This window comes from Thalia democratica, chromosome 4, assembly GCF_965202585.1.
Source record: "Thalia democratica chromosome 4, ktThaDemo2.hap1.1, whole genome shotgun sequence".
Classification (NCBI taxonomy): domain Eukaryota; kingdom Metazoa; phylum Chordata; class Thaliacea; order Salpida; family Salpidae; genus Thalia; species Thalia democratica.
The window spans coordinates 22,673,716-22,745,804 of record NC_139168.1 but is presented as its reverse complement, the minus strand read 5'-3'; the positions used below and the strand labels follow the sequence as shown (position 1 = coordinate 22,745,804).

Sequence of the window (72,089 nt, the reverse complement as noted above, 5' to 3'; positions counted from 1 at the left end):
TTCGTTTTTCTACTATTTTTCAAAACTGTCGGTGGTAAAGTTTATTTGACAAAATTGTGTTCACTACTTAAATTGATAATTTCATAATTTTTAAGTTTTTTGTCCTCGCTCATAATGCTTCCTGGTCTGTTACTAAATAAAGTTAATTGATAAACAACATAAGTCCAAGATGTGGTTTTAAGCAAAATCATATTACCATCATGCATCTAGCAATAGTTGCAGTAGCAGTATTGTTTACAAAAACTTAAAATCAACACCCATTATATAGGTGCATTGCACCTTTGCTATTAAAATCTCTTTATCTGCTGTTGTGCTTTGTATTGGAAATAAACCTAGAAATTATTTTAAAATTTGAAATTTAGTAAAAACACCTCTTATAAAAATTATCAGATGAGCAGTATATGTTGTATCAGTGCTCTCATGTTAACAGGTTGCTTAAAATCCTTATTTGATTTTTATGGTTTTATAATCTTCAGACATCAAAACACGAACTCATGTTGTTATTGAACATATTAATAAAAATTTTATTACCGCCAAAACATTTTATTTATACTTTCAATACTTATGGTATCTCCTTTTTAGTAATTATTTTTGTTACTTTATAATTTGCCTTAACAATTTTTTTCTGATCACTCTGTAACTTAAAGAAGATAATCATGTAGTTTGTTGAAACTGCTTTAGACAGTTTGTTATGTTTTATTTCGTATCTGGCAATAACTCCTAACGAACGTTTTTTAATTCTTATTGCTCGTTTTACATTTCACGTTTACTCTTTTTAAACGCAATACTTTATTGCAGACAAAGAATTGCTATAATGCTCAACAAAAAAATATTTTTTCTACCTCATTAATGGCTTAATGAATTTTATCCTTTAGTTTAGAATATTTAAGAAAGTTATTTGTCGATTCGAGCTGACTTATAATATATATTTTTAAATATATTTGATTAATAGTTGACAATATTTTTTATCTCTTTATTTTGTAAATTTTATTCTAAACAGGGTTGCCAAAAAAACAGGCTAGTTTAAAAGTTTGAAAAACTAAGACTATATTAAACCTGTTTGAGACATTTTTTAAAACTCAGGTGTGTCTAAAATTTTTATATTTGAATAAATCTTCAAACTCTCATAACAGATTTTATGACTTTAGGTTAGTTTATCAATTGTTTTTTTTCTAGCTTATTTACATATTGAGTACTTTTTTTTAATGGTGATATTTTAGTTAGGTATTTAAGTTTGATTAACAGCAAGATTTTGGCTTTTTCAACTTTTAATAAGCTTAGACTGTTTTGATACAACTCAGTCATTTTTGCTTTTTAAGTGGCGACCATGTAAAAGACTAATTTATTATTGAAAACAAATTGTACAGTAATCTTCCTTTATTGTACCAACATATGTTTCTGTGTGTTAACGAATCAACACACTTCAACTGGGTTCTGTAAAAAATAATTACTGTAACGAAAGAATATAAGCATAGAATAAAGTGGGTGTATACATGTGTTTTATTAAAATAAAATAATTACTACAGATAATACTTAATAATAGGTAAAATACTTAATATTAAATCCGACTGTTATAAAACTATATAACATTTGTAGTTATTAAGTCTAAAAACCTTAAAATAAACTGAGCAAGGCAGAGTACTGTACAATTTGTTTTTAATATTTGTACTATTGTACTGTACTATTTGTTTTTTGTATTCCAGTGAAGTTATTTCATTAGGATCTTTTGTTCGCAAACGATTAAACCTATATTTTAAACAATTATAATTTATTATTAATAAGTTATTTTATCAAAGTATTTGAGTATTAAGTATGATAATATTTTTTTTAGGTTTTTTCCATACAAATAGGTACAAAGTTTATTAAGTTAACTAATTACTGAATCTTTAAAGAGTGAAAACTATTTAAAACACAAAATTATTTTCAAAATTTTTTTTTTTTTTTAAATATTAAAAAGCGGATCATTATATAAAAAGTGTATAAAAGTGCCGCCAAAAATAGTGTTTTTTAAGCTAGATTTTCATAGAGAACTAGATTGTAAGTAAAATAATAAAAAATTTCATTTAAATTTATTTAGTCCCTAAAACAGTACGTAGTTTGTTAAGACTTAAGTATATTATTCAATGTCAATTTAATCAGTTTTATATGTCAATATTTATTTTGATAAATGTGTGTAATTCCAATAGGCGTTTTATGTGTAGCTAAAAGTCACTTAAAATAATTAACTGAATAAAAGTAAAACTTTCTTTAGTGCGACTAAAACTAAAACTGCGGCCCACGAAGATTTTGGAAACTTGAAATTTGGCCCGCGAGCACCAACTGCCTGCCGACTGCTGTTATAGACAATGCTTTTTCAATGAGTCGATGACATTAAAGTTTTTCTTATAATTGAATATGCAATTCTTACTATTGAACTCATAAAAATAAGTAGTGTTTTATTGTTGGCCTCCGTTTTATTGGGATGAAGTATAACTAATTTTAATAAAAAGTACATCGGAAGTACTGAACAGCAAAGTGGCTATTTCAGCCTATATTTGATTGTGCACTTTCTAACACACAAAAAAATATTTTAATAAAAACAGTTTTATTACTTACTCAATTAGGTATAAGCTTTTTAAAATTTGACGAGCCTTGATAAACTTTTTTTTGTACGGCTCATCTTGAATAATTCACTTTAATGCAAAGTTTTTTTTTTTTATTCAGCTGTTATGTTTTTACTAAAAAACATAATAATGTTTTATTTTTTACGAATTCAACAGTGATAGTAAACATAATAACATAAACTTCACAACTACACAATGTTTTAATGAAGGCAAACTAAAAATCTATACAGTTTAACTAAAAGAGTATATACTTTGAATCTAAAAGTTAATACCAGTTTTAAATATATTTACAATAGTTTTCCAGAAAAATAAAAAAATATATATATAAACCATTTTTATTTAGTAGCAGCTAACTCATTAACTTTTAATTCTAAGCGTATTGAATTTTATTATTTAAAAGTCAAATAATAAATTTACTTTATATAATAAAACTTTTTTTTTTTTTAAATATGTCAATAAGACATGTAGTTTTGTTTTATTTAATACAGTTTGAGTCTGTCGAGCTAAACAAGAATATAATTGACTATGTAATAAATATAAATCTAGCAAATATTATAGTATCTTGTGTTTTAGATTTAACAAAATCAACTTATATATAATTACCCACTCTTTTTATATTTAAATGGAAACAATCTAAACGATAGTTTTTGAAGCTGACTTTGCTATTAATTTGACTTTAATGGTGGAATTTTTAATTTTATATTCGTTTTATATTAAATGTTACTATAATATATTACCAAGTTCTAAATATCAAAAACAGTTTATGAATTACAACTTCTAAACTTGGCTTATAAAAACTTCAAAAATCAATATATTATAACAAACTATAATATTTATTTTAAACTTTTGAGTACACACATGTGCAAAAACTATTTTTATTCAAATTTATTTTGTCAAAATTTGTACTAGTTTTAATAGATAAATAAAGTAGAATGCAATATTAATGGTAATAATAACGTAACCACATAGACTTAACTAATACACTGTTGCTTATAATTCTTCAAAAACAAAACTACTTCTTAAATTTAAAATTTAAATACAGCTTTAAATATTTTTTTTTTCGGAAAAATCATTATGCGGATATAAATTATTATAAATATCATTTACTAGCAGTTTTTTATTATTTTTTTTTCAAGCGTATTCTATTTTGCTGTTTGAACTTTAATTAATAAAACAAATTTTGGTTAACTGAGTAAGATAAAGTAATAAAATTTATAGTCTTTTTAAAATAGCGATGGGACAAATATGCTCAAAGGGAAACTTTTACACGAACACACTTTTGCATGATTACTCACTTATGTACGGAGACATTTTTGTATGAAGGATCAACTTTGCTTGAGTAACAATTTTGCACGAGAAAAAAAAAACATTAATAGTAAAAATAGAATAAGTAAGCCGGTCAAAGGTTGGAGGTGACAGTGATAGTAAAAAAGGAAAGTATAATAGAAAAGAAAACAACTAAATGATAATAGTAATAATATGATAATATATTAATATGATATTCTAACATCAATTTGAAATATTAAAAACAGTCTACGCTTGATTCACTTATTTTTATTTTTTATAACTTTTTAATTCGGTTTTTAAAAGCTACACATATCAAAATATTAAAACAAACTACACTATGTGTTTTATGTATTTAGCATACACTTTTGCAATTGTTATTTTGGTTTAATTTGTATGTAGCATAATTTAGGCTAGTTTTAAAGGTACATAAAGTAGAATACACTAGTAATAATATTTTATTATAATATGATATTATTAACATTTTCATAACTTTACCCTTAATATTTATAATAAGTTATGTTACTTAACTATCAACAATCAATATATAGGTTTAGTACATAAAACTTTAACTTTATTTATTAACAACGTAGATTTTACCTAGCTTTTGTTATTAAAAAAATTAAATGAAAAAAATTGAACACAACTATACACATAAGAAACCAAGGGTGTTAATTATGAAAATTTAAATAAAGAGCCAGTACCAAAAAGCAACAGAATAGAAGCATTTTACTGTACAAGTTATCAGACAACTAAGATGTTTTTAAATCTCAAACAATAGAAAGTTTTGAAAGACCTACACATCTTTCAAATTCCAAAAAATAGTTACCTTCACAACGCCATTCATTTTTATAAACAAAATAAGTGCAAACTCTTTCTTTTCCTTCTCTGTAGTCTGAACCAAAAGTCAAAATTTTTCGACCAACACCGACCGCGGAAACAGAAAAGTAACAGTTGCGCTCTAACTGCTTGATACTAGTGAACTTCAATGAACTGCTATCAAATACCTCACAAGTGGCATTGTAATGCCCACCAATGACAAACAACTTGTTTCTCATACAAACAGATCCATGTAAAGATCTTTTGTTTATCATGCAAAGCATAATGTCCCATTTATTCTCGTAACAACTATATGCCTCTACTGAGCTTAAATCTATTCTTTTATCACCGTCGTAACCACCAGTCAAGACAATTTTACCTTCAAATACTGTACAAGCTGCATTTTGCCTACAATCATTCATTATGGCTATAACTTTCCACTTACTACTTTTTGTATCATATTTGTAGCAACTTTTGAAAACTATTTGTACAGTATATCCACCGAAAACATAAATGTTTTTCATAAACGAACACGCGCTGAAGTTACATCTACCATCAGGTATTTGAATTGCATTAATCCATTGATCATTTTTATCAAGATAAATCCTGAATGAACGAATAAACTTAAATGAAGTTCTTATACAAGATGTTCGCCTAAAATGTGTTCTTGAGCAAACAGTCCAAACATTGGATCTTTCACAAATAGTTCTGTCACCGTACTAATGTCTCTTGGAGTGATGTATTGTTTCAATTTTATCAAAGTTGCGCGAGCTTATTCTAAAACATTTTCTTTCGTCAGAGTGTTCTAACGCATCAGTGGTTCCAGAAATAACAACATCAAAGTTTTCTTGTTGACAGAATCTATTTTGGTACAAAATTTGTTTTATTTTAGAAGAAAAATCAGCTGCCATTTTAAACCTGTAAACTTGGTTTATTTAAACTTTCAGTAACTTGTTTGGTTTTTTATAATGGATTTTGCAGAACGATTTAATCAAAAACTTTAGTTAATTATTTTAAGCAGATTTAAATACTTTTTTGTTACTTGCGATATTTGACTAATTCAAATGTAATGTAGTTTAGTGTAAATAGCTTTGGATAATATGAATTTTAAAAAATTGAATCCTAATTTAAATACTCTCAACAAGTTTTTAAACTTACTAATTTACTAATGTGATTGATGTTTTGCAACTACTTTATTAATTTGCAAAATTTTAAATTACTTTAGTTAAACAATAATTATTCTACTTCTAACAAAAAGAAAACTTTAAATATAACATTTTAAGTGTTGCTTATTATATCTTTATGTGAATCGTTTATTAAATTAATTTGTTGATCGTTCTTTAACTTTGATATAAATATGTTCACCCAGTTGTCATGTATAAATGAATACAGAGTAGAATTTCTTAGTTAACAATTCAATCTGATTAAGTGTAGTTTTACTTAACAAAAACATTTAAAAACTAATATCTATATAACTTATATATCTTGTTTTAGGACAGTTATGTTTATTGATTGTAAATAATAATTAAATAATCTGAAACAGCAGAACAACTGATTTTTTTCTCACAATAAAACCAAATATCAGATGTAATAATCTTTTCAAATCTCAAATAAATGTTACTAATTAGTTCGTATAGAATGAAATAAGAAGCGTTGAAACTTTCAAATCAGTGATATTTTTTCACCAGATAATGTTAAATAAGTTTAACTTATTAATAAATGCTATACTAAAATTTGTTTTTGTTAAAAAGCTAATTAAAACATTAAAGTTTTCATTAACTTTAAAGGTTGAATCTAATTTTACAGAAAATTTAGTTGCATCAAAGATAAAAATAATTTTTAGTTTTTTGAAAGAATTGTTGCATCAAAACTTGTCACGTTTGTATTCCCTAGTAAGTTCGATTTATTATATTTGAACAACTATTTTAAATGAATATGTTTAACATACTGATTATTTTTCATGTTTTTTATAAAAACAAAAGAAACTACCCATACTTTTTAAGATTGGATAAAAGATAATGAAGTTTAACAAAATTATTACATTGTAAATAAAGTATTAAATCTTAATGCTAAAAAATGACAAAGATTTTTAATTAACCAAGACTAAACTGGTTTATTTAAATAAAAGATCATAGCTGTTTAATTTAAAGCCCTAAATTGAAATTTTTTATATTCTCAATGCAAACTACAAACAGTATGTACAATAACAATTTGACCGTCCAATGACGCATGGTTACTCATCTTAAAGATACTCATCGATATTACATTAAATGTAGTTTGTTGTTAATGTTAAATTTATTGACTTATGTTTTACTTTATCTGCCTAACTGCATAGCTGCCAGATTCGTATGATAAAATCGCCGTACAGTTACTCCGGCGTAATTTTAAATTAAAATTAACTAAGTTTTCCTTAGTTTTCAAAATTCTTTTTTTTGATAGTTTTTGCAGCACTGCCCAATTTTTTAAGTTTGTGTTTCGAAAAAGCCGTTTATAAAACTTAAATAATACACTTAAAAAGTTGTTTTAGTTCAAGAATAAACCTTATAGACTACTAGTATATACTTTATTCAATATTACTAAACCGGTTAAAATTGAACTAAAAAATTACTTTATCTACACAACACAATTTTTGTCTTTAACTTTGGCATAAATAAAAAGTAGAAGATTTGTCAAAAATTTTTTCAAGTTAAAATGTTTCTGCAGAAACATTTTAGAGAATGCTAAAAAAAAATTTAAGATTTACATTTTTTTTTTTTTGTAATAGTAAAAATTTTATGTAAGTTACTTAAATAGAATTCTTATAACTTAAGTTTAAAACATTTAAGAATTGGTACAGAAATAAAAAAGATCTTTGCTGCTTTTACCAAAAAATGCACCCAACCAATAAATAAAACAAAATTTTATTTACGACGTTGATTTTGTTAAAATTAACTAATGCAGAAAGAAAAAATTATTTAACACTTGAACTTTTGATTACTAGAAAGTTTTGCTATCTATTTTATTTTTATTTATTTGGAGTAGAAAACTTTTTTTACACGCCAATCTTATTTTAAAGACCATTAACCTATAACAATTGCTTTTTACCGCTTTAAAAATTTAAACAAAATTTTGAGGTCTAAAGCTACAAAGTCGGAGAGTTCAATTGGTTTATTTATGTAAAAAATGAATTAAAAAGGCGAAACAAGACTATTACATGAAACATATATCTTCTTCTACAGGTTTTAAACAACCATTTTCAAATTTTGTTAATCTAATCCTTACTTGATGATAAATAATTCAATAGTTGGATTGGAATTATAAAAACTTCCAAAAAAAATCAATAAATATAAACATTTAGGACAGACCACTCTTTTCTGTAATTAAGCTACACAAAAACAAATTTAAAACAGTGATTCTAACTATAATAAACGAAGTTGTATGTGCTGAATTCTACCAATTAAATGTAATATACAGTTCTAGCAGCTTAAAAATACTACATGTTTTATTTCTGTACACTATTAATATGGTTACGCACTACCATGAGTGAAATAATAGTTGTTTAAAAGTTTATTGTAAAAGTAGTTTTAGTACTTGCTCATAAACTTTATAAGTTTAGCACTGAAAAATGAGATATGTTACTCATAAAAACTTTTTTAAATATTTATCATACTTAAAGTAATAAAGTGTTTAGAAATCATTTTCTTAATTCTTATTGTAAATTGTAATAAACATCTTGTTGAATTCAGTTTACTTATCCTAATTCACAACAAAATACTATTCTCTGACGTTTGAAGCTTCTAATAGCTTTATGTACATCATTTACTATCAACTATATATTTTTACTGAAATTGTTTCAACTTTTTGAACAGAAAAATAACATAAAAGTAAATGTCTCATAATTTTTTTACTAGTTTATATTTATGCCAATTATTAATTAACTTTTTTACTATGAAATTAGTAAAGTATTTTTTTTTTAACCTGAAGCACTAAAAGTGTACATAAACTTATAGTTTAAGTGAACTGAAGTTTGGTAAGAGGCACGTGTTTTATAGATAAAAACACGTTTCAAAACTACTGTGTGTTAAAAAGTTTATTTGATACTTAATTATTTTTCAATTAATAAGCATATATTTATTACAAATTTTAGAATTATACAAGCATATCAATAAAACAAACTGTAAAAAGCAATATTTTAAAACAATACAATATATAATAAAGAAGGAAAAGTTAAAAAGTCCTGTTATACTTTAATAACTTTTGAAAGAAAACAAGTAAAATTATTTATATTACTATCAAATCAAGACAACATATAAACGTCATAAAAACGTAAAGAAATTGTACTTTTAATACAACTAAGAAAAGTGAAAGAGAAACTTTTAAGAGAAAAGAAATAAGAAACAATTGTCCATTTTCTAACTTAGTTCTGGGACCAATCCTGGTTAGGGTGCTTATTATTACAGCTACTTTTAATTTTCCGACAAATTTTTTTTTGTTTTGTTTTGGAAATATCATGAAAACAACATGTGCAAAATTTTAGATAATTTGAAGAAACTTTCACCTTGGCACCAACCGATTTTCTAAAAACCACCCCAATGCAAAATGTATGAGATCTAAAAATTGCGATCTAGAGTTTTAAGCTGAATTTTTTTCTAGTTATAACACAAACACATTGTGAACAATTTGAAACGGTTTCAAGAAAGTTTTATAGTAGCATTTCTTGTTTAAAAAAAAGTAGTTTAAGAAATCTTACAAAAAGTGATAAAAGTTAAATAAAATAACGAAATTTCACTATAAAACTTTCTTTAAGTATAGAAATATTTTGTTATTTCAACGGTTTTTTATAGAAATCATTGTTAGAACTATGAAAAATAAAGTACGTTGTTGTACGTAAAAGACTATTTGTCAAATTTCGTTCATTTAAGTGCATTAACTTATGTATATATAATGATTTAGAAACAACAAATGTATTTAGGTTTAAAAATTTTTCAAATTTGCTCGCAAAAAGAGTTATCTTTCGTTTTTATTATTGATCTTAACTCATAATTAGTATCATTTATCATCAATTAGAACAAATGTTAAAGTACAGATGGATAAGTTTGATATGAGACTGATATAATAAACTTTAAAATAGAAATACCTATAAGATTACACCTGATAAACTTTTAATAAGGAATGTGTAAAACATAATTTCTGTACTAATCTTTATACCTCTTCTATAAGAAGCTATTTTGAATCTGTATACTCTTTGTTCTTCTTTTTTTTTCTTCTTCCTTTTTTCTTTCTTCTTCTTTATTTTCTAGTTCTTCATGATGCTGTATTTATCTTTATTTAACCGTGTTAAAGTAGGTTTCTGTTACATGATTTTTATATGTTTTTATGTACTCTAAATTTGTTTTGTTTTAATTTATAATTAGAATTGTATAAAAACTAACAATTAAGAATTACATTTAAAATTGTTTTATTAAGTATAATAACAATATTTCACTAAACCTGTGAATCATTTGAAGAAAAACTGAAAATAACAAAACTATTCCAGCCTCTTTTTCGATAGTAAAGAAAATGCTTGCATTTAATCTAACCTAAAAGTATAAAGAGATACCAACAACTATATTAAAAAATATAAATGTTTTTTTTACAAACTTTATACAAACAACTTGTTTTGTTGTTAAGATCTCTTATAAGTCGTCTTAACATGATACGGACATTAATCTTATAATCTAAAAATTTTATTTAAAAGTTTTATTAACTACCATTAGCTTGTACGTTATTACTGTTATTAAACCACCTAAAACCAAAAAATATATAATTCTACTAAACTTACTGTATAGATATTATGTTTTGTTATTACATAAAAATTAGAATATGTTTATTAGAAATTCCATTCTTATGTATAATAAACATTTTATAAATTTACTAGAATAAAAACATGTTTTAGAATGCACACAAACTTAATGAATATAATATTTAAAAAATTTTAAGTCATATGTGGTTTTAAAAGCTTATAAAAAATCAACAAAATAGAATTATCATTTAGGCTGTAAGTATTGTTCTTAGAAAATATATAGAAGTTTTTAAATTGTAGGGAAAGCCAAAATATACTCTTATTAAAAAATAAAACTATAATCGCGTTTTTCAGTTCTATTTATGCATCAGAATAAGTCAATTTATTTTAAGTCAAAAACATTTTTATGAGTAAAATTAATCAGAACAGGAATTATTTATTACCAATTGATACAATATAAACTAACAAGGTATTTAAATGACAAAAGACCTGTACTGTTTCAGAGTTGTGTAACTATTTGACAAGCAAAATGTTGGATTTCAGTTGATTAACAAAACTTTTAAGATTCTAATCACTACATTTTACTAACTAGTCTGAACTTTATTACATGTTGTTTAAAAAAAAAGTTCAATTAAAGTTGTATTCAACTATCTTATTATATTTTATCATAAATGGAGATTAACAACTTTTTAAATGTATTCTACTCATTAAGTATTTATCAGTGCAAAATAACATGAAATTAAATGTAAGGTTTTGTATTAAGTTTAATATTATTGTTCAAGTTAACAGTCCTTATAACTTAATAGTTAATTATATTTAGAGCTAATGAAGTACTAATAAGTATTCGTGATATTTTGAATCTAAAATGCATGTTGTAATTGTTTGTACGTTAAATGAAGCAAGTTTACAAGTTCGTCTTAAAAGCCAAAATAACGATTTGAAAAGTTTAAAATTTATCAGTTATAGCAAGCTACTCAAATATTAAATTTTTAAATAACCAACAAAATTTTACCTGAGTGATACATAGCTACATATTGAACATATTAATTATATTATAAAACATTATTTTTAAAAAATTACTTACAACTCAAAATTAGAACAAACTTAAAAAAAAAGAAGACATTGGTCTTAGAGTTTTATTAAAATCACAAAATATGATGTGTAGTCACTCCAATCTTAAACAAAAAAAATCGAATTAAAACAATCAAACGACTATGTGGAAGAAGTCTAAAACATTTAAACTTTTGAAACATTGAAGTGAATTTGTATTATCTAAAGCATATTTACTAAGTCGCTATAAAAGTCTTACTAAGCGACATAAAAGTAAAATTTTAATTCAAGGAAAAAACACCACCTACCCTAGTTAGTGTTATAATTAGCAAAATAATACTTTTTGAAGAATTAAAACTGAGGATTGTAAAATTGCAAAAGCTTTAAATAATAAAACTTTAAAGAACACTAAATTTTGCATTGGGATTTCAGAATAAAACTTGAAAACCATGATAAATCGTCTTCTTCTTAAAAAACTTCGGCATTTTTATCTATTTATTATAAACAGTATGACAGAATAAAACACAAAAGTCTGAAGGATTTAAACGAGAGAAAATGTGTTGTAAAAATTAATAAGAATACTTTTCAGGTACTATAGTATAAATAAAATAAACTTTTGTTTTACTGCATTTTCTAAGTAAACTATTTTGTTAATTCAATTTTTAGTTAATTTTATGTTTCTGTTGTCACAAACTGTTTATTCTTATGATCTATTTCAAAACAAAAAGTATAAAACTAAACACTAGCTAACTACAAAAAGAAAACTTAAGAAATAAAGCCCTCAGTTTTTTTTTGGATACCACAATTTGAACCTAATACAAAATTTAAAAATATTCATATCAACTATTCACTCCTCGGTGAACATCTGACTTCTGAGATCTCCTTGATCCGATCTTCATCCAGACACCTCGCAAGCTTCATAACTTCCATCGGGAATATTTCAATGTAGTAGTTCGATTGAGGTCCGCCTGTAAAATTTGTGCGTAATAAAAATATCTATTCATGTATAAACAATGTTTCAATGAATGCAAAAAACTTTATTTTATTAAATTTTGTTTATAATAATTCTATTTATAATTGATTTTATCAACCTTCCGCATGTGAGAGAAAAAATGCCTTAAAACCACAAAAAAGTTTTCGCTGTACTTTTACGTTTATAACTTATAAAGTTAAAAAAACTGTTTTAAACTAACCAATCATCACTTTAGTTGTGCAAACTTCTTCAATTGTCTGTTTACCGTTCAATATTTCGGGTCTGTAAATTAAAAACAATCAAATAAAATGCATTTTGTTAAAATTTCAAAATGGTTATGCAATATAACTACCGTATAGCAAAAAAATACAACTTTCAGCTTTTGCAGACCTAAAATTACACAAAGCAAATTATTTAAAACAGGGTTACCCAAAGTGGGCGGTACAGCTCAATTTGGGAAATTTGATCATGGGGCAATAAGTAGTAAGAGGGCGACAAAGTTAATTGTTATTAATAAAAGGATGAAATTTATTTAAGGGGGAAGTGTTTTTTTAACTTCTGCCAAAGGGGTGGTTATGCATATAAGCTTGGAAAACCCTAATATAAACATTATAAGAATGTAACAAAAAAACTAACAGCATTTGCCAGTATTTCTCGTAACTGAAAGCGGGCAGTTTGTACATTCCGTTTTTCTGGCAACTTCTCTGCATTTTGATTGGCTGGTGGTTGTTGTGCATGCTTTTCAGAAACAAGTGGATCTGGCATATTCGGTGCAAGTACAAGGTGTTGTTCTCGAACCTGTATTAATTTATATCAAAATTAGTAAAACATATATTTTAAATTCTGTATATGCAAGATGATGTCCTTGAATCTATCACATATAACTAATTATTAAATGAGAATAAGCTGTTACTTGCATTTGTAAGTATAATAAGTTATATTGAAATCGATAAAACATATGTAGAAAAAAATTTTTCATAATGTTTTTAGTTTTTTGAATTTATTTTAATGCTTTTTGTTTTGAATTATTTTATTGTAAATTTTAATAGCTGAGGAACTGTAAGATGAAAAATAAAAGAAATTGGCATAAAATATTTTTTAAAACCCTTTCCAATTCAATTTCAGAGACTTAAAAAATTTCAATTCCGACAATTAAAATTTGGACTTTTCAAGTTTTAAAAATTTAAATATTTTTCTTTAGTTTTCGAAACGCTTTATACATACGATATCTATAAACAGACAAAACAATTTGAATAAAAACAACAAACTTCAACACTACGTCTGTATATAATAAGTTAAAGAAAAAGATTCACAACTTGTTCAAGTTTTTTAACTTTTGCAATGATGAAGTAAACCCGTAAGACTTTTATTCTACCTCAGGTTTTATTTAATGTTGACACTTATACAACACACAGAAACAAATTTAACAACAAACTTCAGCACCACGCCGCCACCGAAAACCTCGTTTCTCATCAGCACGGTCCGGTTTCCCTTGGTGTAAGTGAATATCAGCTTGTTCTTGTTCTTTTCTATCAGCGGCTTCATCACCGGATCGTCGTGCTGTTTGTATACTTGTTTAAAAAAATATTTAAAATTAAGGTGCTTTATTGAATATCATCTTGGAATCGTTGTGCTGTTTGTAGTATGAAAAGTTTGCTACACTTACATAAAACTTATGATAATAGACTATTATAGGTCTTATTGAAGAAAAAAACATCGCCGATTGTTGTGCAAAAATCAAAACTGCCACCGAATCATTGTACTAATTTTATTATTATTACTGTTTAAAATAACTTTATAGTTCATTTGAATTTTATCAAAACTGATGTTATCCAACAAGTTTCAAGCGTTTTAATTTCAAGAGAAACATTAAAAATATTTCTCCTCTTTAGTAATTTAACAAACTTCTAAAACCACATTTAAAATTAATTTTGATAATAAATTTAAACATTTACCCCATAGTGATTGTCTCTGGTTATAACTTGAATTCCTTTACCCAACGGGGCGCTGTCGGTCTGCAAGACACTGCCATCGTGCTTCCATCGAATGTTGAACACCGACAATTCATAATCTGGAATAATATACAAAAATCATGTTTACATACAAAATTGAACACTGACGATTAATGTTCTGAAGTAATAAATATCAGTGATAATAATAGTACAAATAGACATTAAAACTTTTATAAGTTCAGTTATCAAAAAAAAATTATACAGATTTATAAAAATCGAAAAATTTTAAGAAACTTCGAAGCAAAATATATTTAGTTATAAAAAGAGTACTCATACAACTTTTATGTAGTTTTCAAATTTACATTTAACGTAATAAATACACTGACAAAATATGTTTTTGCTAACCTGTTATACCCATTTTCTCAGTGGCTTGTTTAAAAGTTAACTTGGAATTGGGGAATATCTTGGGAGATATTTGTTGACCTGTGGTAGTATAAAAAATACTTCGAATAAGCGTATTGGATTTTCTACTAAATAATTTTAATGTGACTTCAGGGGAAATGTGTGATGAAAATACTATATATATTTTTTTTTGCTCAGAAGATATGCGTTAAGCATTGAAACAGTTGTGGGCAATTAGAACATTAGTTTTTTTTTTATCTAATAAACTTATCTATATATATATACTTTCTTAATAAAATTAAACATAAAACTTATTCTCACCATACACATCGGGAGAATTAGGCCTGCTGCTATCGGTCAATGGCTCATTTGAATGTAAATTTCCAATTTTGTTTATCGGGGTAGGAATAAATTCTGTTTTAAATGATTAAATAATAAAGAAAAACAAAACATTAAAAAAGTAGTAATAAATAAAAACAATTAACAAATTAGATTAGTAAGGACTAAAAAATAATTGGAATAAAATTAGTTAAACACTGACAATTAAAAAACACTTTGTTTTTGTATTTTGTTATTCTTGAAAATAAATGTTTACTGTTTTTTGAGTAATTTATCTGAAATAAAACCTTAAAAACTAAGGGTGTAACACTTTTTAAGAGTTTTTTTTTTCAGTTTATCTATAAGACAAACTGGGCAGACAAAAGGTAATCTAGTGATAAGGCAGTCTTATAGAACAAAACACATTAACTACGATTTTTTTATTAAGAGTTTCAAGAGTAAAACCTTTAGTTTTTGTAATTATTAAACAATAAAAATGCCTTTTTTTGATTTCAAATAAACAGTAATAGGTAAACCAATAATGTCACAACAGTTTTTTTATTTTTTTTACTTGTAACTGGTTTTAAAAATAAAAGACAAGTTACCTCTATATATTCTATGAAATAAGTAGATAATATTACTTATAACTATTAGCAAGCTAAAACTTTTTAAAACCATGTTTTGCAAGTTTGACAATACCTCAAATAAATTACAAGTTTTTAATATAGATTTTTTGCAACTAGTACCCTTGATATTTAAACCATTCCTTTTTAAAAAATGCTTATAATGCGTAGCTTTAAGATCAGAAATAATAGGTTGCTTAAAATCTTGATGAATAATATAATATTCTACAAAAATAATTTTAAACTGTCTTAAATTATTTATAATAGTTTGTATAATCCAAGTGTGAGAAAATATCGTGTGAATCATTATAACATGTTAAAATCAGCGAAAAAAAAAAATCTTTCTTACTTATTAAATAAGAGTGGTAAAATAAATCCAAGTAAGAACAACATCCTAACTGTCTAACTCAGGGTTTCCCAAATTGTGCATCTATAAGGACAATAAAATAGGGATAAATTAATAGGGTATTTTACTCGTAAAGGGCTAAATCTAATAAAGAAGGCCAAATTTTCAAATTTCTGTCAAAGGGGTGATTATGAAAAAGAGTTTGGGAAACCCTAGTCTAACTACATGTTTTATAATTTCTCAGGGTTACCACTCTTTTAGTCAAAAAAAAACTGTCTTGAGTGACCAAAAACTGTCTTGAGTGACCTTTAGTGTCCTGAGTCATCCTCATCCTGAGTTTTTTCAAATCAAAAAAAAAAAAAAACTTTTTAAAGTCAATATAAATAAAGTTCTTCCACAAAATGTGTTACAAAATAAAAGAAAACTGAAACTAGATCAATAAAAATTTTTCTAAGTCTTTTACAAAAGTTGGCCTGAGATTTTCAGAAATCTTGAAACTATCCTGAGTTTGTTATGGCATCCTAAGTATAAGAAGCAAATTTAAAATATTCTAAGTTATCCTGAGATATACTGAGTCATCCTAAGATTTTCATAAATTTAAAAATATCCTGAGTTATGCTGAGTGTCTTGAGTGAGTGGCAACCCTGATGTTTTACAATTAACAAACCAACTTAAATCGTGGTGGTTTCTTGTTATATTGACTGTTATCATTGGCTTTGGGTTATTGCTCTGCAATAAAAAATTATATTGCGTTTTGCAAACTATATTTGAAGATAATTTAATTTCTACAAACTTACCACATCCTTACTTCCAGTCGAGTATCTGGACTCTAAAACGTTTTATTTGATAACAATAATTTAAAAAATATTACTCTGACTTGATAACAGCTTTATTAAAACTTACAACTGTATACTGCAGGGGTGGACAACATTTTAGGTTTGTGATCCAGATTTACCAGAAAAACGCAAGCAAGACATTTTAAAAAGTCTTTGCGGTCCAAGAAGTTTTGAAAAATAAAATAAAATAAAATATAACTTTTTAAACAAAGCTGTATTGAAACATTCATTTGATAATCACTGCATCGTACTGCAAAATGAATTAAGAGCATACTTCAAAATATTTTACATAATGCACCTCAACTTCATTTGTTTTGGACTTGTTAATTTCAACTGAAGTAAGTCAGAAATATCTACTTTTCAACTTGCCCACCCCAAATATGCCTTTCAAAAATAAATTGTTCCACTGGCGTGGAAATTTTTCAACATCATATTAAAAAAGTTTCTTTTTTGTTATTGAGTAAAATGAAATTACTACCACCTTAAACAAAAAGTCTATTTAAAAAAAAACTATTTAAAAAACAAGTTTAATATTTTATACTATTATGTAAGGTATTTTTTTGAAGCATCTGCTTCAATACTTCACCCCACGGTTTTTTTCATTATTGTTATAAAGGTTAAGATTTCTTAAAATATTCTCCTGATATAAATAACAAGAGGAAATAGATTAGGTCACTCAGAGTGACCAAAGGGTTTTGCAAATTTCTTCGGGGTTTAATGAATTTCTTCCAGTTTTTTTGTTCTTCCAGAACTAGTTTTTTGGTCCATCTTTAGTATAAATTCAAATTAAAGCTAAAAAAACTGTCTTAAAAAGTAAATAAATATGGAAAAGATATTGCTAAAGTACTTTTAAGAGCATTTTTTAATTAAAAAAATAATGATAGAAAACTTATTTTATTTCTATGATATACATTTTGTATCTCACCGAAATTTTGTTGCTTCAAATGTAAAAATAGTTCAAAGTTCCAGATATTTTAGTGATTTTTGATCAAAATTCCTTGTTTTTCCAGGCTTTTATCAAAATTTCTCAAATTCTAGGTTTTTTTAGGTTATTTTAGCCTAAATTGTCTAATTCCAGGTTTTTCCAGGACTCCAGGTTTTTTGACAATCCTGATCATTGTATAAATAAAATATTTGTAACAATAAATTTTGAACCAAAAATCACAGCAATTAGTTTCAAGCTATACTTAAAATAACATTTAACATTTATTAAAGAAGTGTAACAAAGTTTATTGAAGAAAATAATAAAATTAATTGTAAATAAAATAAAACATCTTTCATGCAAGTATACTCAAAACTGTTGAATACATTTAAACCGTGTTTTTGAGTCGATTAGTTTGTGCAAAATAAAAGAAAACCAGACATAATTTATTTTTTCTAACACCATGAAGTAACAAATGCTAGTAAAATTTTGGCCACAAAGCTCAGTCGAAAATAAATTTAACATAGTTGTAAGTAAAGTTAATTTGTTCAAAAAAACTTTTTTGTGAACAAAACCATATGTTCTAGTTGAAAAGTGCTAAACAAATGTTTTGGTAAAAATAAATCAAATTTAACGAGAAAAATACATTCTAACTTTTACTCAAACAAAATATAAACCATAGCAACAACAAAAAATACTAAAAACATACATTAACAAAATATTTAGTGTATCGAAATACCTGTTGTGTTTGTCGGAATAAGGGTTTCCCAAAGTGGTCTATATGGCTGCCTTGGGGACCATATAAGCAGACCAGGGGGCAATAACCTTCAAAGGGGTCAATGAATTCTAGTTTAGGTTTGCTAGGAAGTACTTATATACATTACACGATAAACTCAATACTTACACTAAATATTCTGGGGATTGTAATGAGTGGGGGCTACAACTTTTCAACATTCTGAAAAACAGGCGTTAATAAAATTACTGAGACAGAACATTAGTCATCTAATTTTTTATTCAGTTTTGTTTTATTATCGTTCAATAATTTATTTTTTTTTTCAGTTTTCCATTTTTTTATGTTACATTCATTACATTTACAACCATACAAATTATTATCAAAATAGAGCGATTTAGACTTCTATTTATAAATGACAAACGTGCGGTTCGAATTACTTAACTTGCTGTGACTGACATATACAAAGTGCAATTACTTAACTATTTAATTTTATAAACGTTAAATAGAATTCAAATGAACAGAATTCAAATACTAGAATAGCTTTTATTTAATAAAAAATCTTACGTTTGTTAAGCAAAGATTAATTCAAAAGAAATGGATCTAAAAAGTATTAAGAACGTCTGAAAACTGATATTCATTAGTTTGCTTTTAAAAATTCTAAAATATAGCCACACAGAACAGTGTTTTCCACGAGGGCTAACAGTGGTGTGACGACGCAGTGCTTATTAGAGTGCATCAATTCACAGTCAATTTCAAAAAGAAAGCGCACAGTAGATTTTTGAACTTTTTTTTTTGGAGGGAGGGGGAGTCGATTGCATTTTCTATTCTTCAAAGGGGGCATTAAAATAGTGTGAGAAACCTGGTCTAAATAAAATCTGTAAACTAAAACACGATTCATGCCTAAAAAGTTCACTCAAAAGTTTTTATTATTAACTACGTCAATTGTATAATACAATACATAACAATACTTGGTATCTATCTCAGCACTACTATAAGCTCAAACAAACTTTTGTGATTTCGTTCCGAGAAACTATTGAGAGTTCTCCAGCTTTCTAGCGTTCTCCTCGTGCTGCTGCGTGGCCTTTTTCCTCTTTTGACATCTTCTACTTCTATAAAGAAGAATAAAAAAGGATTAAAACAAAACAGAATAAAGAAGTTCAAGAAAGTTAATCAAAATATTTAATTATTCGTCAAAAATACAAACTAATTTTTGCTTAAAAAGTTAATAGAGTTTCGAACAAATTATCAAAGTTTCTTTTTTACGTTAGGAATGACAAGTATCTAAGTTATTAAACAACTTTAAGATAATAAAGTTTTCAAGCGCTATTTGTTTTTGTAAAAAAAAAAAACATAAAGAACTAAATTTAAATATCACTGACATACCAAAGGAATGTGCTTTATAAAGAATTTCAATTTTTTAATATTTAGTTTTATACAAAAATAATAAATATTAAAAACAATAGAAAATAAATATTAAAATTAATACATTAAGGTACAGCTAATTTCAGAAAACCAGCAATTGCTTTTTTAGAAACTTAAGAACTCAAATTTACAAAAAGGAAATCAATGCTTGTAAAGCATAAAAATACCAGGTTAAAAATTACTTTAAACAATATACAAAATAAGTTTAAAGGACAAAATTAGGGTTCGTGCGCGAAATTTTTTTTTATTTAGTCTGATTGAGAGCGATTTAGTCTGATATTTTTTCAAAGTAAGGAAAATCACCTTTAGAAGTCATTTTGGGATTGAGAAGGGGGGGTCTTAATTAGTACTCCGACTTCAACCGGCTTTATCTCAAAAATTACTTGTAGCTTTTAAAATCTACAAAAATCAACTTGCAGCTTAGATTAAATTGTGAAAAGGGTGATTGACCCCTCCCCGCTTTGCCCAAAACGTAACAAATCTAGTGAAAAGATTCAAACTAAGTGTTATATCTAGTCTATTACTAGTGTAAAAATTTACTATACATTACGAAACATAAATGTTCAATTCAATTAAACACTAAGTAAAAACTTTTTAACCGGAAAATTTATAATAAAAGGACGTCGTGTTTTATTAACATTTAAAATTTAAGGCTACACGAGTACTAAAATAAGTAAAAAATGTTTGATTTATTATTGACTAATATGTACTTAGAGTTGATACATAATTTTAAATATTAAACGCTAAATCTAAATAAATACAGTGATTGTTGGTGTCATATCAGATTTAAAAAGCTAGCACTTAAGTTAAAAAAAACTTTTAATATTTTGTTCTTGTAAAGAAGAATAAATTGTACCTAAAGTTTGTACTCCCACAAATTGAATACTTATACCTTAAAGCTAAGTTTTAGTGTTGTGAATATCTCTAACAAATTTAAATAAACCGTCTGTAAGATATATTAATAAACTGCAAAGAGTTTTAATCTAAAAAGTATTTGGTATAAAGCTTCTAAATTAGAAATTAAAACAGTTAAACCAACTAAGCTCTGAAAAACATAGCTGATGTAAACAAATTCAAACAAACAGATAAGTTGTTCAATTAAACTGTAATGTTTAAACTGCATTTTTTTATGAATTTTCACAATTATAACGTATAAAATCTACTCAAAACAAAACAATGAAGATTCTTAAAAAAAAACTTTAAGATTCAACAAAAGGTTTTAAGCATTTATTTTTACAAAAACTGGATAATTTTGCATTTAAAAATAAATTTGTATTCAGAAATAAACATACACCTTAACAAAATTTACTCGAAAAAAAAAATACTTTATTTATTTTTCATTGAAAAGTTTTTAAGCACTTAAAACGAAATAAACTGAAATTCTAAAATTTTTAAACAAAAAACTGAAAAAAACTGATAAATTTGCAATTTTTTTCAAAAAAACTGATTTTAGCCTGATGCGCGCGAACCCTGAAAATGCTTCACATTTAACAATAAAAGCCATAATAAGAAGCATTTAGTTGTCAAGTAACAGAACAATTTTTTTAGACTTTATATCAAAGAAACAACTAAATAGTTCTTATTTTTTTAAATCCAGAAATTTAAAAATCACAAAACATTTTCACTGTGTCCTGATAGATTTAAGAATTATATACAAAAACTGGCCTATGCTTAATTTTTAATGTATAAAGTAAACAAACCTTCATTAGTTCTGACCCTGTACGTGTAGCAACCCTTCCGTTTTTTACTGCACTGTTCGGCTATCATTTCGAAGTGGGGCATTTTGTTCATGGCGCATCTGTGGACAAAATGTACGTAACATTTGTTAGAAATACATAATTTAAGTATGTAACAATTGTTAGAATTATATAACTTAAGTATGGAACATTTGTTAGAAATACATAATTTAAGTAGGTAACAATTATTAGAACTAAAGAATTTAAATATGTAGCATTTGTTAGAGTTATATAACTTAAGTATGTAACAATTGTTAGAATTATATAACTTAAATAAGTAACCTTTTTTTTCTAAAGTCTATGCCCTTATCATTAACCCACCTTACCCAAAAAAATAACAAAAGAACAAAGTTTTAGTGCTAAAAGTAATAAACAGCATGAAAATTATAAAGTAAACATGAAACTGTTAATAATAAATTTGAATCAACAAAAGTGTCAAACCTGAATTTATTTTTGAGGGTTCCGAGTTTTTCTTTATGAGACTGAGAGATATTTTCAGGGTCGAAATTAGGAATTTCTTCCTCTCTAAGTTCCGCGTATTTCTGTTTTTATGTGATAGTTTTTACAAGACAGTTCTAAAAGCATTTCAACTATACACAGTTCTATGTTAAGTGAACAGATACTAACAAAAAGTCTAAAGACATAGGGAGTGCAACATTTTATTTGAATTAATATTGACTATTAAAAAAAAGTTTCAATTATAAACTATATTTCAGTTTTTATATAATAAAAATCTTTAACTATCTTTTGAGATATAGACATTTTGTAAAAATTATCCACTACAAAACTATAAATCAATTTTTTTAATTGACAATTTTCTTAAGAATTTAAATACACTTTTTAAATACATTTTCTTATCTTTTATTTACAGCCCTAAAATTATAAGAAATGTTCTCTGCAATATTTAAAATATCTGTCCAAGTTTTTGTTATAATTAAACAAAGTAAATATCATGGTGAAAAAAAAATCTTAAGGAAAGGAAGTAAAAAAATTAAAAATTGCTTATGACAGAATTAATTTTTTCAAAGATAGACAGCTCGAAAATTTCAGAGAAAATTTCAAGGTTGCCAAAATTTCAAGGTTGCCACTCGTTTTTTCAAAAAATTTTCGAGGTTTTCTAAATTTCTTCCAGGTTTTTAAAAGTACACATTTTTGGGTCTATTTTTAGTTTTAAGTTGAGTTTAATGTAAGAAACTGAGTTAAGGCCATAGGGGGGGTCCACTTTGTTTTTTACAACTTGATCTTATTTTGTAGAATTTAATCTGAGCTATCAGACACTTTTAACCGCTTAAAAAAACTCAAAGTAACTTTTGAGATATAAGCGATCAAAGAAAGGGCATTCAATAGGTTCCTTATGGAAGGCGAAAACTAAAAATGCGAAAAAAGACTATTTCACTAAAAATCTATCTCCTCCTTCATTTTTTGAGTAATCTTTCTCAAATTTTTAGAGAATGTGTATCATTAAACTTTAAAGAGATCTATTGTAGGAATTTTTTTCACTTTGAGTAAAAAAAAAATTATTGTCAAAAAACTACCCTTTTTTTTAGTTTTTTGTGGATAAAATTTTTATTTTTCAAAATTTCAAAAATTCCAACTATTCTTCAAAATATTAAAAGGAACATTTCCTGAAAATTTGAAGTCTCTAGGTCAAAAAATGAAGGAGGAGATAGGTTTTTAGTGCGTTTTAAAATTTCCGAGAAAATTGACCCCGAAAAATTTGCGGTCCATACGTTTATATTGAAAAATTTTTACAAAAAATTAAATATCTCAAAAGTTAAATGATATTTTTGAATTCTATAAAAACTGGTTTGTAGTTTGTACTTAAAGCTTTCATATAAAAGCCTAAGTTAATTTTTGTAATAAAAAATGTTGGACCCCCCCCCCCCTATGGCCTTAAATAGTATAAAAACATTGAAAAGATACTGAAAGTTACTTTAAATGTGTCTTTTAATAGAAAAAATGTTTGGTGATGACAAAAAAATGTTATTAATATAATAGATTTTTTGTATCAAACTGAAATTTTACTACTGAAACTATCAAAATTGTTAAAAATTCCAGGTTTTTTGTTCAAAATTCAAGGTTTATCCAGGATGTTTTCAAAATTTTTCAAATTCCAGGATTTTTCAGGTTATTTTAGCCTAAATTGTCAAATTCCAGGTTTTTCCAGGTTATTTTAGCCTAAATTGTCAAATTCCAGGTTTTTCCAGGTCAAGTGGCAACCCTGCTTACTATGTTCATATCTTTTACAAAGAACCTATAAAACTCTTAAAATTTTATTGCTTTTTTTTTCGAAATAATGTTGTAAATCTTAAAAAAGTTTTTTAAGTATTTGGTACATTAATTATTTATGTAAAAAATATAAGTAAAAAAAAGTCTAAAGACTACAGGCCAATAACAACAAACACTCATATTAACATGATAGGAGTTAGTAAAAACAATACAATTGTCTTAACTAAAGAAAAACTAAAAACAAAATTGTCACAGTAAATTTTCTTTCAACTATTATCAAAATTATTCATACAACTAAATAAAACTAACAAAAAAATATCCCTTTAACTACTTTTAAAACTTATTCAAAGAATCAAAATAAAGTTAACAAATAAAATATCCCAATGACTTTCCATTAACTATTTTCGTGAACTATAAATATAACTAAACAAAACTAACAAATAAAATATCCCAGTTAGTTAATTATTTTTATAAACTTATTTATGTGAAAAACTAAAACTGACAAACAAAATATCCCAGTAACTTGTATCAATTATTTAAAAAATTAATAAACTAACAAAAATAATAAACCAGTAAATTTCCATTAATGTTTTCATGAGTAATTAATATAACTAAATAAAACTAACAAATAAAATGTCACCTTCATACTTTTATAAACTTATACATATAATAAAATAAAACAAACAAACAAAACGTCACCTCTATATTTTTATAAAATTACTTATGTGATAAAACAAAACTAACAAATAATATGTCCCAGTCGTCAACCCATCCTTCTTCTTCGATTTGCGTCCACGGATAAGTGAAAATGATGTCTTCCGGATCGTTCTTCACGTATGCAAGTCCCTATTTGAAGGTACAAGTTAACTAAAATTCAAATAGGTATTCACAAAAACATATGAGCAACACCTATTGATGTCTAAGGAATGCCAAGCAACTTAATACGTCTTGAATACTTTTATTTGTATATTAATAGTACTGTTTCTGTTTAAAGCAAAAATAAATAAAATACTAAATAACTGAATAAAGGTAGTTAATGTTGCCCCTATGGCTTTATCACACACCATGTACACGAGTTATTCATACTCCTTAAATACATAATTGTTATTTTTAAGGTAAATTTGACTAGCCAGTTTTAGTTTGTAAGGTTTTTTACATTAAATTCATGAGAACATATAATACAATAATCTTTTTTAAATCATAATCGATGAATAAGTATTTTGAACACAGCCAAAAAAAATGTACTCAACAGATAATGTGTTATTTAAAGTTTGAAATACTTTTTACAACAAATTTGAATTTTGTTTTATAAATGTAAAAGATTAAAGGCAAAATTCAATATGGAAGCTGCTAACCAAAATAGGGAATAAAACACATTTTACTAAACGTGTTTTTTTTTTTTTTTAATTCTCAGTTAGTATGTTTATAATATCAAAATAGTCCAACAACTAATTTTTTTAGACTTGTAGTTTTTAATTATACTAAAAAATAGTATTTTCCAAAATCTAAATATTTCCTACTTTTCTGTTATTTACTTTTTTAACTATTTGAGGAACATTACTTTAAAAAAATATAGAATTTAAAAATAATAAGATAAGGTATAAGGAAAATAATTATTTCAGAAAAGCTATGTAAGTTTTAGCAATTATCAAATATGTTTAGAGCATCACTTTTGAAGGAGTTGTCATTTTTGCAGTTGGGTAACTAACTCACAGAGCATTAGTTTTTAACTGTCATTAGCTTTGCTCAGTTTAATAAGAGTGATTATATTTCTTTTTTTCTTTTCAAATTTAGATTAACATTAATATTTATTTTTGCATGGTAGACTTCTGTGAAAAAAAAAATCAAGTTAAACAAATAATATTTAAATAGAATTATAATAATAAATGTATGGTTAAGCAAAAATTTTAATAAACCTTATTAAAAGAATTACCCTGACACTAACCATAACATGCTAATGTTAAGCATCCATTCAAAAATGACTTAGTGCATAAATTATGATACCATTTCAAAAGCTGTGCAAAGTAAAATATTTAATAACACTTGACTAAATAAAAAATATCAACACTGTTTTTTTTTAAGTGTCTTATTATATAAATAATGTGCTAATTAAAAATGATTTACAAAAAGGCTTTTTTATTAAAAAAGAAAAAGTGTGTTTAGTATAAAATCTTCTTTCAACTTTATGAATTTAGACCATAGGGGAGTAAATGACTTTTTTACAAATTTAGCATTATTTTTTTACAAAATAAATAAAGCTACCAACCAGTAGTTTTTTACCGCTTGTAAAAATTTAGAGTAACTTTTTAAACAAAAGCAAACAAAAAATAGAAAGTACATTAGGTTTTTGTGGAAGTTGCTAACTAAAAGGTTATAATAAACTATATCAATAAATATCTATCTTCACCTTCTGTTTTTCACCAATTGGTTAACAAATTTTTCAGTTCAAGTCTTCAAAAGAATTTGAATAACTTGTGGGAAATAGATTTTTTAAACAGCTTCTTTAAAAAGTATTAAAAACAAACAAAGCATTTTTTTCTTGATCATCTTGTTTTAATCTGCTAGAAAATTTTCTTAAAGTTTTAAGTAATTTATTTTAAAATTAAAGAAGATAGATTATTAAAGAACTTTTAAACATTTGGATAAAAACAGACTTGATAGTTTTTAATTGCATTGCATGTTTTTACAGAACTGGTTATATCTCAAAGTTAATTGATGACTTTTACTTTTAATAAAAAGGATCTAACAGTATATAATCTAAACTTTCAAATAAGAACCAATGCTAATTTTTGTACAAATAATTTTTGACCCTCTTCCCCTCAAGTCCTTAAATACATGTTAGAAAACATATTATATTTATTTATGCCTTTCAGCAAGTACAACCAAAACTTAGTATAAACAACAACACTTGAACTATTTATCAACCAAAGCATCATAACGATTCATACCTTGATCAAGTTCCTTTCCAAGCAGGCAAGGATCCAGTTGTTCAGCCGCATCTTGTGAAGGTACCAGGAAGGTTCCTGGTCCAACCTGAAACTGTCATCCTGACCAGACCCAAGAGCTGAATTGTTTCCTGGATGGTGGTCCGCTACAGAGGGAGACTTCTGGCTGACTAACAAGGAAACTGGTTGGTTTCTGTAATTTGTTCTTGGTTCATCTTTAGGATTACCAGTCATTTTTTTCTATTTTAGTTGCTTAAAAGAATCTGTTGATTACAAAAAACAATAAAACTTGAATGCATATCATAATACTTTATAACAGGATTTTTTTTTTATTTATATCACAGTACTTTTCATAACAGAACACTGACTCTAATGAAATTTATTTTAACAAAATGTTGAATTCAGCAAGCTAAAAATAATATGTTAAGTTTTGCTAACTAGAAATGTAGCCCACCCTTTTTTGTGATTACAAATTGAGGTTTTAAATAAGGGTCAATGTGAACATTTGTAAGAAATATTTTACTCTTTGATGTCTTTTTAGTAGTTAAGAAAAAAATTACTAAATATTTAGAGAAAAAAGGTCTTTAATTAGGTTGTTTTTGTAGTTTGCAAAAAAAATAATGGGATCTACAGAACTTAAAAATTGATCCCTTATACCTAAAAATTATTTTGAACAACGTGGCCATTGTTTCAAATCCTTTTTTTTTAGGTTTTCTGATTTTCTTAAAAGATTTTTAAAAATTCTTGTCCTTCTCTAATTTGAAATTAAACTCAGGTAAATATGTTTTTATATATACAAGTTGATATTTTAAATGTGTTTTACATCAAGTAAATCTCTGAACAGTACACAGTTTTTTTTTGTAATAAATTTCTTGTATTATCAAAATTTCTAGATTTTATCAATTAAGATTCTAAAAAGATTTTAAGGATAAGGCAAAATAGCTCTAGTGCCATTGGACCCATGGCTATCACCTAAGCTATAGTTGCTGGTTGGCTACAATTCCAGGGAAAGTTTTAAGAATGAGCCACAGAAAATGTTTAAACAAACTAAACTGTTTAAGAGAAAACCCCCACTGACACTCAGCTTATGAGAAATGTTTGAGGGGTTTTAAATTAAAATCCAAATATGGGTACATAGTAGTGTGCTCTGCAAAGGGTTGCTAATTTTTATTGTAAATTTCTTCCCAAAATTCTTAATTTGTTCAAAGTTTTTTAAGAACATTTCTTTTGGTCTATTTTAGTTATAAAATTACACTAAAGGGATATGCTAAAAAACTTATCTTGAATGTGTTAAAAAAATTAAAAACTACTACTTTAAATGTGTTTTTAAATAAAAAAAAGTACACATTTTTTTGTAATAGATTTTTAGAATTTTGATGAAATTTTTTTACTTAACATATAATATTAGTTAAAAATTCCAGGTTAATTCAGTTTTTAAATTGTTTTCATCCAAAGTTTGACATTTTTTTCAAAGTTTATCAAATCCCTAGTTTCTCAAGGATTCTAGGTTTTTTGACAAGCTAATGTCACAAATGATGATTTTGTAAGTGCATTCAGTTGTTCCTAGAGTCCCAAAGGCAAGTGGTCAGTTTTGCAAGTATAGAACTATTGCTGGTTACATTCAAATCAATTTTTATTTTGGAAAAGAAATGTGTAAATTAGGTTATTTTGAAAATAATAAAGTCTCCTTTCCACTTTTCAACTACTTTCCCTGAATTTTTAACCCTGTGTTATTCTGGTAAAAAGGCCACCCTGTTTTGAAATTGTCAAAAGTATCTGATAGCTTTTATAAAAACATCAGATCAATTAAAAAAAAAACAAATAGGACTGTAATTTGTGTAAAAAAGAGTTAAGTATTGATAATAATAACAGCATTTTACACAGTACTTGCTTAATATAACTAATGAACATTCTTTCTGGATCAAACAATTAACAAATTACTACCTAGTTCAGAAAAAATAATTCTTATATGTACATTTGACTACAATCTTTTTGTGTGTTCAAGTTTGTCACGCAGAGCTTTTCCTGACTTTTTTAAATAAAATTATTGATTAAAACTGATTCATAAAACATAATTAAAAATTTTAAAAATAAAAAATGATAATATAAGATTTTAATTAAAACCACCCTGAAAAAACAACTGCAAAAGCAAACTTTTTTTTAAAGATAACATGAGCAAAATGCAGTTTTTAATGTTATACAATTTATTATAAAGAGCATGTTTATATCAAACTTCCTGACTTTTCCTCACTATTTTTCAAAAACCCCTGTTTTTTCTGTTGTTTTTTTTTTTTACTTTTCCTGATTTTCATGACTTTGTGGCAACACTGTTAGATGATGTGCCAATTTTAGCAATTTAGATCAATAATTTTCTTGAAACATAACAAAACTTTTGCTTAAATGGATAACTTGACATTTAATTAGGGTTCATAATAATAGCAAAAATCTATTGATAAAAAAACTTGTAAACAATAAACAACACTTTTTAATTAAAACTAAAAAACAACAACTTGAGTAAATTTATGTGCACCACTTTAATCTCTTAAAATATTAAAATAGTGTTTATTAAGTTATAACTTATTAATGAAATAACTAACTAACTAATTGCACTATAAGCATTGCAGTATTTTTCAAATTTGTAGGTACCAAGACAAAACTAAAAGTAAAACCAGAAAGAAGTGAATAAAACTAGAAAAAGACTATTATGGCTTTGTTTTTACAAACATCAGTAACTAATTTCTGTTATAATTTTTTTTTTGAATGCTGAGCGTGTGCACCACATGATCGTTGAAAAAAATTTTCAACTTTGTATCAATGTGCTATTTTAAATACTGCTAACTGCTTAACTACTATTTTGATATATTTTCTTAAAATTATTAATTCAGTTTAAAAAAAAAATGTTTTGTTATTCATAGTTTTCGTAAAAAACCCTTGAAATTGATTTTAGCGAAAATAATTTTAAACAGAACTTATTAAGTAAAACAACTCATAAACACCACCTCTAATTTTTAAAAATATTTTTAAATTTATTATGATTTGACTATCAACTAAAAACGCTATAAAATCAATTTTACAATTAGCTTTTACTTTAATAAAGGTGGCGAATTTTTTTTTTTTTAACTACCTTTAAATACATTAGTTTTTTTCGTTTCTAAGCCGATTAAAAAACTATAATGAACAATGTGCATAGCACATAGTTCACATAAGTCTAAATAAATTTTTTATAAGTGGTTTACAATAATGTAGACAACCGATTTGTGAAACGTTTCTTTTATGTTTTTATGTAATGAGATTCCGATTTAAGCCTAATGAATATTAATTTCACATAGCTAGTGAAAAACAAACTTAAAGTTTTATATTTACTGAATTGTTTTTCAATGAACGAAATACAAAACAGTAAAACAGCTTTTTTATTTAAAAAAGGCAGCAACTTTACTGCAGAATATTTAAAATTTGATAGTTAGTTATACTACCTTAAAAATAAATTAAGCAAAATAATGATACCAAAATACTAATGCAGTTTAAAAAATAGTTCAAAAAAACATATCTCTGAAAAATAAAAACTTTATCTACAAATTATTGGATTCTCTAAATAAATAAAAATCTGCTATTAATCGATTGTATACATTATCGTAACAATTTATACAATAAAATGTGTTTTAAATTTTGTAACAGGTATATTTATAAAAATATAACGCTGAAAATTTTTTTTAAAGTTTTTTACTTATGTTTGTTCAACAATAAGCAAAAAACTTGCTAAAAATTCTACACTGAACAAGATTTACGAGGTATATACTTTTGTATACCAAGTTTATAAATCGAAAACTGGATGGAATCTGTTATCATGATTAGACTTTATAAAACGTAATTATAAAAATATATATTTAACATATTAGATCAAATTAAAAAATTAGCTATTATTTTTTCTAACAACGTTTTTTTTTTTTTGCAGCTGTATCAAAACCATAAATATTTGTCATTAATTGTTTCTCAAAAATACGCTAGTGGAACATACATATATTTTTTGTTTATTTGAGAAATTTTTAAATGAGGTTGCTTTGTAAGCAGTGGGCGTTATTCAATTAGAAATTGCAAGTTCTTTGTTCTTTTAGAATTGTATCGCTTTACATGCTTTAGTAGTTGTTTTGTTGTTTTTATTTAACTCCAAGTGTGCCGCAATTGAGCGTTTAAAAATTTTGGTCTATAAATTGAAAATATAAACTACAACTTTAATATTGAAAATATGTAATAAAAAGCGAACATCTAATACGGTAGTAAAATTTTTGTGTTTTTCTTGTAAATAACTCTGAATAAATAATTCAAAAAGTGAGAAAAGAGAAACTTTTTATAAATAGAAAGCAAGTCCTTAAAAATTAAACTTTAAAGCGCACTAGCAGTTGGCAGTACAAATAATGACAGTTAATTGTGTAATTACGTGTAAATTTGTTCATTTTAAATAAAAAAATGCAATCTCTTCCTTGTCTTAAGTTGCAAAACACTTACAAATTATCTTATTGGTTGTTTGTGTTCAAATTTACTTTTATGATTTGTCGTCTTGCTTTCTGTACAATTAATTTTATCTTCACTTTTTTAGTTTGTTTAAATAGAAACAATATACTTCTGTTGCATTTTACTAATAATAATACAAATGTCTTGAATGCTTTTCATTTAAAAATGTAATTCATTAAAAAATTAACAGGTACTCTGTATTAACACAAAAATGATTTTTTAACTGTAATTCTACAATACTTCTTAATGCTTCTCTTTACGTCTTCTTAATTGAATGATCGACCCCTTAGAATGCGACAAATGTGAATATTTTAAAGCAATATTCTTAAAAAACAGTAGTAGGGATAAGTGGTTAAATAATTAGCTACATTTTTTTGCCACATTTAACAAAAAATATTTTTTAATGCATATTATGTTGCTTTTTATTTGCTTTTTATTTTTGTACAACTTTTCAAAAATATAGTTCTTAAGCAGCCGATCATTATTAAAATAAAATTTAACAAGTAAAAACGTTACTTTTAGAACACAACTTATAAGAATTAAATTGTACATTTTTTTACGTTCAAAAATATGTTTAGTTTTTATTTAAATATAAGAAAAAATTGTAAATGTTTAGTTGTTCAATATAAAAACATGATATTAAGCAAAAAAACTTAATATACCAAAAATAATCAGTTCTACTTTGAAAAAAAAAGGAATTAAATTTGCGTAAGTGATTAGAAGTAAAACTGTTTAAGTTAATTAAAAAAAGTTTTACGGGTTTTTGTAGAATAGTTAAAAAAATTAATTACATCAACAGTTTTCAAAAATATTCCAAGTGTATATCCCTTACTTACCTCAAACTGTTTGTTTATTTTTAAGTAGTTATATCTACGCGAAAACCCTTAAAAACGCCGCATGCAGACCGGCATAACTTAAATTGTAAATGTAACTTAAAAATTGTTTTGAAGCTACAAACGTGCTAGTATTTTTAATTTTATTTGCAATACTTTGTGGTTTAATATGGTGAGATTTAAAGCACTTTTATTGCAAGTGTTCTCTTTGAGATGCTAATAAGAAATCAAAAGAAAAATGTGGATTTTTGGTAAGATTAAGATCCGGCATACATTTTATTTATTTAGTTTTTAAGCAAACATTTTATTTATGATAAGTGTTTAAGCTTTTTTCTTATAATTTACTAAAAACTGTTAGTTCACTATTTGACAACCAAATTAATATAATGACATTGTAATAGAGGGTTTCCTAAAGTGGGTCATATGGGCCCCATGGGTTCCGTTTTAGAAATTTTAGGGGCGAAATGGAGGCCGTGACTAGTAAAGCTGCCATAATTTGATAATAACACTAGATATTCTTGAGCTGGTAATGAACACAATCTTTTAAACTTGATCAAAACTTAAACTCAGTTTTGTTTTATATTTCAGAGGCACTTCAGAGCGATAGCTTAAAAATAGAGTTTTTTCATGGTAACGTATCAATTTTTCCTGCTTAAACTTACACTTAACTCTTAAACATTTCTTTAGGTATTCACATTAGTTTGTAAAAAACAAGTTTAAATTCAAAACTTTAATCTAAAGTAAGAATTGAATTTATCAGTAGCATAAGTTAATATTTGGCAAAATCCAAATTTTAGTTTTGACTATTTCTTTTTTGTGAATGAAAAAATTAGTTTCAAAATAATAATAAAATAGATGTAGATGTGATTTAAATATAATTCACTTGTTTAAAAAAGGTTTATTAATGAATATCGTTAGCGCATTCTCAGCATAATTTGCGTGAAACACCATCTCTCAGTTCTAGAATCTTTGTTTATTAGAACTCGCGAGCCAAAAATTTGCAAACAAAGAGATTTTTACAATTTAAAAATTTATAACTAGCATGTTTTTAGTATTGTTTTTGTCGTTTATTGTCGTATTTTGTAATGCTCTTTTTACTTAATTTAATTTAGTTTCGGTAAAAAAAAATTTACTATCTTAAATGTTTTTGTTTTAGCAATTTTGTCTTATAAATTTCTTCAAATCAGCTAAGTGCAACTTAATTCTAGTTTAAACCTTTAAAAAAGACTTTTATACTTTATGACGTAATTGTTGTTTACTAGACAATTCAAAATTATACTTAATAACTAAATTACATCATAGTATTATCAGTTTTTAGCAAGATTATGCTGAGGATGAGCTAAACGAAATTAATTAATAAACCTTTTTTAAATGAGTGAATTAGATTTAAATTTCTTACTTAGACTTTAAAAATAGAACTAAATTTTGTTAATAACCTCTGGTTAAGTATTTTCTCGTCTATAAAATTGTCATACTTAAATATAGGTTTTTAATCTAATAGCTCTTGACTAAAAAAAACTATTTGAAAAGAACTTTTTTAAACTTTTTTGTTTAATTTAAATTTATTAAATACATTTGCATTCTGCAACCTTTGCTTCACTTCAAAAACAGTATATATTTAGATAAAACTAAAAGTAAACCGGATAAATATGAGTAAAAATTTACATTGACTATTATGGCTTTTTCTAATCAAAACATCTGAAACTTTTTCCCGTAAAAAATTTATCACATAAATCTTATCAGCAAAGTTACTAGTTACTACGTTATAAGCAGCTCGTCATACAAATACTTGAGCATAACATTTCAAATTTAAAAAAAAACGCTATACCTTGCTTAAATATATATTTTATTTATTTATGGAATTCAAACAGCTACGAACCTGTGAATTGTTCAAAAAAAATCCGGCCTGTTTTCACAGTATTTGCAGTATTTATTAACTTATAGAACTTTGTTTCACGTAACGTTTATTGTTCTTAATAAAAATCGAATTTTTTTCATGTCTAGTTTTTATTTTCTTATAACAAGATTTCTTAATAAGTTTGTCATATGTGTTTCTAAATATAAACTTAAACTTATTAGTTAATGGAATTTATTAAAATACTATTAAATTTACATCAAAATTAATATTGAAACTTAAGGACTCATTTTCAATATTATGTATTAAAATAAAACAAAATAACATACTTAGTTTATACTTGTCTAACAAATTTTAAAAAAGGGTTTAAAAATCCTTAATTACTTAAAATTAGGTAATTTACAGTAAAGATTTTTTTTTTGAATTTTTGTAAAGTTACAAGAAAAGTTTGACTTAAAGTATTAACAAGAAACAGGTTGAAAAAAGATAAACTTCTTGACTAGAGATAAACAATTTAAATTTCACCTTAGCAGTCAGTTTAAAACTCACTTTACTATAATTAAAATAAAGTTTTCAGATTATAACCATAATACAAAAGATAACAACTTAAGTTTTTTAAAACAATCATTTTAATTAAAAGTAAATGATGGTAAGTAGTTTTGAAAGCTAAGATTAAACAACAAACATAAAACTTTTAAGTTAAACAAAATAACAAAAGTGTTTAAATAATCTAAATAATTAACGAATTTTACTGGTTAAATACGAAAACAATGCGTATTATTTTATAGCTTTAAATCATTAATCCTTTTAGTATTTGAACCAATTTAAAACCGAAATCAAAACTAAGTTTTATAAGTTAAAAAAAAAACAAAGTTCGAATATTTTCAAACAAATGCTTTAAATTGTTGTTAATGTAAGTTTTATAGAAATTTTTGTAAAAAAGTAATTTAATTAGTTCAGCAGTTACGAATAGTTAGAAATTTAAGAACTTTTTAGTTTATAATTTATTTATAGTGTAATTCAATAACGATTTTATTAGTTTCTGCTTTGTTTAAAACGTATTTTATAATTATCAGAAAACCTATAATACTCACATTCGTGTTAACAACTCATCTAAAATAGTTACTAACTAAGAAACATGGCATTTCAAATGTTTAAAATTATCAAAACAAAAAAACTAGTATAGATAACAATAGTTGCATTTTAAGTATTGTAGCTAACTTTTCGAACAAAAGAGTTTGTTTTATAAATTTTTTAACCAGTATTTTTTTAGCCTTTTAGTTTTGTTAATAACTTAAAATTTTTTATTTAATTGTTATCGTTGTTTTTAATTGCACGTAATTTAACAAAAAAAAAAACAATATCATTTTTGGTTAAAATTTCAGAATGGAAAGGAGCAACAGTGTATTACGTCAAGCTTTACAAGGAAGAATAACTGAAGTTTCAAAGATAAAAGAAAATAAAGTCTGTGCTGATTGTAATAAAAGTTAGACTATTTATTAAGCAGTTTGTTTTAACACCTTTAGAAATTAAGTCTTTACAGTTTTTTTTTATCTTGAACTACATTTTTTTAATCATATTTTATAAATTGGTGACAAAAGTTATTTTGAGATTTTTATTTAGAAAAATGTTTGTAAAAACTTTACTCAAAACGTATATACAGCTTCTCTCCATACTTTTACTTGTTAACATAGATAACATTTTTCTAAAGGATCATCATACATATCAGTTGAATTCGGTGTGTTTTTGTGTTTGGACTGCGCAAGTTTTTTGGTGGACAACAAAAAAGTTTTGTTCGAAATTAACGATTCTTACTCCTTCGAAGGACTAGACAACTCTCAAGTAAGCCCGAGTTTTGTTGTAGGTATTACAGTTTTTATTTCCAATGTGATATCTAAAATTATCGTAGTTTAATATAAAACAAAATTTGATTAGTTTCAAGTACTGTATACTTTACACTTCGATCAAGTAAATCTAACTTAAAGGTAAAAGCTTCGAATTTTCGACAATAACTTGTTTTTTCAGTTTAATCAAAGTTGGAATTACTTTATTGAAATTAAATAGGAATTTAAATATATAGACATTGTGATGTCACAACGACGTGGATGGGATTTAAAGTTTTAGTATAATAAAGAAGTACCTATAAATGAATTTTATATTAGTTTCCAATAATATTTTGCCTTTAACCTGTTTAAAAACGTTTTTTCAATAATTTAACTAACTATTTTTGTACACTTTACTTTGATTTCTTAATTTAAGTATAACGTTTGTCTTGAAAGTTCTCAAAGTTTCAATGTTAGACATACTAGAGAGTTTTCCATAAAAATGTAGCTTATCTTTTAATCTCACATGTCAACTTTATATCAATAACTTTTTCAAATTGAGCTTGTTTTGTAGTTTAGTTTTAAATTAAATGTTAAGCTTGTCGATCAAATATTTTTTTGCTTTTGTATCTTTGTAAAACGGATAAATTTAAACGATTTTAAGAAAAAAACAAGTATTCAAAAAAAATTTTCGACTTCACGATAACAACATCTATACATAATGTTTTTATACTATTATAAACTGTTTTAACAAAGTAAAAAGTAGTACTTATTTAAATATTGTTTTTCATTAATTTTTTTAGTTCGTTCAATAGTCTTATTTCTTCAAAAAAATTTGTTTTCAAAAATAAATTATTTTGTTTCTATCTACTTTTATAAACAAAAATAAACTAGTAAAATTATAACGTAACAAAATTAAACGCTAATTTAATCTTTACTTTTTTTTTTTGTATTTCACATGTTTAAAGAGATCTTTTTATAATTGATTAAGGAAAGTTTAACTTAATAACAATTTTAAAAAAACGTTAGTGTTATTTGTTTTCCGAATTAAATTGTATGGTTTTATCTTTTTAAAATAAAACTTAAACTTGATTTTTAACACTTTAAAACTATATAAAAACTTTTTGTTTCACAAATTTATTTTTAGTCTGATAGTGTTATGTTTTGTTGTTATCATCGTTATTAGTAAACATTCTTAATCTTTTTGTAGTTTAGTCTGGAAAAATAAAACTTAAGGTTTTTTATTACCTTAATTACTTTAACATAAAAAAAGTTGATGTTAAACTTACATTAAATTTTTCAATAAAAATACAAAAATTCTATGCGATATGGAATAATCGACTACTTAATATACTAATTCTATGCTTCATCAAAGAATTATGTATAAATTAAACGTAGAAACAAAATCATAAAAAAACTTAAGCATTCATTCTGTTTTCTGTTTTATCATTTACCTATCGCTGTATTCGCAGATAAAAATATTTTCCAGATAAAGAAGTTAGGAAACAAAAATGCAAATAAAATCTTGGAAGAACATCGACCTGTATACTTTACAAAGCCCACATCAAAAGACCCCAAGTAAATAAAGTACTGTTGTTTATTGTAATGTAAGTATTGGCTAAATGTAGTTTAGATTTGCAACTAATTTAAACTTATAATTTGTATTTCAAGCAATATGTTGATACTACTTTAAACTAAAAAAAACATCACATAAATCTTTAAATTAAAATAACAAAAACTAAAACTTTAATTTTTATATTCTTCAGATGCTACAAAGAGCATTTCCTTTACTGCAAGTACCTGTCCAAGCTCTTCGTGAACGAGCTAGCGCTATGTAGGATCAACCGGCTGCGAGTGAAGAGGGAGATATTCTTCAAGCTGCACAAACGTACCATAAAGTTCAACAAGAGAATGTTCGTGTGCGACAGGAACTCACAGTGCCTAAAACTCTACCACTCCAACGATGTGAGAAAATTTGTATTGTTTTAACGGAATATATTGAAATATCTTTACCAGGTATTCAATAAAACTGAAATAAAATGATTACTGAAGACCATTTAGCTTGTCGTTTTGTTTTTGTATTAGATATAAGTTATTTTTTGTTTGTATTTTGTATTTAAAATATTAGACTTCGTGTTTTAAACAGACTTACACAATAAAAATCAATAACTGTAAGTAAACTGTTAAAACATTTACCAAATAAAAAAGAATTTTTGTAAAAGTATAGTCAGTTTTACTCTAGTATTTTAAACTGACAGCAAAATATTTATCTTTTATAAAAGGTTTTAGTAAACTTTGTTGTATTTTAGATTTAAAACATTTACAAATTTCATAATTTTCACTTCTTCTTTTCTTTCATATTTTTTTACAATATATTATTATCCACAGTCAGAGAAAGCTAAACACAACATAAAGTTTGAAAATTTAGAAATATGCATGCAGAATATCAATCACGAAAGTAACACTTCACTAAACTGCATCAAGTTCGGATTTATTGATGAAAAACTGAAAGTGAAGCGATATGTTTACGCTTATATAGACGAAGAAATGGTAGTCTATATATTATTTTAATTTTCAAACAAAGGTGTAATATTTAGTTTAAAAAATATGATTTATGTTTAACAAACAGGCTTTTATGGATTGGTACGTTCTTTTAAAAGCGTCAATTTTTGAAGCGTTAAAACAAATGTACTCAGAATTAACAGACGAAAAGGTATGGATGAAATTAAAAAATGTTGTAATGTTTAAAGAAATACTTTTAAAGTGGTAAAAATTTTTAGTAAAAATCCAGAAAAACTTGGTTTATAAAAACTGTTTTTTTTTTGCTCAGTTATTAAAAGTTTAGGGGTTGGTTGTACGGTTTACTAATTATAATTTTTTTTATGTCTTTGTTAAGAAGACTATTATTAAGCTTAACTTTATTTAGTAAAAGTTGAATTTAATAGAAACTAAACTTTTATTGTTAAATTCTATGTACAATATTCATGAGTAAAAAATTTGAATATTTAGCATATTAAATAATATGTTTTATAAGAATATATTTTATTTTAGATTCTAAAACAATTTGATGGAACTCCAATAATTCAAGGTTATTTGTTAAAAAATACTACAAAGGTGATAATTTTTATTTATTTTAGTTAAAATTTAGTTCAAAAAATTAGTTAAAAAAAAGCCAAACAATAAAGTAGTAACTAACTTCACTTCTAAAAACAAACTACAACTTTTTTATACCTTCTTTAATTCCCGTAGTACTTCTATTGGTACTTTTTTTTTAGTTGTTTGAACAACAATTGCGAGTTATTTATATAAACACAAATTACAGGACAATTCTAACGTGTTTACAAAGAAGTACTTCATTCTTGAAAACCGATGCTTAAGATACTTTGAAAATGAGAAGGTTTGTAGTTATCGAAGTTTTTACATAGTAATAATTAAACTTACTTTTTTTTTCTTTGTTTTTTGGTTAAAAATACTAATTAAAGCTAAATAAAAAAACTCAGATAAAAAAAGAATAGTTAATTCTAAAGTTTCAAAGTTAATAAAAAGACTTTTTTTTTCAAAATAAGCTAGGCATCAATAATAAATAAAAAAAATATAAAGTCAAGTTATTTTATTTAAATACAACTGGAAATAAGAATAGTTAGGTTAAATAAAAAGGAAGAAAAATCTATTTTTCTCAATGTTTACCATCTTTACCAGTCTTCTTACCCAATCGGAGAGTTGTTTATAGACCATGGTTTTCTAGTGACCAAAATAAGAGATTTTAAAGCAAAAAATAACATTTACATCAACGGAATACAAATTACAACTAAAAATAGCAAGTTAGTTCAGTTTTAAAACTTGTCTATCAAAAAAAAAATTGAACAGGATCTTGTAATTATATGTTTTTGTTAAAGTTAAAATAAATAGTATTATCTGTAAGTTAGTTTATTTTGTTAAATAAGAAATTGTATATAAAATGTCATTCTTTTAGTTTCTATCATTTTGTACACAGCATATATGTGCCATTTTTATATACTAAATTTTTAATTCAAAAAACTAGGAAACCTTATTTTATTTATAAGTTAATTTTATAAAAGTTAATAACCTGACCATATTTAACACTTAAATCTATTTACTTTTAAATATCAAAGTTTGCTTATTACAATTAAAAATCAATGTTTTTTAAATTTTAAGTATACTTATGCTGTGTGCTGAAAGTAAGTCTAGTCAACTTTCTTGGTTCAGCGAGCTTTCAAAACTCAGCAAGGCTCCGGTGACGGCAATGGATTATGTTGGTTAGTTGATTAAAAAAAAAAATTAAAAAAGGACTTTAAAAATAAAATAAAAAAGTACAAAAAGTTTCTGTATTTTTAAAACTTACTTTTGCCATGTCACAAAAAATATTTCCAAATTATTAAAAAAAAGTTTTTAAATTTTAAATACAACTACATACGCATTTTTTTAATTTTTTGATGTGTACATTAGTTTTGCCTTTGAAATTTTTTTTTAATTTTTTTAAACATTTTAAATTGTCAGAATTCGAAATGTCAAAATTTGAATATTCGTGCATTCAATGTAGTATATATATATATATAGCTTTGTCTATCTTACTTTATAGAGTTTTTAATCGTGATCATTGCGTTTGCATTAAACACCGTGTTGAATATTGTCTAATTAATGTTTATTTGCTTATTTATTGGAACTATAACTCAATATAAAGTTAATAAAATTATTTGTTTATTCATACATTCTGACTTTCCTGATTGTTCAAGCTTTGTTTCTCAACTTTGGTATTTCAATTGAAATAGTTAGTAACAGTCTAAAACAAAAACTTAATGTTTTACGGCCTTTCTAGTATAGTTTAAAAGAGTGTTAAAAGCATTAAATAGGATTTGCCCGAAAACCCGTGGTAAAAAAAACAAAGTAAACTAGTCTACCAATATTATTTATTTAGCTTTAAAGTGCATATTGTAAGTACTATATATAATTAGAGTTTTGTCAAAAAATATCTCTTAAATAATCGACAGTTATATTTCAATTTCAATCAGCACTAAAAATTTAAACTAAAATTTTTAATGTTTTTTTAGGTCTTTCCGGAAAAGAGTCAATTTCTGCACTAAACATTGATTTGGTAAGATTAAATAAACTTATATTAATTTACTAAGTAGAAGAAAAATAAATAGCATAATTTATAAATTTTTGTATTAGAAACCTTCGTAAAGAATTTAGATATGCATTTTTTCAACAGTATAACTATTACTAATATACATTAAAAAACACTTTAGTTGTTATGTTACTTATTTACTAATTTTTTTTTGTAAGTTACAGTTTTCTTCAAATTGTCTCCTTTTAAAGTATGATTTAAATCAGCGTTTCCCAAAGCGGGACAACCCCCTTAGGGGCCATCAGCAGCAAAGGGGCCACAGGGGATAATTTAAAACTTACACTAGATATTCTGTTGTTGATGATGAAGAGCAAAAAAATGTCTTACGTGTTTTTGATGGTAGTTTTTTGAGTAACCTTGTTGGAGGGGGCCATCATAGCTTTTTTAATTTATTAAATGGAGACCTTTTGAAAAAAAAATTGGGAAAGCCCGATTTAAATTAACTCATTATACAGTTCAAGCTTATAAATATGTTTTAAAAATGTTTATAATATTTCGTCACTAACTAAATCAGCCACACTATATAGTTTTGAATAAAATACCTTATACAACTCTTTGAAAAAAACTTATTTGACTGACTTTTTGATATTCATTATTTTTTTTTGGTTTAATCTAAATTAATATTATTATTTTACATCAAACTTTTTAACAGAAGAGGACAACTGGAAATAAACTCGGTAACTTGTTTAGTTTGAAATAAATCACATAATTTTAAGCAAATAAAAGCAAAAGTTTTGCTGATAGTTATATGGCTTTTTGAGTTAAATGTTTCGTCTTGTAATTCGTATCATAAAAATTGACTTTTTAAACATTGTGTTTCGTAAAACTTTGATTGAAAAATAACTGAGATAATTTTTCATTTGTTAGAATATCTTAAAAGTTTTACAAAGGTATTAAAAAGTATTTACAATGTAATTAATTTTTTTCAAAACAACAATCTATTTCTATGTGCACTAAACACAACATTTTCCATCAATTTTTTCTGTTTAAGTAAGTTTAAAACTGTGTCTAATTTAGTTTGTGTAAAAATGTTTAAACTAGTAACTATTTTAGTTATAACTAGAAAATCAAGAGTAATTTTAAAACACTATTTTTTTTTTATAAAATGAATCTTAATTGAGTGTGAACTAAAAAAGAAACTGATTGAGTAAAAGAAAAAGTAAATAAACGAAAATAACCCTGATAACTTTAATAATACAATTAAATTGGCATGATTTTTTTGAACTTAAAATACCGTTTGACCACAAACTTAATAACTTTTAATTTTTAACTATTATTACGAACCAATTTTTGAAAAGAAGTAATGTTTGGACTTTTATAAATTAGTCTTATTACTAGAAGCTAGTAAATAATTTTATATACATGAAAGATACTACTTTGGGTTTTAGTTATTTTATAACTTTTTAAAGTATAGTTTGATGATTTACTGAACTATATTGCTAGAAACGGGTCAGTTATGCACGAAGAAACCTTTTTTTAAGTTTTTTGTTTTGCACGAAGGATCATTTTAGCAAAAGAGTATAAACAATTAAATAAAATAAATATATGTATATATAAAAAAAGAAAAAAACAAAAAGGTTAATCTATAAATAAAACAAATAGGGGAAAATTTAATGACTTACCGACCGATTGTATAGGTTAAGAGTGACTGTAAAAGTAAAAAAAAATATACTAAAATTTTTTTATAAAAAAGTCAAGAAACAAAAAAAAAAGAAAAATTAATTTACAAAAAAAGCGAAAAGAATAAACAAAGTTACCGACCGAGGGTAACAGTTAGGGGTAACAGTGATAGTAAAATCTAATATAAAGAAAAAAATAAAATAAAGCCATGCATAGGTGTCTTCGTGAAAAAGTGACCCTTCGTGCATACTTGACATCTACCCGTATTGATAGCACATAATGAAGTAATTAAAAAAGAGCTCATTTTAAAAGTTTAAATTTTTATTTTGGGGAAAAAGTCAGAAAATCTCACTGTAAGTTCTGCATGTTCTTTAAAAAATACTTACCTCGTAACAGCTTAAGTTTTTTTTTTCTTATTTAAGCTTGTTGGATTACTAGTTTAGAAATCCATCATAAAAACGCAAATCATCTTTTAGTACTTGTAATTTTAAATTAAACAAATAAGTATACTAAAAGAAATATGGGGACTTTTTAGAGGTTTGTTTGATGTTAATAACCGGAGTTTAGAGACCGAACTCATTTTCAAAATCGCAAATGTTTAGTAAAAATTTAATAAATAATCATCCCACTTTATGACATGTTTACTCTTTTACTAGTTTAATACTATTTTCCCTCAGTAGTTATCGTCAACTGGTGGCCTTTTTATTCCCAATATGGGGCGATGCCAATTACTTTTTGGAAAATCTTGCTTAGCAATTCAATTGTTATCTTATAAATATATACAACCGCTTTTGAACACAAACTTTTTTTTTAATTGCTACGTTTTGGCGCTTATTAAGTATGAACTTTTTGCAAAAGATTAACGTACAATCAAAAATACTGCGAACTTGTGTATTTGTTCTTTTAATAAAAATATGCTGCTAGACTAAAATACAATTGTAGAACGTTTTTTGATTTTTCAGTTTCGATTTATTTTTGTACGAACATTAAAATAAGCGTTTGATTTTTTTTCAAAATGTTAAATAAAAATGTTTTTGTTACTCAGTGAATTTAGAATTTCTTAAAACACTTCCATAATTGAAGACCAAAACTGAAAAAAGGTCAATATCCTTAAAACTATTAAATATATATAAAGAACAAATATACTAATTTAAGTTAATTTATTAAAGAGTATTAATAAAAGTTAGTTACAAATTTTGTGAATTTTTTGAGATATGTTCCAGGACCAAAAAAGCTTTGGCTAAATTCTTCTTTGTGCTCTACCACCAACCCATTAAACCCAAACTCGAAAATTTTTTTTTAAATTAATTTTTTTTAGCTCTATCGTCTAGCTATTAAATTCTTTAGAGTATACATTTTAAAACAAAAGAACAATGCAATTATTGTGGTTTGAACTTTTTTTTTATCAAGAAAGCGGCATTTTTCCTTATTTTAAAATAATTGCCTTGATATACTAACAATAAACATGCAACAAAAGATAACAATAAAACATTTACATTTCTTTGACGTGTTAAGATAAATGAGCCGATACTATACTCTGCACTAGAGCAGAAATATATAAGTGAATATTCAAGTTGAATAACCTGTTAGAGTTCAGACATTAAAGTTTAAACAACAAAATACAGAATAATACGAAGAATATCAGTATTTAACCTTTTAGTTTAACTTTTATGAGTACTGCAAATGTATCAGTACAGCAATTACAATAAAACTCTAGGCTTCGGCCATAAACTAAAATATTTGCGCTAATTAATTATAGGTTTTAAATAATTAAAAATAGTTGCGTACACGGATTAAAACATTACTGCGTTAGTATAGCTGCAAAGCTGCAACTGAATATGAAAATACTGATAGTTTTTCAAGGAGTGTAATTTCGTAATAAAAACAAAGTATGGCCAGTTCACATGAGAAAATAAAATCATACGGCAAATGGAAGTTAGCCGAGTAAGATATATAAAATAACGACAAAGAACGTAAAGATTTATTAAATAACTGTTCAGCACTGCTTTTTGCAACTAAGATGGTCGCAACATTTTAGACCAGTGCTTCCCGAAGTGACCAATTTGGGGGCCATGTGCTGTAAAGGGGTATCAGAGGAGATCTAGAGTGGACGATGAAAAGCAAAAAAAACTTTAGGTGTTTTTAATGGTAGTTTTTGAGTTAGATAGCTTTAATTTTCTGTTCAAGGCGCCTTTTGAAACAAAGTTTGGGAAACCATGCCTTAGGCTTGTAATACACAATTCAGTTAATTCACTTATTGTTTTAACAAAAAATTTACTACTAAATTGTCATAAGGCACTAATTTACTTTCGTGTTTTTCAATTTATATTCTACGTTCAAAATATAGACAGTCAACTACAGATTTGGTTTGTTAACTACAAATATATAAAATTTACTTAAAATATTACAATAGAAATAAACCAAAACGATAAAATTTATAAAATTTTATTTACCAAACTTCAGTGCAAATACGACAAGATTTAAAAAAAAATAATTTGTAAAAAGATACACGCAAGAAAACTGTAGATTTCCAAAAACAGCACGGCTAATACAACTTAAACAAAGCATATTACATACAACCTATACAAAGCATATTACATATAATCTATACAAAGCATATTACATACAACCTATACAAAGCATATTACATACAACTTATACAAAGCATATTACATACAACCTATACAAAGCATATTACATACAACTTAAATTACATTGTTTTAATCGGTCGCTTAAAAAAATTATCCGTCAAACCTAATAACTAAAAAATATCAATTTTTTTCTTTATCCTTTAGTCCTTGCTGGACAAAGTGGTTTTTGAAATACGGACGAAAGAGCTTTTCCCTTTCATCTTTGAGATCGTCGCTGAGATTATTGATGCACGGCTTCGTATTGTAAAACTGTTTGATGATAGATTTTATCAGATAAATGTTCAATCTAAAGTTGGTCGGGTTTCCCTCTTTGTTGACGGACTTCAGCAGTGACTCGTAGAGTTCAGTCATGTACACGCCGTCAAATTGTCTTCCGTCTGGGTGCGACAGTTCAGTGTATGGTCTCACTGTACTTGCAGATGAAGGAGCTCTGAAGGAGATTTGATTTGATATAACCCAGTTTTGTTTAATCAGCATTTTAAAAGACACTTCTATAAATTAAACTCAAAAATGTATTGACATGCACTACTAACATAAAAAGTATGTTTTTTAGTTTTGTTTTTAACATAAACTTTTAGTGTTGCTTTTATCTTTATTTTTTTTCGTTATGTGTAGCTTTGTTTAAGTGGCCTAGGTTCAACTTGCAATAATAATAATTATGTTTCATACACCGCTTGAAATGAAACGCTACTAACCTCGCTGAAGGACCAGCAGCTGCCGCAGACACGTTTCTTCGAGCTGCTTGCCTCAGCTCTCCTCTTAGAGACGCTACGGTTTTTTCAAGTTCTTCTATTTTGAGCTGCTGCCTTCTTACAATCTCTTGTTGTTGAGTTACTTGTTCTTCACTCATTTCAAGTAGATGCTTTTAAGTGTGGAGTAAATACAAACTTGCTGTAAGATTATACTGCTATCATTCTCAAGTTTAAATTATTAGTGTAGGTCAGTAGTTCAAACACAAAAAAGCTATAAAACGAAATACTATTTTTTGAAACCAACTGCATGCTTTATTTTTTTGTATTAGATAGTTTTATTATGTTTTTGGGTAAAAAAGTACTATAGGCAAAAAAGTATACTATATCTATTTGCAATTTTACTACTAAATACTTTTACTTAAACATAATCTTATTTTTTTACCATTTTTTTTATGCTACTTAATTTTTTAAATGTTGTTTTGCTATGAATAAAAGTCAAAGTACTTCAGGTCTAAACTAAATACTAATTAATTTAAGTTAAAATGACCAGTTGTAGGCAAGTGGTTTTTCTTAGTAATCAAAACACAAGAAGTAATTTATCTAATTGATAACCAATTCTATTGTTTCTGAGCTTTTAAGAAATGTAAGTTTAACTTAATAGGTGCTACTAATACATTTTAGAAATAAGTTTAGATCATACTAGTTCAATTAAACTTTGATTTAATACCAGTTACTTATCTACACAGTGTTTAAAAAGCTCAATTTCACAAGATATTTTTTCTATTTATATGCCTCACATATAAATCAACAAATGAGTTAATTGTTAAAAAAATAAACTGTTTAAAACTACTGAAATTCGACATTCATACGTAAATACAATGCTTATACTATTAGCTTTAAGTTGAATTTACAAACGTTCATATACTTAGACAAGCTTGTAACAAAAAAAAACTATAAAAGTTTAATCAGAAAGTATTAAACAAATAAATTACATCTATAACAAATCTATCTTACAAAGTAAAAAGCGATTTAGATTATTTGTTTTTAATTGTTAAATAATACAGTTATAAATTCAAAAAGAACGGCTTATAATATTTTAACTTAAAATAAAGCTCAAACTGACTTTTTTTAATATTTTTGTAATAACCTCATATTTATAATAAGTGTTTTTTTTTATAATAACAACACTAAATGTACTAGAGCATTTGCATATAAAATTTTTGAATTTTTCAAAAAAAATAAAAATTTATCAAATATTTTTTCCTATTGTCTGATATTATGAACTCGTAGAAATACATGATGACAAATATAGCATGTGCAAACATTAAGATGTTTTCAAAATTTTAATAAATAAGTTTTGCGACATAAATGTTTTAATTTTAATCGTCACTGTTGATTTTTAATATTGTATTTAAATTCACGTATAACAAAAAAAACTTACAACCGATTTTAAAAAACGTAATTTAATATTTCGCAAAATTGAACAAAGTTTTACAAAAGAGACATATTATACAGAAGTTGTTAAAAAACTAATAACTTTTAGAAATATTGTGCTAATTTCAAAAAGCAATTATTTAGCTTAAACTGTGATTTTCATTAAAAAGAGTATATTAATAAGATATATACGAAATACTTTTTATCATATTAATACTTTTTTAAGTTTAAAATACATTAATCAAAAACTATTAACAGAAAACTAATACTATTTGTTAGGAAAGCTGCGTTAAGGTAGTTATTGCTTCAGTTATTATTTCTTATTTGAGACAATGAACAATTATACCAAAAAAAAGTACAAATTAATGCTTTCACTATTCTAAATTATCAAGATGAATATGCTAAACTATTGATTTTTTAAAATTAGCCTCATGTGAATTAAACTTAATCTTAGTTATTTACACTTAATTTAATTGAATTTATACGTTATGCTCCAAATTAAATGACAGAATATGTATATAACTTCTACAGAAATTACGAAGTTTACAAAATTTTAAACATACCATGCATTATTACATTTTAAATGTAAAATTCAATATGTAGTGTTCGTAAAACGTTGATAAATATACAATTAAACAATTTTTTTTATTAGTTTTTCAAAGGCTTGTAAGTTAAAATTAATATCCACCATCGTAGTTAGTATTATCTTTTTTTTTTAAAGTTGCAGGTCTAGAAAGAATGTAGAAATTTTATACAGTTATTTTGTTTGCAATAGAAATATTTTGAATTAAACGTTTATGTTTTAAAAATTGTAGTTTTATAACCTAGCAAATAAATTTATTTTGTAACTCATAAGTAAGAATATTACAAGCCCTTCATATTGCATTTACAGTTTATTTTAAACACCTAAATTAGAAACATCAGCTAAATCCTTTACCAATTTATAAAAAAGATTTAATATATAATATATTTATTTGTTTAATAGTTTTTGGTTTTGCTTTTTTTATTTTTTTCTGTCTTACAACCATTTATAACTGTGTTAACGATTACAAAATTAATATACTAGCTAATAGTATAAACTTCGTATTTATGTATAAATAAATTAATTAGTTCATAGGTCATCAAGAAAAAACATGCAACAAAAGATAACAATAAAATATTTACACTTCTTTGACGTGAGAAGATAAATGAATCTAAACAATATTTTGCACCGAAGCGGGAAAATCAATTTAAATAAGTTAGAGTTCAGACATAAAAGTTTAAAAAATAAAACACAGTCACAGAATAACACAAAAATGTCAGCATGTAACTCTTATGCTAAGCTTTTAGGAGCGTTGTGACTTGTATAAGTAAAGTATCAACCAGGAAACTCTAGGGTTCGGCCATAAACTAAAACTTGTGAACTAGTTTTTCAAGTTGTGTACGTGAACTAAAACATTGCCGCGTAAATATTGATGTTAAGTTTAAACTAACATTTATACGGTTTATTTTTAAGGCATATACTTTCGTAATGAAACCGAGGTTTGATCAGTTTATCAGGAAACTAAAATCATACAGCTAATGGAAGTGAGCCGAATAACATGTACAAGATAACGACAACAAACGTCAAGATTAATAAACAATTTATAGGGCAATGAAAGAAGCATGGATGACATGAGAAGCCATTACATGGGAGATAATTTAAAACATTCAATAGATATTATTGTTGATGATGAAAAGCAAAAAAAATCTTATTGGTTTTTAATGGTAGTTTTTATGTATAAAGGGGTCATAGCTTTTTTAATTTCTGTTCAGAGAGCCTTCAGAAGCAAAGTTTGGGAAACCAGGCATTAGACTTATGTTTATACTTTTATCTTATTTTTAAAAATGTTTGATTCATAATTTAGTCTTTTTTTTTTCAAAGGTTGAAAAAAATTTCAAACTTTAACACTCATATTTATTTATTGTGTTTAGTCATCAATTTGTATTCTATGTTCAAATTATCAATAGTCAACTACTGATTTTGTTTTTTAAGTAGAACTATAACATAAAATTTAATTAAAATATTGTAATAAAAATAAACTACAACTAACAAATTTATAAAATCTATTTTCTAAACAACAGAGCAAAAACGTATTACTTATAAAAAGATACACGCAACAAAATATAACAATCAACTGTAGATTTTTAAAAACAACACAAGCATATTACATATAACTTATACAAAGGCATGGGTACACAATTTAAGCAAAAATATTATCAACGGATACATTAACTAAAAAACACCCTTTTTTCTTTTAAAATTTTACAAATCCTCAAGTCCTTCCTGGACAAAGACGATTCTGAAATACGACGAAAAAGCCTTTCCCTTTCATCTTGGAAATCGTCGCTAAGATTATTGATGCACGACTTCGTATTGTAATGCTATATGATGATAGATTTTAACAAAAGAATGTTTTTATTGAAGTTGGCTTTGCTTCCCACTTTGTTGACGCACCTCAGCAAGGATACGTAGAGGTCGCTCGTATACTGACCATCGAATTGTCTTCCGCTAGGGAGCGATACGTCAGTCATATTTCTTACCGTACTTGCAGATGAAGGAGTTCTGGAGGAGATATACTTAGTTTTGTAAAATTAGCATTTCAAGAGAAACTTCTATAAGTTAAACCCATAAATATGTTTCATAATCTTTAAAAATAAATACGCTACAAACCTCGCTACAAAGCCGCCAGCTTCTTTAAACTCTATTATAAAATTTGCTTGTCTCAACTCTTCTTTTAAAGATGCTACGGTTCTTTCAAGTTCTTCTATTTTGAGCTGCAGCCTTCTTACAATCTCTTGTTGTTGAATTGGTTGCTCTTCACTCATTTCAAATAGATGCTTTCAAGTGCGGAGTAAATACAAACTTGCTGTAAAATAATACTGCTATCATTCTCAAGCTTAAATTAATTTATTAAAAAAAGTCAGTAGTTCAAACACAGAAAAAAAAAATTTATAAGAAATACCATTTTGTGAAATCAACTACTTGCTTTATATTTCATGTTTTAGATTGTTTTATTCTATTTTTAGGTGAAAAAGTACCAGAGGTAGTGAAGTATACTATATATATTAGTAATGTTACGACTAAATGCTTTTTTTTTCAACAAAGTCTTTTTATACCAAATTGTTTTGATAGCAGTTTTATTGTTACTTAAGGTTTGCTATGAATAAAAGTCAAAGTACTTCAGGTCTAAACTAAGTACTAATCAAATTAAGTTAAAATGACCAGTTGTAGGCAAGTAGTTAGTCTTAGTAATCAAAACACATTGAGTAATTTATTTAGTTGATAACCATTTCTATTGTTTCTTAGCTTTTAAGAAATGTAAAAAAATAGTTAAAAATAGTTAAAAATATTAAGTAATAGCACTAAAACATACTAGTACAACTGTATGTAAAATTAAAGTGTTTTAGATTAAAATTACAATTTATCAAATCTATCATTTTTATTATCTGATATTATGAACTCGTAAAAATACATGATGACAAATAAAGCATGTACAAACACTAAGATGTTTTTGAAAACCTAATAAATATATTTAATAATAAAAATAATTTGCGACAAAAATGTTTTAATTTTAATCATTACTGTTGATTTTTAACATGGTTTCTTTATTAAAAATGAAATATTCTAAAACATATACTTTCAATCGATTTTAAAAAACGTTATTTAATAGTTTGTAAACCTAAACATTGTTTTATAAAAGAGAAACATTTTAGTGAAATTGCTAAAAAACTAATAACTTTTAGAAATACTGTGCTAAATAAAAAAAACAACCTTTTAGCTTATAATATGATCTTTTGTTAAAAAGTTTATTTTAAAAATAAGACATATATAAAATACTTTTTATTATACTAATAATCTTTTTGATTAAAAATACAAACCGAAAGTTGATTACAGAAATCTAATATTTTTTAATAGAAAAGTTGCGTTAAGGAAGTTATTGCTTCAGTTATTGTTTCTTATTTGAGACAACGAACAATTATACCAAGAAATAAGTACAAGTTAATGTTTCCAATATTTTAAGTTATCCAATTAAGACTATTTTAAGTAAGCGTCTACGTAAATTTAACTTATTTCTAGTTATTTACATTTGGTTATTTATTTAAACTTATATTTTTTGCTAAAAATTAAATGACATATTATGTATTCAACTTCTACAGAATATTACTAAAAAACTTTATTTTTACGAAAGTTTCAAACATCTTTTGCATTAGTATATTTCAAATGTAAAGTTCAATATGTAGTATACGTAAAATCTTGATAAAAATACAAGTATTAAGAAGTTTATTTTGTTAGTTTTATATAGGCTTTTAATGTTAAAATTGATATCCACCATCGTACTTAACATTTTTTTATTGATAAGTTGCAGGTCTAGAAAGAATGTAGAAATTTTAGACAGCATATTTGTTTGCAATACTATTCGTATTCACCAGTTATAATTTTGAAATAAAATAATCGCCTTATATTTAAAAAATTATAGTTTTACCAACCTTGCAAAATATTTTATTTATAAGTAAAACTATTACAAGCTCTTCTTAATGCATTTATAGTTTATTTTTAAACAATTAAAATAAAAATATCGGCTAAACCGTTTACCAATTTATAAAATAGATTTAATGTATAACTTATTTTATTTTTTAAATCTTATTGGATTTTCTTTCAAAGTTTTTGTTTTCTTACAACCATTTATAAGTATGTTAACAATTGCAAAATTGATTTACTAGCTAAAAGTATAAACTTCTTATTTATGTATTAACAAATTCATTAGTTTACGGTTAATTTTGTTTCATATAAATCAATTAAAATGCAATCAACTAAAAGCATCAGTAGATAATTATTATTGTTTGCGAGAACATAGAAGATGAATTAGTGAGTAAAACAAATATTTAACAAATAGTTACAGATAAATCAAGTTGGCAATCTAAAATGTCTGCAACATAAAAGTTTGTTAGTGCATCATGTCAATTTAGAAGTATTTTTTTGTTGGAACAAGTGACTAACTAAAGCACTTATCAAAAGTTTTTAAAATAAGTTCCTGGACAGGGGTCGGCAGGCAGTTGGTGCTCGCGGGCCAAATTTCAAGTTTTCAAAATCTTCGCGGGCCACAGTTTTAGTTTTAGTGATATTTGTATAATGTTTTGGCTTTAGTTTTGGTCACACAAGAGATAGCTTTACTTTTATTCACTTTATACTTTAATTGACTTTTAGCTATACATAGAATTCCTATTAAATATATAAATATCTGTTGTAATATTATTTACATTGTTTAATATTAAGTCTTAATAAAATGTGTTTTTTCTGAAATACTTAATAAGATAAACTTAATACAATACTTTGTAAATAAATATTAATGACCTTTGTTTTTTTTTGTATATCTTATTCGGCTCACTTCCATAAGCTGTATTATTGCATTTTCTTAGATGAACTGATCAAACCTTGGTTTTATTACAAATGTATGTGCCTTAAAAATAAACAGTATAAAATGTCAGTTTCTGCTTTACAGCAGTGTATACGCGGTAATGTTTTAGTTCACGTACACGACCGTAAAAAAAATGTGCACATATTTTAGTTTATGGCCAAAACCTAAAGTCTTATTGTTATTGCTGTACTGATACATTTCACAGCACTCATAAAAAATAAACTATAAGGCTAAATGCTGACATTCTTTGTGTTAACCTGCGACTGTGTATTCCTGTTAAGAAATTTTCTGTCTGAACTCTAACAGGTTACTTAACTTTAATATTAATTTATCTTTTCCCGCTCCATTAAGAATATTGTATTGGCTCATTTATCTAACACGTCGAAGAATTGTTTTAGTACTAGTCTAATAAAAAACAAATTTCAACAATATAAGGATGATTTTATAAACACGGAAATGTTTAAAAGGAGTTTAGTTTAAGTACATAGGTTTTAAGAATAAGAATCTTAAGAAAAAAAGTTGTGTCTTTTATATTTTTTTTGAAAACAACAGGTATATTTAGTTGGTATAGCACAATTTGCTTTTATTTAGTATTGTTATAGAAGCAATTGCAGAAAAAAAAGCTACTTCCAAATAAAAAGTAAAACTTTTCGAACATCTTTCAAATAACAGCAGAATTTTTAAATAACTTCCTCTCCCCGAGCTCAGCTTATCTATTTACTCTTTTTCCAACAAACAATCACAAGCACTATGTTATAAAAAATTAGCGGACTATAAGTTTTAAACCCTTTCCATCCTATTGTGATATAGTCTTTAAACTTCATTTATAAGCTTTTATCGGAACAACAAATCAACTGCGATTATTTCAATTGTTTTCCTTTAATTTTCAAAAGTCAATCCAGGATTAAAAAAAAAGTGAGTTACTTCTCCCTATCTAATAAAAAAAGAGTATTAGTGGACAATAACTAGTCATGGGTAGAAAATTAAACATATATTTAACTATTAAAATAAGAGTCTGTCATAAAGGTAAATGATTTTTATTAAATTTTTACCAAGAGGCCGATTTTGAAAATGAACTTGGAAAACCATGGTAGTTTAAACTCAAGTAAGAGATCCTTTTTTTTTACCTCCTACAAGTACTAATATTAATAACTATATAGTTTTTTGTTTAATTTTAAATTTTACTAACTAAAATATGGTTTGTGTTTTAATAAGGGCCTTTCTATAACACTAGTTTAACAAATAATAACCTAATAAAAAAAAGGTTTTATGAGGTAATTTTTTAAAAATAAAATATAGAATTTTCAGTAAGATATTTTGAAAACTTTTCTCAAGTTGAAAGTTTTTTAAATTTTTTATAATAACTTCATTATTTGCTATCATTACAGTTCATTCAGTCAGTGCATCACCGAGTCTTACTTTGAAAAGTTATATTCAACAAAGCCCAAAATAATATCTTTCATGTAAACAAATGTGTTTACTAGTTTGCAATCATTCAAGCTTAACAGAGTAAAAACTCTTCCAACAACTAATTATGTTGAAACATTAGCGTCTTTTTGGATCACATTTTTCGAGATCACATTTTTGTTGAAAACAATTTTCTAGACAACATTTTTTAAGTGTTCCGTGATTGGCTTACTAAAAGGTTACTAAAGGTTAAAGTTAAATTTATTTTATACTTACAAACAAATATATGATATGTAAGCAAGTTAAAATAAATATTACGATTTTCACGTTAATAGAAAAGTAAACAAAACAAAATTTAGATAATCAGCAAAAGATATTTTATTAAATAAAAATTACAAAAAAAAATTAAAAAAGAGAAAAATAAATAAAAATAAATAAATAAATTAATTAAAATACACCTTCAGAAAAGAAAAAAAAATCAATAGAAAATATTGAAACATAAGTTTTATGAAAACCTGAAAAATATTTTAATAAAATAGTAACAAGTTTAAGAATAGTTATTAAAACCAAAATACTAAATAATAAAAAATTATGTTAATGATATAAAAGTTTAAAACCATTCTTTTATAAGTTTAGGTAATAAACCAATTTATATCAATCTAAAAATTTATTAACAAATAAAAAGAAAATATAATCATATTAAAATTTTATGCCATTTAATTATAAAACTATATATATCTACATAAAAAAAAATTATTCGTGTAATGTATAGAAGTTATGTTTAAAACGTAACGTGTATCATTTACTAATCGACCGTTTGAAACTTATCATCAAAAACATTCATTTGGTTGTAATAAACAGTCTAGTACCAGTACAAATCTGACTGATTCATTTCTCAATATAAATAACTGAAACTTTGCAAATATGTAATTTAGGGGTATCTCTTGGTACCGCTATATTTTTATGCATCTAGCTTAAATATTTTTGAAGCAGTGACCACCTGAAATTTACCTTAAATAAACACAGTCGGTTGACTTTAAAAAAGACAACTTAGTACTGCTGGACCTCTAACTCCTTTATTTGTCAATAAAAACATATTAAACTTTGCCAATATGTTCTCTTATGTTTTCACTTGGTTAAAATTATTTATCTCATTTCTAACATGTTCGGTTTTGAAAATATGATTTGACCAAATAAATCAGCAAAATTGTTGTAAATTCCGTATAAAAACACGTTCATTTTATTAAAAACAAAACAACGTAGTACCAGTACAAATCTGACTGACTCATTTCTCAATATAAATAACTGAAACTTTGCAAATATGTAATTTAGGGGTATCTCTTGGTACCGCTATATTTTTATGCATCTAGCTTAAATATTTTTGAAGCTGTGACCGCCTGAAATTTACCTTAAATAAACACAGTCGGTTGACTTTTAAAAAGACAACTTAGTACTGCTGGACCTCTAACTCCTTTATTTGTCAATAAAAACATATTAAACTTTGCCAATATGTTCTCTTATGTTTTCACTTGGTTGAAATTAATTATCTCATTTCTAACATGTTCGGTTTTGAAAATATGATTTGACCAAATAAATCAGCAAAATTGTTGTAAATTCCGTATAAAAACACGTTCATTTTATTAAAAACAAAACAACGTAGTACCAGTACAAATCTGACTGACTCATTTCTCAATATAAATAACTGAAACTTTGCAAATATGTAATTTAGGGGTATCTCTTGGTACCGCTATATTTTTATGCATCTAGCTTAAATATTTTTGAAGCTGTGACCGCCTGAAATTTACCTTAAATAAACACAGTCGGTTGACTTTTAAAAAGACAACTTAGTACTGCTGGACCTCTAACTCCTTTATTTGTCAATAAAAACATATTAAACTTTGCCAATATGTTCTCTTATGTTTTCACTTGGTTGAAATTAATTATCTCATTTCTAACATGTTCGGTTTTGAAAATATGATTTGACCAAATAAATCAGCAAAATTGTTGTAAATTCCGTATAAAAACACGTTCATTTTATTAAAAACAAAACAACGTAGTACCAGTACAAATCTGACTGACTCATTTCTCAATATAAATAACTGAAACTTTGCAAATATGTAATTTAGGGGTATCTCTTGGTACCGCTATATTTTTATGCATCTAGCTTAAATATTTTTGAAGCTGTGACCGCCTGAAATTTACCTTAAATAAACACAGTCGGTTGACTTTTAAAAAGACAACTTAGTACTGCTGGACCTCTAACTCCTTTATTTGTCAATAAAAACATATTAAACTTTGCCAATATGTTCTCTTATGTTTTCACTTGGTTGAAATTAATTATCTCATTTCTAACATGTTCGGTTTTGAAAATATGATTTGACCAAATAAATCAGCAAAATTGTTGTAAATTCCGTATAAAAACACGTTCATTTTATTAAACTTTACTTAGTAATCATTCTAACAGCAATATACTTAAGTATGTATAAAATAAATTAACATTCAAATACTTAGGACTTATTTAAAAGTGAACATAAAAAGTAACATTGTTAAAACTTTACTTTAAATTTCACAATTTAATATTAAAAGTGTCTATTTAACATGAATAACATGTTTACTGCAGCAGGCTGTGGCTAGATTCTCCCAATACTTTCTATGGCTGGTTTGTAAAGCAGCGTTTTAAACTTTTGCAACATTACATCAGTAATATCTTGTCTGCATTTTATTTTCTCATTATGTTAACTTGCATCAGTATAACACATGACCTTTCGAGCTTTCTCTTAAACGCTCGGATAAACATGGATTTAGGCTGTTTCATCCCAATGGTTAGTTTTTGATGATTTATGTAAACAAATCAGTTCAAATAAAAGATAAAATATTGTTTTAGAGACAGCAACAATCTTTATTGACGAAAAAAGTCTAGACGATCTTGATTTTGAAACAGTTACTACAGACGAGGAGTTAACCAGTTTAAAACATTTAAAAAAAGTTTTTTTTTGTTTTTAAAGGAAAAGTTACAAAGTTTTTGGTAAGCAAATAAATAGTATTTTTTGGTAAATTTTTGATTGTTAAAAAATAAATCAGTAATTTATTTGTAGCTTGTTTGACATACACTATAAAGCTAACTTATTTGTTTTAGTTTATAAACATGGACGAAAAAACATGGACAAAAATTGAAATTCAACTATCTGAAAATGAAAACCAACGTCTTGAGAATTACCTTTGTCAATTAATGAAAGAAACGTTAAACTACATTCAGACTACGCATGATTCCCTTGAAACGATAGAGACCATAAATTCAAAAGTTGTTATGCTACAGGTTAGTTACGCATACAAATAATTAATAGTTATTTATTATACTTATTTATTAAAGAAATATGCATATTAATAGTTAGCAACACATTTATTGGCAAATGAAGCGGTGAGACATATTAAGGTTAAGCCATCTGATGTTATTCGCAAGGATATAGCAAACAAGCTTCTAGAAGTAGGAGGTTTGTTCGTAAAGATCTTAAATATTATATAAAAATTTATACAATATAACAAGCAAATATAACAATTAAGGGCCTCCTAGTGAATGTTGTTACATATGCGGAAAAAAACTGGTCGAAGAAACTGGACATTGTAGGAGAAAAAACGATGTATGGGTATGTTTAGCTTAAGCACTATGTAAAAATAATAAATTATTTCTTATTTTATATTCTTTAACTTTTCTGCTTTTACAGACGGGATGCGAAGAAGAAAAATGTGGAAGATGGTTCCATGATAGGTGTCTAAAAATATCCAGAAGGCTTAAGAAAACTGAATCATTCTTTTGTTCTATGTGTGTAGGGAAATTAAATCATTAATTAAGCATATGTTATATAATCAATCATTTATATAACTTTCATTAAAGTATTGCAATTTTTTATATTGTTCTTAAATTTTTGTCCTTTTATCGTTCTAAAGGTTATTTTTAAGTAGCTCAAAAAGTTCAAAAGAGTTTGATTCAATTAATCGTGTTTTTCAACAGTTTGTACAGCTTTTTTACTCATTTTTTAAGTAAAAAAAAAACATAAAAATTACTCTAAAATAAGCATTGTTTGATAATTTACTTTGACATAATGCAACTTTTTAAATTGTTCTTAAAATACTGTTGTTTTGATATGTTTTAAAGGTAGTTGTAACAAAGCTCAGAAAAAAATCAAAGAGTTAAAAGTCAATTAAACGTGTTTTAAAATGGTTTTTAAACCTTTTTTACTCATTTATTAAGTGAAAAATCATAATAACTTCTTTTAAATAAGCCATTTTTAGTTATATTCTTTGAAAAATTGCAATATTTAATATATATTTTTTTTAAATACTGTTCTTTTGTTGTTCTAAATTCAATTTTAATGTAGCTCGAAAATGTCAAGAAGTTATAGATCAACTAAGCAAGTTTTTGGATGGTCTTTAAACTTTTTTTTACTGATTTAATAAGTAAACAAGTTGTAATAATCCATTTTTAATTAAGCTATTTGAAAAATTGCAATATTTTGTATTTTTCTTTGAAATACTGTTCTTTTATTGTTCTAAAGGCAATTGTAATATAACTCGAAAATTTCAGGAGTTATAAATCAACTAAGCGTGTTGTTAAAAAGCTTTTAAACTTTATGTTTTGTTCGTTTTTATAAATAAAAATCATAATAAATACTTAAAAATAAAAAATTTTTAGTAATATTCTTTGACAAAAAGCAACTTTTTATAATGGTCCTAAAAATATTTTTCTTATTATAAAGATAAATTATATACTATTAACTAAATTAAAAAAAAAAGTTGTTATCAACTTGTATTAACATGATTTTTCGTATGGTAATATATTATATGATAATATTTTTAAAACCGAACATGTTAGAAATGAGATAATTAATTTCAACCAAGTGAAAACATAAGAGAACATATTGGCAAAGTTTAATATGTTTTTATTGACAAATAAAGGAGTTAGAGGTCCAGCAGTACTAAGTTATCTTTTTAAAAGTCAACCGACTGTGTTTATTTAAGGTAAATTTCAGGCGGTCACAGCTTCAAAAATATTTAAGCTAGATGCATAAAAATATAGCGGTACCAAGAGATACCCCTAAATTACATATTTGCAAAGTTTCAGTTATTTATATTGAGAAATGAGTCAGTCAGATTTGTACTGGTACTACGTTGTTTTGTTTTTAATAAAATGAACGTGTTTTTATACGGAATTTACAACAATTTTGCTGATTTATTTGGTCAAATCATATTTTCAAAACCGAACATGTTAGAAATGAGATAATTAATTTCAACCAAGTGAAAACATAAGAGAACATATTGGCAAAGTTTAATATGTTTTTATTGACAAATAAAGGAGTTAGAGGTCCAGCAGTACTAAGTTGTCTTTTTAAAAGTCAACCGACTGTGTTTATTTAAGGTAAATTTCAGGCGGTCACAGCTTCAAAAATATTTAAGCTAGATGCATAAAAGTATAGCGGTACCAAGAGATACCCCTAAATTACATATTTGCAAAGTTTCAGTTATTTATATTGAGAAATGAGTCAGTCAGATTTGTACTGGTACTACGTTGTTTTGTTTTTAATAAAATGAACGTGTTTTTATACGGAATTTACAACAATTTTGCTGATTTATTTGGTCAAATCATATTTTCAAAACCGAACATGTTAGAAATGAGATAAATAATTTTAACCAAGTGAAAACATAAGAGAACATATTGGCAAAGTTTAATATGTTTTTATTGACAAATAAAGGAGTTAGAGGTCCAGCAGTACTAAGTTGTCTTTTTTAAAGTCAACCGACTGTGTTTATTTAAGGTAAATTTCAGGTGGTCACTGCTTCAAAAATATTTAAGCTAGATGCATAAAAATATAGCGGTACCAAGAGATACCCCTAAATTACATATTTGCAAAGTTTCAGTTATTTATATTGAGAAATGAATCAGTCAGATTTGTACTGGTACTAGACTGTTTATTACAACCAAATGAATGTTTTTGATGATAAGTTTCAAACGGTCGATTAGTAAATGATACACGTTACGTTTTAAACATAACTTCTATACATTACACGAATAATTTTTTTTTATGTAGATATATATAGTTTTATAATTAAATGGCATAAAATTTTAATATGATTATATTTTCTTTTTATTTGTTAATAAATTTTTAGATTGATATAAATTGGTTTATTACCTAAACTTATAAAAGAATGGTTTTAAACTTTTATATCATTAACATAATTTTTTATTATTTAGTATTTTGGTTTTAATAACTATTCTTAAACTTGTTACTATTTTATTAAAATATTTTTCAGGTTTTCATAAAACTTATGTTTCAATATTTTCTATTGATTTTTTTTTCTTTTCTGAAGGTGTATTTTAATTAATTTATTTATTTATTTTTATTTATTTTTCTCTTTTTTAATTTTTTTTTTTGTAATTTTTATTTAATAAAATATCTTTTGCTGATTATCTAAATTTTGTTTTGTTTACTTTTCTATTAACGTGAAAATCGTAATATTTATTTTAACTTGCTTACATAACATATATTTGTTTGTAAGTATAAAATAAATTTAACTTTAACCTTTAGTAACCTTTTAGTAAGCCAATCACGGAACACTTAAAAAATGTTGTCTAGAAAATTGTTTTCAACAAAAATGTGATCTCGAAAAATGTGATCCAAAAAGACGCTAATATAAAGTTAAGATAAAATTAAAGTTTAATGAGTTTAGTAATCATTTCAATAGACTAAGAAATAGGTTTGTATGTAAAAGAAAGATTATACAAAATTAAAAAAAAGCTACATATGATAGAAGAAAACATGAACATGAGTATACAAACTGCAGATAATAAAAAGTATTTATAATCACTAAGATATTTATATAATATACTAATATTACAACTAACAAACAAATTTTTTTGTAGGTATTTATATTATAATTTAAATCAATTATTAAACTGATAAACTGAAATTTAAAACAAACTTACCCACAATTTTCAGTTGTAGTTTTTCAGTGACTGACGTTTCTATGTTGTGTTGTTATGCTTAAAATCAAAACATTAAAAATTTAAAATTTGAACTGACCAATTACAATAAAGCAAAAATTTATCAAACAAAAACAGTATAAACAAAAAATTTAAGTACCAGGTCTAGAAGCGCATAGGGTAAGGTTTGTTTCTTAATAGATACTAAATCGTATTTTAGCGAAAAAAAAACGTTAGTATTTTATTAATCGAAATTAAAATTTCTTAATTTTTTAAAACGTTTTACTCACATTTTGAATAATTATAATTAAATAATTATTTCAATTTTGCCAGTTATTAAAAAAACGTTAAGGAAGTAGAATATTAATTACATCTTCAAAATAATAAATCATCCAGTGACTTTAATACATTAACAAGATGCTTTTTATTACATACCAAAGTTTAAACTTTGTTTTAATGTTTTTTAAAATGTAAATTTCTAAGCAAATGTTTTTTTTTTAATTTAAACTAATTTGCTGCAAATCTTTTATATAAATGCTTTAAAGAAGCCTAGTTTGATAAAAAGAAAATATTATTAAATTTTTAGTTATAAACTTCAACAAAGAACTATTTTTTTTTTACTAAAAACTAAAATTTGTTTTTTAAAGCTGGCTGAATCATTTAAGTGAAACTGATATGTAAAGTAATTTATATTTTATAGAGTTCCAAAATAAAGTTTATAAATTTTATAGATATATTTTTACAAACAGCTGTTAAAGTTCTGCTTGTAAAATATATAAACCTACTTATAACATTTTTATAGATTTTTTAGAACTTTATACTTTTGTATTTTACTTAAGTGATAAAAGTTAAGCTTAACTTTTAAGTGAGTTGAAGCTGTAAATTGTTTCTACACCAACTTTCAAAATGTATTTCTCCATGAAATTATATATAATCTCATAAAAACCTCAGAAAGCTTTGGTTTATTTATAGAATTACTCATATGTAAAACATATTTATATATATATGTAATAACTCTATAAATTGTCACCCTGTAACATTATAAAATGTTTAGTAATTAAAAGTTTTTATAGACTCTGCAATTACTATGCTGAATATTAATTTCTTAGTTTTTAGTTTTCTTTAGAGCTACTAGATTTTTTTCATTGTAACTTCAACTGTTGTTTAAAAAAGTGTTAGTCAGCTAGCAAAAGAATACCTTACTGTTCAATTTAAATAGTATAGCCTTTTTACGTTGAATAAATACTTATCAAAATGATTGAAACTACTTTTTGCTAAGTATAAATAAATAAAAGTAGCTACAAGAATTTAGCACAATTTGTTGCAAATAATCTAGGATACTGTTTATGTAATATGTTGTATATATTAGGTTAAGTACAAAACATTTATACAGTTTTATTTGTCCTTTATATTATTTAAAAACGTTGCTAAGTTTGAATATTTAGTTTTTTATTTTTAAAAGTTTTATAAAGATCGTGTTATTCATTACTATACATTTTTTTAAAATTTATTATAGTTCTTCTTCTTAAAACCATTGTTTATACTTTCAAGTTTTAACAAAAAGGCTGGTTGTTGTCATACTTAAAATATTGGTTTAAATACTTATTTTCGAGTTTAGTTAAACTGAAAAAAGAATCTCTTTTAATTACAATTAAATATTTAATTTTACCTGAAAGCAGGGGTAAGCTGAACTTTAGCATGTTACTTTCAGTAAGTAAATCAATAAAACAGAAAAACTTAAAATCATGATATTAGCAACCTTGGTTACTCTGATTGAATTAATATATCTAATTGATGTCAGGGTATGCCAAAGTGGAGTGTATCGGCCACTTTTGGGCAAAAGTAGTTGATGAATATCAAAGGCCTTATAAAAAATCAATAATAAAAAAAAAATCAAGATCTTTCTATTTTTTGTTTGAACTACTAATTGAAATCATTTTCCTTTTTTTCATTAATAACTATTTGCCAGATCTGACCCGTGACTGTTATGTGGCGACCACGACTGTAAAGTTTTGAAAGAATATAATTTATATCAATAAAAACAAAAATTGTAATAAAATTTTATTAACATTCTAAAATAGTTATTTAAAAAATACTTTTCAAACAAATTTTAAATGGTTTTACATTATAAATAAAATTTACGTAGCTAAGATTACTGGTATTCAAGTTTTACAATGTTTTAATTATAGTTTATGAGTTTTTATACAAAATACATTAAAAACGTGTACAAAAAAAAGAGAAAAAACAATAGAATAAAAAAATTGCGAAAATAAAATACAAAAACTTATTTACAAATGTACAGTTTCACTTGCTTTTAGGACTAAAGTATATCATGCGAATAACAATCTAAATAAAACAAAACTAACATTTAAGACAATATCTAGAAAAAATAAATATATCATTTATCATTATAGAAGCTTTTAAATAATTATACATAATTAATAAAAATGCTTGTAAAAAAATGATTTTTTAGCAAAAACTACTGGCTTAACCACAAGCAAAATAACCTAAGCGTTAAAATATCTCGCTCGCAACATTCTTAGCTGATTTATAAAATCCCCTCATGAAAAACTACAAAGTAATAAAAATGTGCTCTAACTCTGAAGGTGATACTAGCATTTAAAATTTAGAAGTTTGGTAAAATGTCCAATGAATTCATTAAAGTTCAAGAGCTTCAAGCAAAAGGAAGATTGTTTGGACCAGTTCTATTTTGAAACACTAAAATTTCCTGCCAAATCTTCTCTCGGAAAGTTGTTGCAACCATAATTTGTGTTGCAAAATGACCAGGTTGAGGTTGAACTAGGGTTAAGTATTAACAAAGCTCTGCTTGAAAACAGTATGAAATGAGAAACTATTACATCAAAAAGAAGAGTTAAAGATTATATGTAACTAAACTAGAACTGTATCAAGTTAGAAAATACAAGTATTTTGCTGTTAGAGCTACTTATTGCAAATACATCAATCATGCACAGATGGTTCAAGTAATGTAATGGAAGTTAGATGAGTGAATTCATCAATAAAAAAAAACTTTGTTTTAACCTGTCTAAAAATAAGATTGGAAAATTTATATAGTTTCAAGTGTTTGATTATGTATTTTCGAATAAGTTTAACGTAAGAGTTTAGATTTAGAAAAGTCAGGAAAATTTTAGTTAACAGTCAGGAAAAGTCAAGAAATTTTTCTCAGCTTGATCTGTGGCAACCATAAAAATGTCTCCGTGCAAAAGTATCTTCGTGCAATTTTGTAAGCTGGTGCAAATTTGACAGCTACCCACTACATGTCGAAGTATGAGTATGAAAGAAAATGATTGTAGTAAAAAATTGTAATACGAAAACAGTTTAGAAGACTTAGAAAAGCAACTCGTAGAAAATAAAAGTAAAAAAAAAAATTAAGCTAATAGTTGTCACTGGCTAGCTATTAAGGTCCAAACCCCAGGATAGTTGAATTTAAAGACTTCTCATTATATATATAACTAATGAAAAATATAAATTCAAGCGTTTGTTAACAAAGATCCGAGCGAAACAATTCACTGGAATATACAATTTTAACAGACTAAACAGTATTCTTTCTTTATTACACTAATAATTAATGAGCTTTACCGCAAGATCAACAACAATAGCATCCGAGACAACCTACGACCGGTTTCATCCTAGTTAGGACTCAGCAGGCAGGCATAGTCGCGAGTCGCGACTTTTCAATGCTGTTATACTATTTAAAATAAGTTAAAAAACTTCTTTGAAAAACACGGATGAAACTTAGAAAGTCTGAGATAAACCATTTGCAAACCCGATTAAATTGTTTAAACACCTAAAACTTAACTTGAGATAAAGACCAAATCAATCAAAGTAACTCCGGACAATATATTTATTTTACAATTAATTTCCACTGTAAATAGTACAGATGAAGTTTAAATAAAGTTCCTGAAAGTATTTAATTTAGTTTTCCCTATTGTTGTCAACAATCTTCTAGTTTCTTAAATACAAATTAAATTTTTCGTTTGGTTAGTTGTTAGCATAGTTTAAAATAACTCGGTTAAATACTCATAAAAACCATTTGAATCCGATTGACTCGAAGTAGAATGTAGTTTAATATGATGAATCTGTTTAAAAGCATCGTGTTAAGGTCTTTTAAGTATTAATTCTTAACATTTTAAATAACTATAATTCACCATCAAATTGCTTATAACTGTAATTTGCACACTAAGAGTAACAAAATATAAACTTTTTAAAGTCACTTTTTCGATGTCGTACGAACGTCTTAACATACACATAATACGTAAAAACTATTATGTGTTATGATTGATCCTGATTTTCTATATGATAAAAGCACAAATTATACATAATTTAAAAGTTTGTTCTCAACTTTCTGTGTACAAAATTTTATTTAGGTATTCGAGAACCTCTTGTTTAAAGTATAAAGTCTTGCTTTAGATTTAAAAATTAACACGTTTTAAATCTTGTTTTAATAAAATAGTTTGAGTTAAAAGCCAGGTTTACTAAAAGAGTGTAAATCTCCCCTAAATTAGTAAGCTATTTACTAAATTGTTATGGGTAGTTAACAAGTAAACGGGCGATATCTAGCAAATAAGGGGGCTTCTAATTTTTGTTGACCGGGCGTCAATGAAAATTAATTTGGAAAGCATGCTTAAAGACTAAATGTTAGTTTTAAATAATAAACAATAAGCCATTAGTTTTAGATGCTTAAGTCAATAAGATATATTGTTTGTTGAAAGTCAAAAAACGCGCTCAAAAACTTTTGTCCATGACCTGGTGATCAAAAAACGCTTTCGTTTATCAAGTCGTACACCACTTGGATACCTTTTAGCTTTCTTGTCCAGTACAAAAAACTTTATGTCTTTGTTAGACTACTTATCATACGAATTTAATTAAGCAAAATATTGTTACAGGAATATTTAGTTCTGTAATATAAGTTTATATTGATAATAATTTTTACTTTCACGCTGAAACTGCATCAAGCGTAGTAAAGTTCTTTTCGTATGCTAATCTACTTAAACTGTCACATGTTTAATACTAGATGTTTGTCTATAACCTTAAAGCTTGGGCATCTTAATTTGTTTTATTTTAAATTAGCCGCTTGTACCTGTAAACTAAGTTCTTATCAACATCCTCAATATATAAAACAACTGTTGAATGTTATAAGTTTTCGTACTTTTAAAGTCTTAAATTTTTGAAAAATGCGAATTTCTATCTAACTTGTTTAGTAATACTTAAGTTTTTACATATGTTAAATCTTGTACTTGTTGAATTTTATCTAATTACCAAATAAAATTAAGCTTAATCTTAAATATTTGTCTATTTTTTAGGACTTTAAGTCTGACTTAAGCTACAATTAATTAATAACCAAATTTTTTAAACTGCGACAGATTATGATTTATTAATTACCACCACACTTTTTGTATTTATAGCATTTATCCAAGTATGAATATTGTTAAGACTTAATTTTTGCAAAGTAAAGGTTGAATAAATTCATGCTATGTAGCAATTAGCTGTATACTATCAAAACCAGCTACTATGTTTTTGAGGCTTAACTAGCAGTTGTAAAGTTAAACCTGAAAATTACTTGACAGATGTTTGTTGGCAAAATAGTTTTAACTTTGTCTAACTTAATTTCTAAAATTATTCATTAACTTAAGATTTATAAGGAACATTTAGGTTTATTAGATTATATTCTGAATAATATTATTGTTAGACATGGTTTTTATAAACTTAATTTATTTAAAACTCAGTCTTACTTTACATTTCTTCAAGTTAACACTCAGCTAACAGAATACTGATAAAAAATAATATTATTTATTTATTAAGTTTTTATATTATTGTATATTATTATCATAAACTATTTTAAGACCTTAAATTTTCTATAAAAAATCTTACGAAAATTCTTAATTGTTCTGTATATTTTACAACTCATAGAAGAAAAAACAACTTGAAAACCTAAGTTGGATGCTTTTTGTATTAACTTAATTGTTTTTTATTTCTTTCATATGTAAATGCAGCACTGTTAGATTAAACAGGAGTGTTTTTGGTGTTAGTCGTGTATATTGGAACCGTCGTTTTAATTATAATTTATTGGACGACAAAAAAAAAAGACGCTCAAAATATTTAGTCCTAGGATTTGGCAGACGAAAAACCTTTCGGTTATCGAATCGCACACCACGGATACATAATAATAGCTTGTCCAGAACAGTATGTAGTGAAAATATAGTATCAATGCTATTAAGTTCATCCTAAAAATGTCTTTTACTTATAAAAATTGTTTGAACTATTTGCTTACTTATAGTTCACTTCACACTTAATAAATCTGAATTTATTATTAAAACCGTCTTGCTACAAACCGTAACTTTTTTTTGTATCCAGGCGTGTACAAATATTTGATGATGATAAATGAAAACAAAACCTAATTTGTGCATACTTTTAAATGCTTTTACTTAAAGCTTGCTTCTTTGATTTTTAAGTACTAAGTTTTTTTCTATATTAAAAAAAAATCTTATAATGAAACTTATCTATAAAAATTAAAACAAAAAATTCTGTGTTGGTAGTTTATTTTTTGCATTTTAAAGCTTAAACAGAGTTATTAAGTTGTCCCGGACAAGACATTAAAAGGTATCCAAGTGGTGTGGAACTCGATAACCTAATATTCTTTGTACACCAGGTTCTACAGCCAAAATTTTTGAGCGTTTTTTTGTTGTTCAATGTACTTTAACATAAAACAAAGGTAAAGAGGATTTCAAAATGTTTAATTACTCAACTAAAAAGAGTGAATGTTTTGACCAGTATACTTTTGTATTTATTCTTTAAATTTCTTGCCCTAATACACAATTTTCTTGATAAGTATTCATAATAAGCTTATTTATGTTTGTTAAAAACTTATATTGTTTGTATTTAAGCTAAAGAATGTAAGCTTTAGAGATCGCATAAAAGTTCTAGCCATTAGGTAGCCTGTTAAAAAAGTATAACATATTTGTATAGTTTGCTAAATGTTTGTTTTAAAATAAATAATTTTAATAAATAAAAATATTTTTAAGTCAAGTGCTTAGCTTGCATAGTTTCTGACTCGTTAACTTTTAAAGTGTTTCTGACTTGTTTTAATATTAATGTCTTTTCTTTATTATTAGGTTTTTGAAGATGATATAGTAACTAAAAACTATTTCAATCTCTTTTTAAGTAAATTAAAATTTTTATATTCGAATTTTTTGTTACTTTGAAGGCTAACTTAAAATTCTTTTTATTGTTTTTTCTAAAGTAAATATTTATTTAAAGTTTTGTAATATAAAAATAAAATTACGGGCGAGTTAGATGTTTGTGTTATATATCAAAATATAACAAGATATTCTATTAATTATTTTAACTAAATTTGTAAAAATTGTTATTCTGACTTTTCTATATTATAAGTGAAGTTTGTAAGAAAATTATCAATATTCAAAATTTGTATAAGAAATCTAAAAACACTAGGACCTCTAATACCTAACATCTTTTTATTCATTTACCACACCTACATTTTTTAAGTAATGTTTACTATTGTAACGTTGTCAAAAGTTGTATTATGATATTATTTATTACTGCTTAATAGATTTCTAAACCAATATAGTTTTTAAAAATCATTAACCTGTTTTAGCACTCAAAAACTTTATTGTATTAGTTTGAATTTGTATTTTATCTTGTTCTACATTTATTGTCTGTCAGATAATTTTTTATATATATTAAATGAACATAGTTGATTTTTTTAATACACACAATGTGTTTAATAATTTAAAAGTTTATAAAAACATATATTTAATAAAAATAAAAACATTTCGACAGTAAATAATTGAAGACTCAAGAATAAAACTTCTTGTTATTAGTCTACAAACTTAAATTCTTTAAAACCTCATTTACTACCATTATGTTAATTAAAGGGTAATTTGTAAAACTTTCATTAAAAGAAAAGTTAAAATGTAATTATCTGCTAACTTTTTAGGAATATTAAAATAAAACATTCTGTTACTGATTTTTTTTATCATTTTACACGTGAATATTTCGTTTTAACATTTTTTTTCTGTTTTAAATTTTCATGATTAGCTATAAAGTTTTTTTGACTATTATAGATGCAAACTAAAAAATTTCAATAGTTTGAATTCTAGTTCTAGATTAGTTGATAAATTCCTAGGTTTAGCTGTAATTTATTTTTCATCTATAATTTTTTAGCAAACTATAAAAACATCTGAACGGTATTGGTGGTGGTGACTAAATATCAACTAGTTTTGACTAAAATTCTCTTGAGATGAGGTAGCTTTATTAATAACTTATCATAGCGATTACAATTTTTTGTTCACATACCCCTATTGGGAAATTTTGGGTTTATATAGTAATAAAAAGTCTAGCCGTATAAAATTTACTTGCTCATTAAGTTTATGGCTAGTGGCTTGTAATCTGCCGACATCTAGTTTAGACTTAATGTATTTTAATCTAAACAACTTATACAAGTACAGCTTATTACAGGCTTTATTTATTTTACACAAGATTAACATAAGCTTACTATGAAACGTTTAAAAAATCTGACAATATGCTTTATAAAGTATCAATAAACCCAAAAAAAATTAACTTGATAAACAATAAATCTTCAGAAAATATTCTATTCATTTGAATTACTTAAAATTTATTGGAAGGCAGTATAAAATAGTACTTTTTATCTCGAAGTAAAAATTTTCTAAATGTATTTTACAGTTAGTTTACGTTAAATGTATCTAGTCCATTAAATCTTAACAAAATAAAATACTCATTCTACCATTTTATATCTCACGAAAAAAAAAAAGTTATCTCTAAAGTTTTTATAAAAAGCTAAGTTAAAAAAGTATTTATTTACAACTACTCAAAATAACGCTATACACTTTTATAATAAATCTAATTTATAAATATTAAAGGTCTTTGAACTTTTTTTAAGCTGTTAAACGTGTGTAATTTTGTAAATAACGAGAGTTATAGAAAATATAAATTTTTGAACAAAGATCAAACCTATACCAATAGATTATTCGTTTTAATAATTAGGAAGCCCATAAATTAATATCTCGACGTTTAATTATGTTTTTTCTTAAAAGTTTTTTTTGAATACTCTTCATAAAACTATTATATAGTATTCCTAAACTAGCGGCAATGTACGGTCCGTGGATGTTTTTCAGCGTGAACGCAACTAGTGTAAAAAAAAAAAGTTATTTTTTATAAAATATTGCCAAATGCATACTGTTTTGGTTTTAGTTGTGCTTATTAATTACCATTAAAATTTTTCTGTAAAATTGCTTTCAATTTTTGTGAAATTGTAATGAAGTGCTGCAATTAATTGCATTGTTTATCATTTGAATGATGAATATTAAGAGAATATTTAGAGCTTGCTGCACTTACTTTCAGCTAGACAACAATGAACATATACGGAAACGAACTCTTTAAAAAACCCAATTGAGAAACAAGGGTTAATAACTCATCAAACATTCCATAAAAAACATAACAAATACATTTTGATTTATACAATTAGTGTGTTTTTGTGTTTAGCTGAAAGAAGAAACTATTGAAATTTGAACTACTGAAATAGCCTATTTGAACATTTTAGTTTATAATTAGTGTTTATTGAACGAAAAAAAAAGCGCTTAAATATTTGGTCCAAGGACCTGGCGCACGAAAAAACCTTTCGGTTAGCGAGTCATACACCAGGATACAGTTCAAAGTCATGTCCAGGACAAATTGTAAGCATTGTTTAAGTATAGAGTTAGTAGTTTAAATTGTATGTAAATTGCTTTAAACTACTTGAGTTACACTTAAAATGTTTGATAGTTTATTGTTTTCTAAAAGTTTTTATTTAATTTTCAATTAACTGTTTTAAGTTTTTTGAAATAGATTTAAATAGTTGCCAGTTCTTTAATTGTGTTATAGTTTACTGCATAAAGTTTTGTTTATTATTAAACTGCACTTTTGCCAAGTGATTTATAAAAGTAGCATACATTTTTGAAATATAATTAATGCTTGTATTGTGGTTCTTTATTTAAAAGATACATTGCTGAAACTATATTGTCTAATTTATATAAAGTAGTCTCAAATAGAATCTAGTGTTTATAAGATATTAATTAAGGTAGGATTAGTTATAATGAGGAGTAAATTAAGTATACCACACAGTGTAGTATAATGTTTTCAAAGTATAAGGCCAGCAAGGACTTTTCCGGTAAATCTGGTCAGTTGATAAGAAAAGCTGCCTATCTCTACTCAAATATAAGTTTAGTATAAAATTATTCTGCCAGTACGAAAACAATTTACAACTAACCAAATTAAGATACAAAGTATTTTCAAGTACATAATGTATTTTGATCATAGATACATATAGCTTGTAATTTAATAATAAATCCTAGCTTACATAAATAAGTTACTAAATAGCTTTACATTATTAAAAAATATTTTTTTATAAATTGTTCTGCATACTTGTGCTATGCCAGCACAATAACTGACAGTTATTAATATAACAAATAGTTTTATTTATTTTCAGTATTTAGTTTTCAATAAGTTTAACCTGCAACGCATTAGCAGTCAGCTGATCAGTTAAAATGTTGAACTCAAGTAATCTTAATCATAATTGTTTATAAAGTTTAAATTTATTTTCTATTTAATAACATTAGTTTCGTATTTTACATTTAATTAATTTTATAAATATTTAAGTTAAGCTTCACTTGTATCTAGAGTAAAAGTAAATAACTTATAAATTTCACACATAATTAAAT

At 25.3% G+C, this 72,089-nt stretch overlaps 2 protein-coding genes across 2 annotated transcripts; one reads left to right on the top strand and one right to left on the bottom strand.

Moving 5' to 3' along the window:
- Window positions 1-11,595: 11,595 nt before the first annotated feature.
- On the bottom strand, window positions 11,596-27,211 carry LOC145834465 (uncharacterized). Its single transcript, XM_082941901.1, has 14 exons — window positions 26,958-27,211; window positions 24,754-24,855; window positions 22,222-22,322; window positions 21,745-21,842; window positions 19,630-19,731; window positions 16,929-16,960; window positions 16,803-16,860; window positions 15,166-15,258; window positions 14,848-14,925; window positions 14,446-14,561; window positions 13,926-14,050; window positions 13,127-13,288; window positions 12,711-12,772; window positions 11,596-12,485 (listed from the first exon to the last, which is right to left on the bottom strand). Exons 1-14 carry the CDS (start codon window positions 27,186-27,188, stop codon window positions 12,361-12,363), a joined length of 1,485 nt encoding a protein of 494 aa, XP_082798027.1. The 5' UTR covers window positions 27,189-27,211; the 3' UTR covers window positions 11,596-12,360.
- Window positions 27,212-35,537: 8,326 nt separating this feature from the next.
- LOC145833133 (arf-GAP with dual PH domain-containing protein 1-like) lies at window positions 35,538-41,389 on the top strand. Its single transcript, XM_082940335.1, has 10 exons — window positions 35,538-35,637; window positions 35,863-35,993; window positions 37,464-37,552; window positions 37,741-37,939; window positions 38,363-38,524; window positions 39,297-39,371; window positions 39,674-39,795; window positions 40,151-40,251; window positions 41,044-41,087; window positions 41,327-41,389. The coding sequence occupies exons 1-10, from the start codon at window positions 35,538-35,540 to the stop codon at window positions 41,387-41,389; spliced, it is 1,086 nt and encodes a 361-aa protein (XP_082796461.1).
- The last annotated feature ends 30,700 nt before the right edge of the window (window positions 41,390-72,089 follow it).

What these genes read in the sequence shown, in the direction of transcription:
- LOC145834465 (XM_082941901.1), bottom strand. Translation starts at nt 27,188, where the DNA reads ATGACTGGTAATCCTAAAGATGAACCAAGAACAAATTACAGAAACCAA. An exon ending in TAATTCTCCCGATGTGTATG is followed by an intron (nt 14,926 to 15,165) that starts GTGAGAATAAGT and finishes ATACTACCACAG; the next exon opens with GTCAACAAATATCTCCCAAG. An exon ending in TGAGAAAATGGGTATAACAG is followed by an intron (nt 14,562 to 14,847) that starts GTTAGCAAAAAC and finishes ATATTATTCCAG; the next exon opens with ATTATGAATTGTCGGTGTTC.
- LOC145833133 (XM_082940335.1), top strand. Translation starts at nt 35,538, where the DNA reads ATGGAAAGGAGCAACAGTGTATTACGTCAAGCTTTACAAGGAAGAATA. An exon ending in GACGGCAATGGATTATGTTG is followed by an intron (nt 40,252 to 41,043) that starts GTTAGTTGATTA and finishes ATGTTTTTTTAG; the next exon opens with GTCTTTCCGGAAAAGAGTCA. An exon ending in CTGCACTAAACATTGATTTG is followed by an intron (nt 41,088 to 41,326) that starts GTAAGATTAAAT and finishes GATTTAAATCAG; the next exon opens with CGTTTCCCAAAGCGGGACAA.